This window comes from Barbatula barbatula (assembly GCF_947034865.1).
Source record: "Barbatula barbatula genome assembly, chromosome: 1".
NCBI classification, from domain to species: Eukaryota; Metazoa; Chordata; class Actinopteri; order Cypriniformes; family Nemacheilidae; genus Barbatula; species Barbatula barbatula.
The window spans coordinates 10,734,357-10,804,391 of record NC_136766.1 but is presented as its reverse complement, the minus strand read 5'-3'; the positions used below and the strand labels follow the sequence as shown (position 1 = coordinate 10,804,391).

General features: G+C 37.4%; 7 protein-coding genes across 9 annotated transcripts; 2 read left to right on the top strand and 5 right to left on the bottom strand.

The window, feature by feature from the left end:
* Positions 1–11,877: 11,877 nt before the first annotated feature.
* hsd17b12b (hydroxysteroid (17-beta) dehydrogenase 12b) lies at positions 11,878–25,854 on the bottom strand. The gene is made up of 12 exons (XM_079454530.1): positions 25,512–25,854; positions 19,464–19,510; positions 19,074–19,149; positions 17,074–17,181; positions 16,760–16,824; positions 16,576–16,620; positions 15,935–15,969; positions 15,392–15,473; positions 15,183–15,248; positions 14,863–15,012; positions 12,932–13,034; positions 11,878–12,044 (listed from the first exon to the last, which is right to left on the bottom strand). The coding sequence occupies exons 1-12, from the start codon at positions 25,675–25,677 to the stop codon at positions 12,001–12,003; spliced, it is 987 nt and encodes a 328-aa protein (XP_079310656.1). The 5' UTR covers positions 25,678–25,854; the 3' UTR covers positions 11,878–12,000.
* An 11,842-nt stretch (positions 25,855–37,696) lies between these two features.
* On the bottom strand, positions 37,697–50,594 carry ttc17 (tetratricopeptide repeat domain 17). 2 transcript variants are annotated; one of them, XM_079453078.1, is made up of 25 exons: positions 50,328–50,594; positions 49,815–49,904; positions 48,330–48,499; positions 48,106–48,217; positions 47,889–48,020; positions 47,495–47,604; positions 47,179–47,326; positions 46,927–47,066; positions 46,666–46,826; positions 46,207–46,319; positions 45,098–45,244; positions 44,794–44,909; positions 44,257–44,407; positions 44,047–44,118; positions 43,523–43,747; positions 42,106–42,292; positions 41,348–41,479; positions 40,249–40,511; positions 39,993–40,143; positions 39,780–39,900; positions 39,498–39,657; positions 39,327–39,410; positions 39,073–39,192; positions 38,821–38,964; positions 37,697–38,739 (listed from the first exon to the last, which is right to left on the bottom strand). In XM_079453078.1, the coding sequence occupies exons 1-25, from the start codon at positions 50,535–50,537 to the stop codon at positions 38,608–38,610; spliced, it is 3,591 nt and encodes a 1,196-aa protein (XP_079309204.1). In that variant the 5' UTR covers positions 50,538–50,594; the 3' UTR covers positions 37,697–38,607. The 2 variants fall into 2 exon arrangements, with proteins under 2 accessions (XP_079309204.1, XP_079309203.1); XM_079453077.1 differs by having other exon boundaries at positions 44,794–44,912; positions 50,328–50,514.
* Positions 50,585–55,200, bottom strand: prc1b (protein regulator of cytokinesis 1b). Its single transcript, XM_079453621.1, has 14 exons — positions 54,997–55,200; positions 54,352–54,484; positions 54,158–54,280; positions 53,826–54,059; positions 53,538–53,708; positions 53,314–53,463; positions 53,071–53,218; positions 52,853–52,989; positions 52,671–52,766; positions 52,445–52,591; positions 52,122–52,232; positions 51,884–51,979; positions 51,576–51,752; positions 50,585–51,113 (listed from the first exon to the last, which is right to left on the bottom strand). The coding sequence occupies exons 1-14, from the start codon at positions 55,137–55,139 to the stop codon at positions 51,042–51,044; spliced, it is 1,938 nt and encodes a 645-aa protein (XP_079309747.1). The 5' UTR covers positions 55,140–55,200; the 3' UTR covers positions 50,585–51,041.
* A 170-nt stretch (positions 55,201–55,370) lies between these two features.
* vps33b (VPS33B late endosome and lysosome associated) lies at positions 55,371–61,358 on the bottom strand. 2 transcript variants are annotated; one of them, XM_079453289.1, is made up of 25 exons: positions 61,209–61,358; positions 61,028–61,134; positions 60,650–60,771; positions 60,490–60,570; positions 60,250–60,311; positions 60,116–60,165; positions 59,873–59,940; positions 59,754–59,799; positions 59,583–59,677; positions 59,393–59,497; positions 59,208–59,298; positions 59,023–59,100; positions 58,796–58,869; positions 58,480–58,566; positions 58,284–58,374; positions 58,065–58,139; positions 57,901–57,965; positions 57,765–57,819; positions 57,613–57,659; positions 57,344–57,476; positions 56,982–57,055; positions 56,788–56,889; positions 56,620–56,695; positions 56,310–56,432; positions 55,371–56,219 (listed from the first exon to the last, which is right to left on the bottom strand). In XM_079453289.1, exons 2-25 carry the CDS (start codon positions 61,086–61,088, stop codon positions 56,140–56,142), a joined length of 1,941 nt encoding a protein of 646 aa, XP_079309415.1. In that variant the 5' UTR covers positions 61,089–61,134; positions 61,209–61,358; the 3' UTR covers positions 55,371–56,139. The 2 variants fall into 2 exon arrangements, with proteins under 2 accessions (XP_079309415.1, XP_079309416.1); XM_079453290.1 differs by lacking the exon at positions 61,209–61,358 and having other exon boundaries at positions 60,973–61,039.
* Positions 61,043–62,623, top strand: hddc3 (HD domain containing 3). The gene is made up of 4 exons (XM_079454883.1): positions 61,043–61,376; positions 61,705–61,760; positions 61,879–62,119; positions 62,211–62,623. Exons 1-4 carry the CDS (start codon positions 61,265–61,267, stop codon positions 62,339–62,341), a joined length of 540 nt encoding a protein of 179 aa, XP_079311009.1. The 5' UTR covers positions 61,043–61,264; the 3' UTR covers positions 62,342–62,623.
* Positions 62,624–63,097: 474 nt separating this feature from the next.
* mfap1 (microfibril associated protein 1) lies at positions 63,098–65,886 on the top strand. Its single transcript, XM_079454270.1, has 9 exons — positions 63,098–63,153; positions 63,248–63,358; positions 63,606–63,822; positions 63,905–64,037; positions 64,144–64,331; positions 64,560–64,829; positions 64,918–65,077; positions 65,153–65,242; positions 65,465–65,886. The coding sequence occupies exons 2-9, from the start codon at positions 63,277–63,279 to the stop codon at positions 65,642–65,644; spliced, it is 1,320 nt and encodes a 439-aa protein (XP_079310396.1). The 5' UTR covers positions 63,098–63,153; positions 63,248–63,276; the 3' UTR covers positions 65,645–65,886.
* Positions 65,887–65,943: 57 nt separating this feature from the next.
* On the bottom strand, positions 65,944–67,158 carry hypk (huntingtin interacting protein K). Its single transcript, XM_079455011.1, has 4 exons — positions 66,750–67,158; positions 66,376–66,431; positions 66,241–66,292; positions 65,944–66,151 (listed from the first exon to the last, which is right to left on the bottom strand). Exons 1-4 carry the CDS (start codon positions 66,927–66,929, stop codon positions 66,056–66,058), a joined length of 384 nt encoding a protein of 127 aa, XP_079311137.1. The 5' UTR covers positions 66,930–67,158; the 3' UTR covers positions 65,944–66,055.
* Positions 67,159–70,035: the final 2,877 nt, after the last annotated feature.

Below are 70,035 nucleotides of genomic sequence, written 5' to 3'. Positions count from 1 at the left end.
TCTTGGAAATATTATATTTACATATTTTAAATACGTAATACATGTGTTAGCATACCATTTGCACCCAACATGGCAATGAGCAAGAAATCTAATAGCTTTATACATAAATATGCAAAAGTGACTTGTTTCATTAAAAGACCAGTGTCATTCATCATCTACTTGTATTCTAAATAAATAATCAACTTTGAGAGTGAGCTCAACAAAAATGGACCTGGACAGCACCATTACAGATGAAAGCAGGTCATGAATATCAATCTCCTGGCAGTAGCTTGTTGGGAAACTCGGTTTGGGCAATGTTAAGCGCTATTCGGGCTTGTTGCCCCCCTGTAAATGATAATTGCCTCACGATAACACGGCTTGAGCACTGATAAGTTGTTTCCAGTCAAAAGCAAACCTCTGACAGGCCACTGTGTGATGTGGCTCTCTCCTCATGCATAGTAATGTTTCTGAGATCTGGACTTTCTAGGCCTGATTCCCTTATCTGCCTTCCTAATTATCAAGCCATGAGAAAGGTCATTTTGCCACTAAATGATCTGCTGTGCATTTGAATACTTCTTTGGGATGTAGAATAAAAAATAACCTTGGCTTTCAGAAATACTGACAAGAATGCTTAACAAGGGATGCATCTCTTTACTTATAGAAAAGTACACTTGTTATTTGAGGGGCAAGAACTTTAGAAAAATATATCTGTTTTATCGGTTATATAGGTTCTTAAACTTTTGGGTAGAGTGCATGGCTTTGCGGTTAACTTTTATGTTGTGGTATTTCAGCGTTCTGAAAAAGATGATAATGTAAGATGCATGGCCAACATCCAGTTGATATTAAAGCCCTTCATAACCGAGCACTTTTGCCACTGCAAAATCTCCTTAGAGAACTAATGAGACGGGTTGGCAGCAGCCACAGCGAGGAAACATACATTTTTCCAAATCAAATGTTAGCCAAAATCAACACCAACAGTGAACAGATGACGTGTGTTTTAAACCTGGCCATGTTAGATGTTGGATAACTGCTGAAATATATTTTATTCCGTGTCTACTTTGTTGTAAATCTGCCAGCAACACAAATTACTATCATTTGCATGAACAAATTATATAAGTGGCATGCTCTGCACTGCTATTCCTGATATCTCCAAGTGAACTAAATAGAGGACCTGCTGTAAAATGTCTTCTCTGAAAGTCCACATCACAAAGCATTTCAAATTTGAGGTGCCCTTCCTGCACACTTAGGGCACAGAGACTGGGACTGTCAATTTACAATTCAAATCAACCAAATTGCGTGAATGTTTGGCAAGAGTTATCCGCACCTAAAGGGCAAGATTAGAGCTATCTGCACAGAACAGACTAATCATGAATAATTTGAGTCTGAAAATGACTTTTACGTTGTTTATTACCATCCCGCCATATTTCTCCCTATGTTAAACATGCAAATGTTGCCCTGTCTTAGCTTAATTAGCTCCTCGGTCACAATTTTTAGCTGATCACACACTACTGGAGTTGTGTGAGAATAACACATAGCCCAAAGGGGCTTATCAGATAAAACACTGCAGATACTTTGCATCTATTTTAGATCGACACCATTATTGTGCTTGTAGGGGTACAGCAGCTGTTCTTTGGCGTTGCTTTATCGCTGTGAGTCCGTGCTATTATCGGGTGGTTTAGTCACAGGAATCCTTAAGGTTTCAAGGGGTCCCCAGAAACATTCAGAAAAATGTATAAATCTTAAATGGTAAAAGTCTGCTAAACGTTACAATTGTTTCATTTCTAAGTGTTTATCTACATGCATAGTTTCCAGAAATGTTTATGTTTATCTTTTTTTTTTATATTTGTATATTTCTAGAGAGTTTCTCACATTAGTTCCTTTGTTTCTAACTAAAAAAGAAAGTTGCTATGCAACTGAAAATGTATTTTCAAAGTTATACATCCAACAGGTATAGTTAATTGTTTAAGTTAAGGTAAGTTTATAAATAATATATTGTGTTTATAATATCACATTTACAACTTCACTAATAATGTTTCATTATACATTAAAAAAACAAGTTCAACTATTCATGTTCTGTATTTTACCCTTTTTTTGTGTGTTTTTCGTTTTTCCCCTGTAAAGCTGCTTTGGAACAATGCAAATTGTGAAAAGCACTTTATAAATAAAATTGAATTGAAAAATTATAGATGGATATGCATTTTAGAAAGGTGGTCCCTCACAATGAGTACGTCTTATTTGGGGGCCCTTGGTGTCATAAAGTTTGAGAACCGACAACGTACTTTTTATTGGTTAAATATTTGCAAAACACAGTAACAAACATAAAGGGTCACAGATAATAATTTATACAGTGAAATCTAGGTGAACTGAACCAAGCACATCAGTATGATCACACTTGAAAAAAAATGCTTTCTGTAAAGGGTCCTCAAAGGGTCGGTAAAGCACACAGATAACTCAGGAAATCTAAGAAAAATGTAATAGCTGACATTCAGATTTTCTTTCCTCTAGGAAATATTTGTACTATGTTTTTTGTGACTATACCTTTGGGCTTGTCTAAATTGAGAATGTACTTCATACCCCTCTTCAGTTTAGACTTGTTTTTCATCATGTGGTTTGAGTGAGAGGTGGCTGTAAATTGCATTTGCATTCATTAGTTTCATCCCTTGTCTCTGCATTGCCATTAAGTTAATATGAGAGAGTGTGTGTATGTGTGAATCTCCTATTTAGGTGAAGAAAATGGATTTGGGCTCCATTAGCTGATTAGCCGTAAAATGACATTATCTCTCCCAATGTGAACTTAATGCCAGTCATTTGAAGATGGATTGCCCTTTACTGAGACCCTCTCTGCCGTCAATCACTTCCATCATAGGCTGGTGGTCTAACAAATATAATAATTAGTATTTATATAATGCTGCCCTTTTAGAAGCAAAGCCAGAGCAGTACAAGACACAAAAAACACTTAGAACACTTAACAAATGCACTAAAGATGTCAAAGTTATGTAGGATGAACCTGGCATACTTGTTTATGTACTACAACAAAAAGGCAAAATGGAATTGTCAAGCTTATAACTCAATGGCTATAAGCCATCCATGTGTGATTAAATTCATGCGATACATGTATAGGCACATCATTAACATTTATGTATGCAGATGAATGTGTTTCCCGTGTAGCTTCTTCCCCAGGTGCACGAGAAAACTAATCACACAGAGGTGTTGCAATTTCATTAGACACAGTATAATATGCCGGCTGGGAACCTTCTAGATAATCAATGAAAGATCCGTCTCTACCCGTTGTGTTTGGCTATTGTCATGAAGAGGAGCTCTTCAGAGAAACGAAAAACAGAAAAACGGCCCTAAGGTGTTGACATAATATATTAGGGAAAGTCACATTTACATTTCACATTAGTAAAGTGGTGGCATTATGCTTCTCTTACATTGTTTAGCCTAAGAGATTCTAAACAACAGATCTGTCTCACTCAGACAGTCTTACATACAATATATACTGTCATGATTCTGCCGCATCATGTCATGTTTCTCTTGGTTTAGTGGCAGGATCATGACAGAACCTCATGTTTAATGTGGAGAGAGGCAATTATTGTTGTTATGGCCTTCCATACGCTCTCTCCGGTCTCGTCTCTGTTCCCATCCTCTCGTTACCTCGTTATTGATTCATGCCCTACACCTGTTCGCCTCTTGATTTGGTCCCTTATTTAATGCCCTTGTGTCTTCTGTCTTGTGCTGGTTCATTGTGGTTGTTGAGTGAGTTCCTGTGTTGTGTTATTGTAGTCATGTGTGGTTTTGTAGTTCATGTTTAAAGTTTATTTTAGTCTTGTTTAAGTGTAGTAAGTTTTAGTCCTGTCATGTAATTATAGTCCCATGTTTTGTTCTGTTACCCCCTCGTGGGTTTTGTTTTGCATTTATTTATTAATAAATCGCTGTCTGCCCCTGGGTCCTATGACAATATACACTGTAAAATGTTTTCCGTAAAATCAACAGTAACTTACTAGCAACAAATAGCCAGCAAGCTTCTGTATTTTGAAACACAGGAATATTACCGTAATACTACAAAAGTAACTAAAACATACTGAATAATAATTTACAGTAAATATATATATATATGTGTATATGTATATATATATGTGTATATATATATATATATATATATATATATATATATATATATATATATATATACACTGTCATAGTAAATACAGTTCTTTTTGCTGTGTTTTTTAATTGTGAAATTTATTACAGCAGTTGTTTTTAATGTTGGATATTAAAATGAACTGCGTTTTGCTGTACAGTGATGCTGTAAAAATATATCTATTACTTAATCTAACAAAATACATTGAGGCTTTTCTGTACAGAACATTTTATACAGTGATGATTTTGTGGAGATTTCGTGAAACAAAGCTACAATTTCAACACATTTGATGATTTTTAAGTGTTTCTTCAATAGTTTCAACATTTCTTACCTCTGTACAATCTTAAGCGGCACACTAAGTAGTCTGAAATGGTCGGAAACTGATCTGAAAGACAGAGATAGAAACACATGCTGCTGAACAACTCGGATTTAGTCAAACATTACAACAAATGGATGTTTCTTAAAAATAGTGTTTCATAAAGGAATTTGAGAATCGATTTCGAACAGCAATGTATATGAGACATTGCGACATGGTGCACGTGGCCAATGTGTAAATTAACTTACGCACAATAAACTTTTGTTCACTGACAAAAACATTCGGTTTCTTTATTCCAAACTTGCAAATATTAACCTGATACATTAATACTAATAAAAAATGCCCCAGGGTTTGCGATAACTAAGTAAATGCTTGAGCTAACTGGCTAAATGTTTGCGCTACCAAGTTCTTTATTATTAAAAACACTGCATTGAATGTAACTCTTTAATGGTAAAACTATTTATTTAAATTGGGAAAAAGTAATATAAACACAATGAAGACAATTTCACGATGCTAAATAAGATTTTGGCACTTGGCTGCTTGAGAGACTTTCTGCTTGTACCGATGCCGTTAAGCGGGTTGGTTGCCAGATGAAGAAATCAGGTTTCACTTTTCATGGCATCGAATTGCGTAAATCGCAGCAGCATAAATGTAATGGGAGGTTTTATTAATATTATTTATATTATTGGTCCCTCCCCTCCACACTAATTGTGTGTAATTTGCTGAGTATATTTGCTGCATTGATAAGCTGGGTTTAAAACAAGATCAGGCAACTGTAACGGCAACAATTTTTAGACAAATAAAAAAATCACAATTTACTGCCTAACTTTATGCGTTCCCTTATTAAATTATGTCTGATTATCATATCAAACATTAAATTATCACAATAAGGTGCAAAGCGTTCTCTGTCAGTCTGACAATTAAAATTTAACAATACAACTGCATTACTGTCATTATTTTCCTGCTCAGCATAAATTAACCCCTATATAGCCTACTGTAAATAGTTTCGAGAGTATGGATACGCAGGAAATACATCAATAACACTGTAAAAGCTACAAAAATGACAGCAACACACTGTTAATTGTTTATACAGTAACACATCATTGAAAATACAGAAATGCTACTGTTAAAACAACAAAAATAATTTACTGAAAATGTGGTATTTGCATTTTGAGCCATACTATACATATTCTAATGATCTATTATAGATACTCCATTTTTAATTAGGGGTTCATTGTCACACTTTCTCATTATCTGCAATACGTTTCTGAGATATGTATGGAGCTTAGACCTCAAGCTCATTGTCTCCAGCATGCTCTCAGAGACAATGAACTTAATGTTTGTAAAAGGGGTAACGTTTCTTAGAGACAATTTCATTAAACTTTTGTTTAAAGCTTGTTGTTAATATGAATCCATCGTAAAGGCTTGTAATTTGAAGCGATAGAAACAAAGGTCTGAACAACGCCGCTCTCAATTTCCTGCTTGGTTCTGGTGCTTCTTATCAGTCACTCCTCGTCCAACCATTATACAAGATAACTGTGTCTACAGCAAAATGAAAAGAATACAAAAACGTATTTTCCTTAAGTAAAAAAATATGAGATTCGTTTTCAGTCTAAAAGGTTTGAAAAAATGACTGTGCATGCTTTACTATTCCAAGATTTCAATTTCCATTATCCTATCAAAAAAAAAACGTTCCTTGTAACATCATTTAACCTACCATGCATCGAGTCACTAAACTTGCAAAAATATATACCCTTGACCGCGTGTAATTTTATTGATTGAGGAGACCTGAAGGAAATGCTTAGTACATTACCTCCTACGGAGTCTGTGTCATTTGATAAAAAGTGGTAAAGAATATGCTTTGAAACATTTTGTACTGGAAAATGTCCAGTGGTCTTTTTGTTGAACAAAGGGTGTTGGTGGCTTGAAGACAGAAACTGTGGAAATTGCTGTCCTTGCCACCATTTTCCTTCTTTTTCATGTGGCGGGGTGCATTCCCCTCACAGTCAAGTAGACAATAATTCCTTTCAATCTTCACACTCAATTTATTCTGAAATGTCCCTGCCGATATGCCTGCTCCTCTAAATTAGAGGCGGTGAATTATACGGTAAAGAAAGAATGGGAGAAAGAAAAACTTAATCATACACCACAGCTGTATGTGGAGTCTAGTATTATGAAATGTGTTCCTTCTACCCCAAGGATATAAATGGTCAATGAAGGGAAGGAAGCCAATGGAATAAACCAATAAATACCAAAGAGCTAGAATAATTACATCTTTTAGTACTGCATTGGGTACTTTTTCTTTGCAAAAAGGCTATTTCTATGCCTGCATCTTTTTTATTAAGCGAAGGGTGAAATTCATGAATAACTCAACTTTAAGAAGTACAAAACTCCCCAACTTCTAGCAGGTTTATCTTTTCTCCCCAGCCACACGCATCAAACATGCGCAGATACCGTTCAATAGCTTTAAGCCCCATTCCAAATTCTCGTAATACTCATCCATTATATTTGAATACGTGTCTTGCCATGCTGTAGTGAGTAGAAAACATTAATTACATTGTTTATCAAGACAATTAGTGCATAAAAGTTTTAGCATTCATTCTGGTGTGTGGGCAACTGAATGATAGGAAGGGCAATCGAGGAGAAGAATAAACCAAACCATTATAATAAACAAATTAACCTCTTCAACAGACAAAGGCCTCGAAACCAAACCATCCATCAAACTTTCATGCAAATTAAGCACCATACGAGACCTTACTCTTACTCAAAAGGTTGGCATGGTGTTATCATCAGAGTCTATCACAGTGCCCTTTAACAGACAGATATTGTCACAGGCTGAAGCTATTTAAATGGCTTTTGTTGAGGAGGAGTACTGGTCGCTAAATTAGATGTATAACCATTTCCGAGGGCTCGGGGCAGTGAGAAAGGTGCAGTGACGGACCCTGCAGGAAGACAAGGTCTGCGAGCTGCTGTCGTATATCTGAGCCCAGCTCTGCTGATGCTGAATGTCTACAAAAATATCTTCGTCTGTGGATAGGAGGAGGTGTGAGGTGGATTATGATGTAGCAACAGAGACCCCTAATGGAGGAAAGAAAACGTGCAACCTCATGTGAGAAACGAGGAGACTTTGCAATAATGTTCATTCAGTTTAGGCAAACCATTGATGACTTACAATAGTTGTATGTTTGAAAAATACAGAAGAAATCAAATCTTACAAAACATGAAAACAAGTGAAGAGTTTGTTTCCAAAATGAGATAAGTCTGTTTTAAACATGTTCTTATTGCGTTTTATTGTTAGTCAGCTGTATTGTTTTAGTTATTATGGCTTAAATCAAAACGAACCAACTGCAGTTTGATATAAATTGGAATGCACAATAAAAAACATGATTCATGATCTTACTTCATAAAGACTATTACTGCAGTATTTCTGAAAGAGCAGGCACAATAATGTGTTTCACGTTCACCTTGCATGATTTATGGCTCTTATCATTTTACTTTATAATTTGCTCCAGTTGGTGCTTCTTCTGTGCAAAAAGTTCACAAATGAAAGCTTTCAAAATGTAAAACACTTTTTTATAGTCAAGACTTCAAGGTATCTGTCTATAAAATAAATTGAAATAATCCTGCCCTGAGAAAACTTCACTACTGTATAAAGTGTGAAAATTAGCCCTACAGTCTCCCGAAAGGACAGCGCGCAAAACTCAATGAAATGTCACTGCCTTTCCCACGTGTTAAGTATTAATAATGATAATCGAGGCATATTTTTTACACTTTTTAAATGAACACAAGCAGTCGTGATGCAAATCATGATGTTTTTAACCGACAAATTTCAGACAGGAAAGTGGAGCCAATAGCTTCAACCACAATTTGGTACAATATTCAGATTTTATCTATCAAAGTGTATTTATAACAGCAGGTGAAGTGGGGGTGACCCAAGTCAACTTCAGTTGTGTTTCTTGGTAATAATATAAGAATTTGACCCAGTTTCACAGACAAGGCTTATTTTAAGCAAAGCCTATGCCTTGGTTAAATTAGGATATTTAAATGCCCTTTTAAAAATGCTTTTGTAAAAAACATTACTGGTGTGTATCTTAAGACAAAAACAATGACACTGACATATTTTAAGACATGTAAGGGCAAGTAATTTACACTTAAGACATCTAAAAAAGTTTCTGTTTAGTCTGGGACTATCCTTGAGCCTTATTTATTAAATCAGCCCTGTATTTTATATGTAATTAAAATGAATATTCATTTTTAATGTATATTGATTGTATTCAATTACAATAAAACTACTCAACAGTTATTGATTCTTCGTGAGGTCTATACCTGAAGTTAAGTTTGGGCCACATAAGGTGTGCTTGCTGCCACTAAAATCATATACATTAAGTAAATACTGTTGACTTCCCTCAAAAAAAATATTTTTCCTCTTTGTTCAATTTACTTAACTTGCTTAAGTTAAATCAACACAACTTTTGGAAAATTTGGGCACAACACGATTTGTTTTCTGTTTAATCATATAACTGAATCCATTCATGTTGGGACAACATAAAGGAGTTGTGTTGAGTTAACATTAAACAGTTACAATTGGGCAGAGGACTTATATTTCCCAGCATGCTTTGCGTTTATCTGCATTTTGAGAGTTATTCTCTTAAATAAGTGTTATTTTAATGCGTTTATCAGTAAAAAGAAACACTTGTTAGTGTTTAATGTTCATTAATGTTTAAGGTTTTGATTTGTATTATTTTGTTATATTTTTGGTTACCATTGTTTAGAAAAGGATTCCCTTTTCTGTTGAGTTCTACTAACTCTAAATATACTTTCTAAAGTTAAATGCAGAAATGTCTAATTAAAAATGTAAAATACAAAAATATGTTCTTGATTGCCTTCATTAAATAATCTAAGTGTGTATCTTGGTAAAATATGTAATTGTATTGACACAAATTAATTCAATCGAGACTACTGAAACATTTTCAAACAAATTAGATTTTCTTGGAGAAATGTAATTCAATTTCGAGGAAAAGTTTTCTTCAATTTAATTAAGGTTTGTTCAACAACTCTTTTTTTAGTGTTGAGCCATGACCAAATGTGTTTTTGTTAGCCAAACCTATTACTACAGTGTAGTTTTACAATTTGCTATTACATTAATATCAATCTCTTATGTATAATACAAATAAAGGGTGTACATATACATTTATGGCACTTTCTTTGTACTTTTGTCATGGTGCCAATTTTAGGCCTCGACAGGCCGCGAGAAATCATGTTTGGAACAAAATGAAAGCAGGTAGAGGACTGGAATATTGTCAACATCAGATGACACAAAATACACATACAGTCCCTCCCTTCTGCACTGACATATATAGTTGTTCTTAAGCAGGAATTCTGTCAGCCGTCGAGACACAATGCTGAAAAAGATCTTACCTTCGACACAAAAGATGAGTTTACTTCTCCACTGTTTGTGTAAATCTTGATTGTTGGAAAGGTTTTAAGGACCGCACACTTACATTTTTGACTTAATGTACTTTATTGTCCAGGTTGCATAAATACAAATGCATCAAAATATAAGACAGTTGCTTTAACAGTACAAGAATTGAGAACAGTCTAAGACCAAACTAATGCATGTGCAGTCCAACACTCAGCATCAGAGCTTTTCATGCTAAGGTAACATTCTACTAGTGCAGAAAAACAACTCCAGAAAGTATTCTGGAAATATATAATCTAATAAATCAACACAAGAACATAATTACCCATCTTTGGTAGTTAGAAACCGTTTGGGTCAGTCAGTCTGGCTTCATTATGAAGCATCTACCCTGACTTTCCCCCATGTAAATGTCCATTCTAGACTGAATCTTTCTTTCTGTACAGGTTTTGAAGTCCGATCCGGCCTGCATGCCCCTCAAATCACCAACGTCCTTGTGTGCATCTGCGAAGACTCTCAAGTGACTGCAAGAAGGACCGCCGTGCTTTATCTTCATCCACTTGATATGCTCCTTCCTCATCCACCTCCTCTGTGATTTTACTGAACTGCATCTTTTGTAAGATGGGCCGGGCCCTCTCACATTTTTGGGCCCTGGATAACCCAAGCGGCTGAGGAAATTCCTCCATAGCCAAAGTCATACGGTTACTAGGAAGAGCATTCAAGTGGCTCATCTTCGTTAAATGTGTGGTCATTCCTGAGAGATGCTTGGTCGAGTCAAAAAAGATTCTTTGAACACCTCGTAATTTCAGATGCTGCGCCAAGCGAGTCAGTCCTCCAAATCCACACTTTGAAAGCAGAGAGCTAGACCGCTAGTCCCAGAAACAGATGAAGAAACTGAAAATATGCTCTTGTTCAGTGTGTGTCTTGAGGGTTTGCAACCCACAGCTGCTGTGAGGCTTTATATAGGTCTTCTCTTCCCACTCAGTCCTCTCTCAGTGCCTGACTTCCTCCAAGCTCCTCCTTCCTCACAGGACTGTCACACTTCCGACTTCCATTCGTATCCGCCGGAATCACCCCGTTACTGCCAGGAACAAGAACGCATGCGGCGCGCAACAGGGAGGAGGCAGAAGGACAGCTCTCAGGATTTGGCACAACTTCCGAGAGATCATGCACATCTATGGGAAGAGACGGATGTAACACCGGGCAGATGGGCTTTTAAATGCTGCTACAAAGCAACAAAGATGGCTAAAATTCATTTGTAGCAATGCTCAAAGAATACATTTTTGGTAGCACTTGCATAAACAGGGAATACAGTTTTTAAAGGGCATGTGCTTGGTTGGACACAGATGGCTCATAGCTGTAGGGGAGAAATAGATGCCATAGAGAGGGTCATGGGGTGGGGGGACATACTTTAACAGGATTTATTCATATTTGTGAATGTTATTTTCTACATTTACCAATACATTTTTAAATCAAAAGTTCCACCAAGAAACATTATTAAATACACAATGAACTAACATGAATAAACAATGAACAACTTTATATGTATTAACTAACATTTACAAAGAGTAATAAATGCTGTTAACATATTGGTCATTGTTAGTTTATGTTACAGTAGTTCATTCATTAACTAATGTTTTTGTAAAATGTATATATGTCCCTGCCTTTTTTGCTGCTGAAATGCAAAGTTGTCATGTTTACAACATGAAACCGCATTGCTTAGTATTATCACAAAAAAACATGATTACCAAATATAGACCGCTGGACAAAAGCCTAGATAAGCATTCCGCATAAAAAAATAGAAAGTCACTAATAAATGCTGTACTTTTCTGGGCCATATAGCTATCCAAAGTAAAAGAACGTCTTGGGGAGACTGAGCCAAGCATGAGAGTTCAAACTTATATTACATTAGTAACTACAGTATTTATACTAGAAATGTTATATAATATAATATTTTCAAGTGCTCCAACACAACTTGCAAAAATGTTTCAATGAATCAAGCTGTCAACCATAAACGTTAAAGACTGGTATTAGAAAGTCTGTTTTATTTAAAATGCAAAATGAATTCAGAAACAGAAATACTGTATGGGTCCATATGCGCTACAGTCAAGTGCTTTTCTTGTTGTCTTCACTCTGTGGTTGCAGACTTTACACAGATTTTACGTATATGCGCAAGTTATTCACACCTAAACCTGAAAAAATATCACATCATTTAGGAATACGGAAAATTATTGTATTATTTAGATGAAAACATTTCACTACGAATGAGAGATTTAGTAACAAACCGAGGCACAACCTTCACCCATATTATCACTTTCCTTAGATATGCATCTTTTTACCAGCAGTACCAGTTAATGATCAGTTTTACAGAACATACATAAACTCACAACAGTGCAATATAGCCGCGTCTCCTTTAATATGACGCTCTGAATTAGACTTCAATGTGCCATCTGTGCACAAGTAGTTCATGTAGTTTGTAAACAACTGCTGAGTCAGATGGAAACAACCAAAACATGGAGCAAAATTGTAGACTTCCCTTTGAAGTTAATAACGATTGCAGGCATCTTGCCCAATTTCAGAAAATTACCAATAAAAGCTTGAGGGGGATAAAAGCTTACTGTCATTCTTTCATTGAAATAATGGACAATCAGTTGATGTAATCAGATCATTTTGGGAACATGTTTCTCATGTTTTATGCTTCTCAGATGACTATTACTAGAGAACTACTAATTTATTGTAAATGGAAAGATCAAAGCGAATTAAGCAACACAGACTTCAGCTAAGCTGAGCAAATACAGAATAAACAGAGCACATAATGTGAAAGTGACTTCTGCTATTATGAGCTAATAAGACCTGTTGGTCAGCAAAGTCTGTTCAAGCAAATCATTTTTTGGTTAGCTACAACTCTAACGTCTGGATAATGAATTGCTCGAAATGGGAACAGACATGTAAGGAACAGTTTGATGTGACTGTTCTAGGCTCCTGACAGCCCAAAAGGAAGAAAATCTATTTTCGGTTGGTTCCTTCTTTCCCCCCCTTAAGTCGCACCATCCCTCAATCTTCAGTCTTTTCCTCTAACCTTGCTTCTGTTTCTTCAGATAGCGTGCACGCTGAGACAAGCACACCTTCGTGACGTATTTGGTGAGCAGTTTTGTGGGCAGCAGAGCAGTGGTCACCCAACCCTGGAGCAATGATATAAGCAGTTAGATCAAGTGTAATAAATGCTTAAATGTATTTATAGTGTTTTTCCTGCATAGAAAATTAGGAACCGGCCGCCTCAGTCTCTTGTCAACATTATATCATGCGTTCTCACAAAAAACACGGCCGTTGCGTCAGAAATTGCATACTACTACAGTACGTACTGTTTAATGAATTGCCTACCTATCGTATCGACCGTTATAACAGTACGTTCTTTATAGTATGTGTGGGGGTAGTATGAATAGATTTCGGACGAAATGGATCCGCCATGTTTTATTGTCGCAGTACAAGTGCTAATAGGAGCTTCTGTGTTTCAAGACTTTTCAGTTGAATTTTGTTTGTTTAGCATTCAGGTACATTAAATTTCTTAAAAAATTCTTAAATGAACTTGGTGTACATCACTGTATAATGTTTTAAGCTGTGCAGTTGGTTCGTTGAATCTGCGTTATACTGTACACAGCGAGATCGCCAGTATGAAAGCATATTGCGATCAGAACGACTCGCAAACAAATGACTCCTTTGAACCGATTTGTTTAAACTGTTGAAACTTTTCAGTCACTAGCGAATATAAAAAAATCAGTGAATCATTCAAAGGATGTGAATGAGCTTTGCAAATTTAGAAAGACTGGTTAATTTAGTTGGCTTTTGTGTGGTGAAAAGTTAGTTGAAAAGCTTTATTTGATTTAAAAAACCTTTCTGTTTGGTTGAATAAACATATATAATTTACTAAGGAAAAACCCTGATTTATATACATTTTATTTACAGTAATGGAATAGTGCGCATACATTGGAAGTCGATGTGGTTCAACAATCTTCGTTTGTGTTACAAAGAAGAAAGATACTTTAGAGGTGTGGAATGACATGATGGTGTGTAAATAAAGGACTAACAACAGTGCAATATATATCCTTTAAAAGTGACGTTTGGAATTAGACTTCAATGTGCCATCTGTGATAAGCACAAATACTTTGTGTAGTTTGTAAACAACTACTGAGTCGGATGGAAACTAGCAAAACGTGGAACAAAATTGTAGACTTCCCTTTGCAGTTAAAAATCATTTGCAGGCATCTTGCCCAATTTCAGAAAATTACCAATAAAAGCTTGAGGGGGATAAAAGCTTACTGTCATTCTTTCATTGAAATAATGGACAACGCAGTTGATGTAATCAGATAATTTAGGAAACATGTTCCTCATGTTTTATGCTTCTCAGATCATTATTTATTAGAGAACTACTGATTCATTGTAAAATGGAAAGATCAAAGCGAATTAAGCAAAACAGACTTAAACAGAGCACATAATGTGAAAGTGACTTCTGCTATTCTGAGCTAATAAGACCTGTTGGTCAGCAAAGTCTGTTCAAGCAAATCATTTTTTGGTTAGCTACAACTCTAACGTCTGGATAATGAATTGCTCTCAATGGGAACAGACATGTAAGGAACAGTTTGATGTGACTGTTCTAGGCTCCTGACAGCCAAAAAGGAAGAAATTCTCATTTTGATCTCTTTTCCTCTAACCTTGCTTCTGTTTCTTCAGGGACAGAATTTGTTTTAATGGTTTTGTGTCCATACATTGGAAGTCGACGGGGGTCAGCAATCTTCAGAATATCTTCATTTACACCGAAGAAAGATACTCAGAGGTGTGGAATGACATGATGGTGAGTAAATAAAGGAATTTTCATTTTTGGGTGAACTATCCCTTTAAACAGATTCTGAGGGCTGGAACAGGTGAGTATGAATCTCCTTTATTAATCTGTATAGTAAACTCTCTGTAGACCGAATCAAATATAGTGAAGTTATATTATTAAGAGGGTCTCACCATGATGGCATGTGGGAGGTAACCGTTAGACTGAGTCTGCAAGCCCACAGTGCTCAGCTGGGTTTTGACGTAGCGTTCTGGAGTAGGGATGTCAATAGTGGCCCTCTTGATCTTGCTCAGTTTGGTGGTCACATAAAATGGCAGCACACTCTTTAAGAAACAGTACAGAAGAACAGTTCAACCAGTAAATCTAAACCAGAGGTGTACATCATCGACAGAACGATAATCATAAATTACTGTTTATCTCAAACAGAAATACATTTCATATCATCTTAATTAAAAGCTACTATGACTTCTAGTGTTGACCCATTTTCACTCACCTGTACAATAATCCCCTTGCACTTGTACTCAGCGTCGAGTCCACGGGAGAAAAAGTCCACGAAGGCCTATTGTCGTAAAAAAAAAACAATTACATAATTACACTAACCAATTAAAAATCTTGACACGTGTATAAACTGTGTGTAATTGTTACAGGCTTTTGATCGAAGAACTAACCCATGGTAAAGACATACAGAAAGAGATGACTTGCCTTTGAGGAGGAATAAAGCGTGAGAAGAGGAACTGGGTACATGCCACTAGCTGAGGCGATATTCAAGATCACCCCTTTAGACCTGAAAGGTATTTTTAACATGAATTTTAAAGGTTGTAATATAACATGCAAGTATGTTTAATAAAGACAACTACGTTTAAAATGTCCCATGTGTTTTTTGCATTTTTACTTTCTTGGCAGCATAGAATTATCCTTTCCAACACACAGGTACCTGCTAATGGATTCTTGCATCCCTGTTGCTATGGCAACTGGTGCCCATGCCAGCGTACATACTGTTGCATTATATTCTACTGACTGGTGTAGATGGGAGGAGCTAACATCAAAACTTTGACTATCTAAAACCTCTAGATTCCCCTAAATGCAAGGTGAATATGCAAACATTTGTTATCATGATTTAATTACACTATTGTTGCATAATTTATAAAGCCCAAAAACACACGAAATAACGCATTTCTATGAAATAGCTACATATTAAGATCAATTTCGAGACTACTTTGAATGTCTACTGATTTCTGAACTCACCCATCTACCATCCTGGGTAATACAAGTCGTGTCATCTACAGAAAAAGGTGATGTGTAAGCATGAGAAATTATACGTAAGAAACAGATCTATAAGACTTCAATATTATTTTGACGTGAATACTTTTCCAAGCTTATAATGAATTAACGAATATAACAAACAATATTTAAAAAAAATCTAAAATGTAACGCCTTGCACAAATAGAGTATACATCTTTGATCCAGAGGATGGCAGCATCGAATCAAAATTTCAGGCTGTATGGTGGCACCAAGTCACTGCAACTTTATTGTGTGTAAAATATGGTGCTTTATATGTTTTAAGTATGGTATTTTAAATTTCAAAGATGAAAAATGTATACAAGGAAAAATTTATTTTCTGGATCAATCGTGTACTAAGAAATAAACACATGCATTGAAAAAAATGTATCAGTAGTTTAAATCCGCCTACTGTTTAAATAAAAGTATATCAATAATACAGTTATTTCAAACTGTATTTCAATATTTAGCAAAATATAGACTTTACAATCTGGACAACTGTCTAGATTGTATTGAGCTGCATTTTATATGTGGTCCATCTTCTTTATCCATAAATATGTACGCATCTTGTAGAAGTAAAAATAGAAAGGCTGGATATAACAACTAACCTGACAAACCGATGTAATGTTGATGTTGATCATATTATTGATGAACTGCAATTACAAAAGTCACCAACCGTTAAAAATAGAACTTTAGCTGACAAATAAAGAATGCAAAATATTTTTTAAATCATTATTACATTCGTTTAGTAAAATGAACAGATCAAAGTAAACAATAGTTAAACAAACTCACGCTGTCAATATTAGGAATGCTGAGGAAGAACTCTGGGTAGGAATAAGACACTCCGACATTGTTAACTGAAGGTGGAAGAAACAAAACAGACAGCAGAACATAAATCAAAGTAACTGCACAGGTTACAGCTCAGAAAGAGCTATGGAAACAATTTCAACAAACTGTAGTTCCCTCCACTTCCCTGCAGTTGGCAGCAAATACCAAACAATCACTAAACAGACAATTCATTATAAAAACACATCAAGTCCTGCTGTACAAGTCCAGAACATCTTGTTCCAAAAAAAATCTGATGCAAATGTCAGTATATAATATACCTAAAACTCCTATTTCAAGGCCAGCCAGTCCAGACTCAATCTTAGGGTAGATGTCCGTACATCCAAAGTCTGCAGAAATGGTTTTGGTCTCGACGTTAAACTTGCTCTCTAGAAGAAAAACAAAAGTACACAACTGCTGAACAGTAAGAAAAAGTGTTTGACAGAACGGACAACATTTTTTTCTTGTTTTGGACTGATGCTATAAAAGCGAGACATTGCCTTCCCTGCAAAACTATCAATAAATTAAAGTTTAGTGACATCACATGCCTTATATACAAATGCATGGTACAGAGGCAAACAATTTTTGTATTATTACAGAGCCGATACAGGGACTGCAGTGGTTATGTGATGCTGTAAAGTCCTAGAGTATGCAAGATTCTCTGCTGCAACCTCCAAACTATAAAACTGGCCTGAAAACAGGTGAACTGCACCAGTCATACTGCATTTAGCACAAAGTTTGGGCCTGATTTGGAGGGTTTTTTTATTGAATCAGGATATTCAAACAATGTAGGCAGTACATGCAAATGAAAGCTAATGTACCAACCAGCATTCTGTTTTATTATGCTTAAACATCAGGATGATGCTAAAGTAACCAAGGAATAAAGCAAGGAGAGAGAAAAATGGAAAGGCACACAGAAAATTCACATATAATTCATTCACTTGCACACTCTAGATACTAGACCTTCATTAAAAGAAATGTGTTGTGTTTCCATTGACTTTTTTTGTTGCCTCTGTAGACTGCTCTAAATCCAAAACTTATGAGGTTTCATGATAGATGCTTTCCTTTACAAGGTAACTCGCTTGGTTTGGAACAAAGCTATTATGGACACCGAAAGGTGCGCATGACAACATTAGCCAGTGTTCAACAGAGGTCACTGGGCTGATTTCATCCAGTCGCTGCTCTCTCTCTTCCTCTCATCCCCACCATGACATCTCCAGGATCCACCTCCATCTGTGAAGTCGCGCTCTGCTGCAACAGCCAGGCAGCTCAATTGGCAGAGTGCCTGCCTTTCAACACAGAGCTAAAAATAACCCAGCTCATTAACATCCACATTCATTTAGCTGAGGGAGACACTCTCTGCCTCACAAACACAAGCAGCACACTCTCTTTTTCTCTCTCTCCGTCACACACACAGACAAACATACATCGATAGATATGCCACAGGTCCTCGGCACGAGGACACACAATCTGAAAAAGCACACATCTGCTGGAACATGGGTGTGAACAGCACACGTGTGTGCATGCTCGAAATCATGCCATCCTTCTCAGTTTAGGAGTCAGCCAACCAAAAGACTGGAAAAAATGAATGGGGACGGGGCATCTCTATTCAGCCAATGCTGCTCCATTCATTCAACTGTTATAAGACCCTGCTAATGCAGTGCCCATTCACATGGGAAATATCAGCATGAAAAAATATCATGGGAAATAGCAGTATGACATTAAAGTCCAACAGCACATAATACGTTTATTACATAAAACTAATCTTTAAGCATCAAAATATCATATGTAAAAGTTTGTCCTGTGGAAATTTATTTTTGCCTTAAAGGGGTTGTATTTGGCAAATGAAAGCTTTTTACATTAACTTAATGCAAAATAAACATCATAGTTAGGCAAAACAAATAAAGACTACAAAATAAGAGTGTAAAATAATAAGTAAAGTGCTTAGAGTAGCAATATATTTCATCCTGGCCCATGAATCTGCATTTTATCATTTAATCTTTTATATTGTTTATCTATCAGCATAATAACCACCTCGACCCCTCTATTCTGTCAGAAAGTTTAAAAATATACAGACATTTTTGTCAATTCTCACTATTCTTAAAGTATTTCTGTTTTGTATAATTTATTATGAGTCAATATTAGGTAGAATTTTCATTACATTATTCCACATTCCATTTGGTTACATTAGATTATATTATGCACACAGTTGTATTTATATTGCTCATTGGCTACCTTACAGAACAATACACATATACATTAGATGGATGTAGTCACCTACCGATAGCTTTGGACACTTCATCCAGCTTCTCTTGAGTACGGCTGATGAGAACTATGGCAAAACCTCTTCGAGCAAGCTGCACAAAAGAAAACTATTTAAACCAAATCCAGATAATTTAACATATAAATATCTCAAAACAAACTGATTTTAGTATAAGATGGCGTAATCAGAAGCTAATGTATCGTTTTAAGCCAAAATAGGTTATAATAGTCCATAATGGAGATCTAACAGTAGAAAAAATGAGAAGGTGGCAAAACGCTTCACGACTGTGCGAGGCAAACCTTTCAGAGTGGAGTCCTCACTGAACTCTTACAGAGACCTCTAGTTTGATGACTCATTGTGATTTCCGTGAAGACTGAAAAAATACAAATAAAACCTGAGGAACCTTACCTCCTCCGCATAGGCTTTTCCGATACCGTCGGTGGCCCCAGTCACAACTACAGGGAAATAGAACAGAGTCAAATAGAGGTTATTGAGGGAGGAATGTGAGAAATTATATAAAAAAATAACATAAAATGACTGTGAATACATTAAACATTTTAACAGAGTATCAAGGAACTGAGCAAATGAATTACAGATTGAAATTTGCATAGAAACCCCCCAAATAATACGTTACACTATTGTGATGCAGAAGAAAAATCTGTTTGTTTAATTTCCATATTGCACATAAGCATATCAATGACAACCTCATCCGTACCATTCAATTAAATCTGAACAAGGTGCCCACCTATCTAAGGTAAATGTAACATTTACATTCTTGATTCTTTACGGTGCAACGAGTCTATGTGCACACATGCAGATTGATGTTCCTACATTTCATGTTTGTTTGGAAACAGAAAGGTAAAAAAACATTGTTTTCAAGATGCTGTCAACCTTGAAAAACTTCACTCAATAAGGAAGCTGCGTTCTGTGCTACCTGCCCCCTGTAAGAACTGGATTATTGTACTGGTAGGACATTTTATGTTTTATAAATTAATACATTTACATACAGGTAAAAGGACAGGGTTGATTATGTTGTATCATGTTAAATTGACAACCCTAATGAAACCTTTCAACTTACGCTGTCAGTGTGTTCAAACTAAACGTTGTGTGTAAAAAGAAAAGAAATGCATTACAGTGTCTGGAGTAACACATAAGAGGGCAGAAGGGAGGGGTGGATGACGAACAACAAGGCAGCGCAGGGGAGGAGCAAACGAGGCTGATCCTGGGGGCAGTTAAAAATAGAAAGGGAAGAGTGAAAGGCAAGCGGCTAACACGCAGTACAGTTGGGAGGGGGCGGCACACAGTTAGAGGCAAGGGAACCATTTTCCCAGTTATTTTTAAGCACATTTACAATACATTACTCCACATGAGCGGAGGGAAAAACACTGGAGAGATGAAGCGCTCCGAGCATGTACTGTTAGGTGAGGACAGGGAGTGAAATGCTGTGTGAATGCTGCTGTGTGGCTAATGCATCCATCTTGTAACACACCCTGAGCGATGCCCACAACACTCACTGAGAATGTGAATGAAGAGGAATCCTATTCAGAAAAACACTGAGTGCTATGTTAGGTCTTACAGGTAAAAATTCCTTATTTCAATATTATTTTGCATCTAAAAGGCTTTTTTTATTTAAACAGTTTTAAAGAAAAAGAAGATAAGAACACGATAATATTCTCATTCTTCTAATAAATGAAAGCTAATAAAGCAGACAAGTCAAATATTACAGTTGCACAGACACACAAATATTACTATACTACAAATAATACAGTTTTATGAAAATAAATTTTTGTTCAAAATAAAAATCACGATTGCATTTGTGATACTTAACTCTAAACAAAACACATGAACAGCAGATTTTATTCAAGGTATACCTGGTATTATTTGCAAAACAATGAATGATTTTATGTATCTGTGTACTTTGGACAAATCCAAAATGATCAATTGAAGTTGCTGTATATCACAACATGTGAGAAAAAATAAACCACAATCAACCAATCCACCCAAACGGAAATGAAACAAGAACAGGTGACAAGAAGAAAAGACCCATTGTATATTTCATATTATTAACTGGCAGGCTACCGAACGCATAAAAAAGGTTCTTCTTCTACCAGCAAAAGATTCAATGCTGGAGTCTGGTCAACTGAGAAATGATCTTATAAGAGTGAAGACGCCCCCTCACAGCGCACACCGATGCTGCTTCTGCTGCTGCTAAATATTCTGAAGGCTAAAAAAAGAACAGGAGATTAAAAATACCAGGCAGGCACTGCAGCCGCGTCTGGAACAGCTGCAGCACTTGAATACAAACAAGCCTCAGCTTCCCCTGGCATCACGCGCACTGCACTCCCCCTTCTACAGGCTCACGGACCGGGCCCTATAGGTACAGTCACACATCCTCACAGAGACCCGGCATCTGCTGCAACATTTACTGCAACTGCATGTCACATGCTGCAGAGATCCTCTGTGAATGAAGAAGAGCAACTGACAAGGATAAAGCTCTGACAATGGGTCTACATAAAGGCGCGTGTCAGTTGTTCTATGTGTTATTTAGATTTTTTTAGTTTATAAGCTGCATCAATCATCTGGTTTGATAATAACGCAATAAATATCATGTTAGTTTGTAATAGAGCTCATGCTAGAGAATCCTCCATTGACGTGTATGTGCCAATTCAAACTCCTTTTCCAACAGACAGACAGTTTTGTCAGGCTTTCTCCGCCAACATAGAGTTTCTCCCTCTCGAACCTGAAAAACTTTGCAAAAAACAAAAGTGCCAGACCTTACTGCCCTTGGATGTTCCCATGTGTGCAGTGTTATGTAATAGCACACCCCTCTCCGTCCGCAGATCGGGATCCTCCCTCCTCATTGGATGCCGCAGTAGAGGATTCAAAGTGTCTCCTGGGCCCCCACTCCCAGTAACATGCTTCTTTAAATAGCATGGGGTGCCACGTGCCTCACTCTCTGGCTTTATTTGCTTCACATCAGCACCGCTGCTCTAAAGGACGGTTTTAAAAACGGTTGGTCTAAAAATAGAGCGAGATGCATTAATTTTTCCCTGAGGCAAGATATTTTCAGAAAGGGGAAGAGCTATGAATGTCTTCTGCGATCAAGTGTGCGCTACAGTAACGTTCACACAGCAATTCATAAATCTCTATTATTGAAGCATTAATAACAATTTGAAAAGGACTGATACCCAAGTCACGTTGCAATAATGCAAATAACATGTTTTTAATTTTGTCACAAAGCTGTGTGAAGTGCGTATGCAAATGCGTATGCTTATAGCTCTGTTAAGCTTTATTGACTCAGATTCTTAGTATATGACAACAAGCGACTGTATCAAACAAATTCCTTTGAATAAAGATAAAACTGATTAATCAAAGTTGATATTGATGATCCTTATTACGCTATAGAGTGTCATCAGCTATTAAGGAATAAACAAGCGATCATAGTTAATCTTTGTGTTGAATATAAGATTTAACTAAATGGCTAATGAAACAAACTACATAAATTATCTTGGTTTGTGTATGCTATTTATTGATAAACACACCATGTCATTAAAGAGCCGTATAAATACAGCAGGGGTGTGGGTGAGAAATGATAGAGGCGAAGCTCTGTGCACATTGTTCCATGAGAAAGAGGAGGGGATGACAATAAAAGTGACAGCTAAATGGGGGGAGATATGCAAAACAACAAGGCACGTGTAACTGAGGATGCTCTTTAAGGATGAGAAATACGCAAAAGAACCTGAATGCCCAGTTACTGTTCACAGTCAACCTATTATATCCAACCGCTCCTCAAAAGCTGAGTAGGTAATCCTGTCGAGAAAGTTTTTTGTCATGCTGGTTGGAAGTCTCTTAACATCCCAATAGCAATCAATAAGTAAAATGATTCATTGGTATTTTAATAATTATTTATTGTCTGTTGAAGGCGTATGACCAAAAAACACCCGCCCAATCATGGCCCTCGGTTCATGTGTACATTTTCAGTTAACGTACTTTGCATCCCACTGAGCACCCTGTTCACGATGACACCATACGTCATCAGCGCGGACACATCGTGCAGACACAGCGGGAGAATGGCAGTTAAACAGCTGGAACCTAACTTTCCCCTTGATAAATGTGTTGCAAATGGCACTTGGTGAAAGAGATGAAAGCAGAATTCCTTTCCCGAATGCATTATAATCAGTGTTGCTATTCCACACTGGGAGCATCTACGGGAGTCAAGGGTTTCAAAGATTATCCCATGGTCACTTCTGGACAGGAAGGTACATGTTATGATTAGATTTTTATGGGTTTTGATTATGTTGCTTATGTAGTTTGCAGATATTTATGTATTACATCGTTACCCAGCATCTAACGGGAATAGGGATGCTCAAATTGACCGTTTAACGGTTAATCGATAGTAAAATGATTGACCGATTTAAAGGTATGTTTGTTTTTCAAGTAAAATAATATAATACATTTAATAATGCGTTTTTTTATTTTTCTATATGGTGAAAGAAAAATATGCTTTACATCAGTTCGATTGTTGAGGACACATTTGTCAAGGCTTTACTCCTCCTAACAGAGTGCACTGGCAACCTTGCTCAAGCTCAAATTTGTTGATTTTGACACGCACACCAATCGCGCTCTTTCTTCCCGGCGTCTCTACACCGCAGAGAAATGAACCTCAGCAAGGCTAAGCTAATGCAGCGTTGTTGAAACGAATGCAGGTGCTGTTGTTGTTTTTCGTTATGCTGTCGTTTGCATGTAAAAATAAATCTTTTTTTACGTGTCACAGACCTTCATCAACTGTAGCTCTGTCTTATTTTGAAGTCTGCGTCCTTGCAGAAATGCTGAAAAATTATTAACCAGGGAAATCGAAACAATATTGGGAGAAAACCAAAGAAGGACCATATTTAATTTAAAAATGTCTGCTTGATGCCTTAAATGTTGCCAGAACATTTAAGATTTAACAGATTTAACAGGTAACAGTTGGTAAAAAAGATCTGCAACCAGTACAGATTTAGTGAATAGATGCGATAAAGCGAGAAATTTGTGTGGAGAGCTTATTGACACCTACTGTTCGACAAGTGAAGGCACCCCAAGTCACGCTTGCACTAAAATAAGAAACTATTCCCACAAATAATAAAGAGTGAGGAACACCATGCTTTGCTTTTGGTCTGAACCCAGTGTTACAGTTACTTGGTTCTCACCAACAAACCAAAAATCTCAACCACTCTATGGCTTAATAGTGCTGTAAATAATAAAAATAACCTTTTTCCCCAAGGCCCAAAAGAAGTGTTTATAAAGACAACATTTAATTTGACCACACAGTGCATTGAAGCACCAGTTCCAAATACAAAAGAGGATTTAGCAGTTACCTGTGCTGTTCCATAAACATGTGGACCCAAGGGTGCATTTGAGTACAAGCCGCAAAGAACAATTGCAGCGAACTGTTAATCTAGCTAGAACATGCTCAGTGCTTGGAGGACATCTTCTGCCTATTTAACATTTTCACTTAATGTACTATTTCAATTTTAGGTATGATGGCATACAAGTTACATCAGGGTACTAAAACCAGTCCATTGGAAATCAGCTGAGGTGACCGGTTAAAATCTACTGAATGGTGGACTTTTGGCACTCCACGTATTAAGTCCATGAACAAAGTCAACAAATAAACCAATAAAGCAAAGACACTAGAGTGTGAAGGTAATTCTCCTCCACTGGTTAAATTAAATATGCTATAAAAATAAAGTGACTCACTACTAATTTAATCCCTTTGGCGTACAATCCACGTCATTAATGACCAACACAATCTGACCCAGAGCAGATTCTTTCTTCATACTATGGCCTTTTGTACTCCTATGATCTACAGTGAACGCTGTTCATTCCAAACTGATGCATTATTTGATAACCTTACAGCACTGCCCTGAGATTATTTAAACTGATGTTAATATTTAACAACAGTTACCCGCACACTATTTGATTATTACTATATTATTACTATTATTAGTAGTATTATTGAACTATTATTCTTACACCATCTTTACCATCATAATATTTTATTATTATTATATTTTACAATACTATTTTCACAGTTTTTCCTATCCCATTATCACTATTATAGTATATTCTATATTGCTATTATGTTTTATTACAGATCTTATTACAGATTCATTCTAGACTATCCATGAAACATATATCCAGCAAACACATCAAAGTTCGCGTTTTAAAAGTTTAACAAAACTGTAGAACTAAAAAAAAGTTTTGATCACTAGATCAGTCTAGTATTAAATGCATTATGACATAACCTCAAAAGAACTTTAATAAGACTCTAATAAGGGTTTCCTGCTAAAATCAGTCAGTCTGTATTGAATGAACTGGCGAGGGGTGTTCAGTGTCAGTTAGAACAGTAACTGATGGCTTGTCTGAAAGTGTTCATAACATTTCAGCAAATATTTCAATGCAGTGTGTACCAACCTGCCCATTTCCCGAGTCTGGATGGTCTGACCAAATTTCCGTTGCCCACAATCCACACACGAATCCCGTTAAACAGAAAGCAGAAAGTACACAACGACAGCCAGGCCACAGTGACAGCACCTATCCAATACAATGGATCTCTCAGAAGCTCGAGCAATGACTCCATGATGACCAAATCTGTGTCTTTCTTGTTTTCAAACACGTAAGAACACGTAATATATGCCTAATACATTTAATACTTAAGTACTGTTAGCTGTGGTGACTGCACGCTGTCAAGTCGTTGCTGTGGATGGATTCATAAACTTCCGCTTCCGCATTGGGGACGTCGCGCCTCTTCGTTCCTGATTGGATATGATATCTGCTCGTTAAAATCAGCTCATTGGCGGTTACCGCCTACTCTTTCGTGCCATGACCGCATCGTTCACAAGAGCAGTAATAGATAAGACAGATACTAGATTCAAAAACGTTTTACAATAAACATCTTAGCATCTTTATATATAGAAACATATTTTATGTAAAGCAAGACAACATATATGATGGTTTTATAACAACCTGGTAAACCCTGGGATTAAAAGAGTATGACAAAATTTTCTGATGATGCTATAAATTAAGGAACTTCTGTAGGCTGCATGAGTGTATCTATTCCTTTGGAATCTGGTAAAGACTAAAGATAATCTAAATTAGATTAAATCTATCTGGGCTGAAAGCTATGTCAAAGGAAAACTCAGTCAAGTTTTAAAAAAAAATGAGGCAAAATATTACAGGCCACCTTTTAAGAAACATCAAAATACATTGATGAATTACATAGATAAAACTATACTCTATAAACAAGTAATAGTAGTGGACTGATAAAATATAAATTCATAATTTAATAGGGCCCATTTAAATATTTAGCATTAGGTCATTTTGTGAAAACAAAAAAACTATGTAATTTGTATGTATTATGGTTCAGGCCTATGAGGTGAAGGGATAAGACAAATGTTTTGTTATTTATGTATAGCTGCAACATCATAAAGCATAAACATCTACATTGCTTGCATGCACAAATACTTCTCACAATCATTATATTTGGATAGATACATGATTTAAACTCCACATTTAAAAATATATGTTTTCAGCTGTGTTTCAGTTTTGCGATAACAACGCAAGGTTGTGGGTTCGATCGCAGGGTATTGCAGATACCTATGTATAAATGTATAGTGCAATGTAAGTCGCTTTGGATAAAAGCATCTGCCAAATGCCTAAATGTAAATGTAAAGCTGTACATTAATAATAGAAAAAATAACTATCCTTTATTCAAATATCAGACACATTTTAAGATATAAAATATCCTTTAATCCCTGTGTCCTTTGACCTCTGTATTTTGTGATTACCCAGTTTAAATATCTGTTAATATGAATCGTAGCAGCCTGCTAAGAAAGGCACATATTTTCTCAAATTTAACATGCATGCCATACTGTTACATAACTACATGTGCATATGCTCTTTTTCTCTTTCTCGCTCTCTCTGTCTTGCTCTCTCCCTCTGTTATTTTTGGCATGTTTTTATTGTTTTTTTATTGTGGAAATGTATTATTTTAAAATAAACACATTACATTCTAATCCTAATACAACCTACAAACATTACTTAGATATTAAAGAAAAACCTCAAATGTGTCTAAAATGGTAACAAATTTTCTTCACTGATTTTTCAAAAACTTAACTAGAGCATCTCCACAAGAAATTGTTGTAAGACTTAGTAAGCCTTTTTAGCAATTATGAAAATACTTATAAACTATGGTTTGTAATGCATGAGAATATAAAAATGTTTAAATGTTTTGATACGCTGTAAATTACTTCATAAAAGCTTTTTATGAAGGTGTTTTCTTTAGCATTATATGCCTTCATTCATTGTTAAGTTATTCTTAATTTTATTGAATCATCCACAATCAAACTAATAATATATAAAGAGTCATCTCAATCTAATGTTTCTTTAGACTTAAAGCTTTGTTTTTTCTGTTAATGAGCAGACCAAAAATTATACTTTGTACTGTTTGTTTTTTATCTTTACCCCTTCTTGTGTGTATTGCAATGTGTGTGAGTCATAATGAACATACAGCAATGGCCATGTTTAAATTGTTTTCTGACTTCCAGCAGCCTTCATTTTCAAATCCAATTCAAAACAAAATTATTGATTCAAATAATTCAAGTTAAACCCTCTCAATGCTTATCAAATAATTTTTGGATGCTTATCAAAATCCCTTGCTATCTTTATGAGACTTCACAGCAGTTTGTGCTATAAGTATATAAGCCACCAAAGCCCTTGTCATTTTATTAGCTAATGTAAAATCTACATGAAATCTACATGCATACAAAATCCCATTAAAGGAAATGCATAAAAGATACATATTTTAAAATATATCCCTAAATTGAGATCAGACAAAGTACATAAACATGTTCACAAATTAAAGTGTGATATTTACCTTAATTTTATATAATATACAAAATAGGATCTAATGTACAAAAAAGTGTGCTTTTGACGCTATCCTGATATTATTTACTAAAAACTTTAAGCAATTCTAATCAATTTAAAAAACATTAAAGGGGCATCTATTCAAGGAACAGTAATTTCCTATTTTATATTTTGTTATCAGAGCTACTATGTTTACTGAAATATATTCAATTGCAGACAGTGTTTAAATGTGCAGAAGCAACTTTCCCAAAGGCTATAGTATATTCTACATACGATTCATATTCTTCTGTGTGTAATGTATAGGGCAAAATTGTTAGAGGCATAGCAACAAGAAAATGTTCAAAGTGGCATAGTTCAATGTGTTAACATAATAACTATGTGATCATATCAATTTAAAATATATGTGGACTTACTGTTCTTTTTCAATGTGCAGATACAAATCTTTCAGAACGTCTTTAAGTGATCACTTTCAGGCACTTGAGACACAATGCAACCAATAGTGACCACATCTCGGCTGTTAGCATTACTTTGGCTGTTGCGTTCCTGACTCAGTACTCCTTATTATTGAAACCTAAAAAAAATACACTTTAAGGTCATGATAATAATTGTTATAAGTTACAAATCTGAAATTGCTGTCATGTTTCAAACCTGTCATGTTGTCAAGTGCAAAGAAAAATGTCAGTGCAAAGGAAACATGATTTGTATATATCACTTCTTGCCCTAAAAGACAAATTGAATGTGCAAGTCAGATTAAGTTGACTTAATGTTGACTTAATGTAATTTCTATCTTAAATTTTTTGATGTAATGTTATGTTGATCTTACTACAGTACTTTGAGGCACATAAACCATACTGTGTTTTCATGGGCCACTAGAAAACTACCAGAGAACCACAGGGGTCAAATCAAAGTGGTAATACTCATTCTGTGTTCTCGGGGGAAAAAACAGAGCTACCCACACATAGTCTGTTAAACACACAAAAAAAGAATATGGTTTGAGTGAATAAAAATTATGTAATGAGTAATACTCTTTGAATTAATGATGTGTTGGTAACCTTGGTTAATGTGTCGACACATAGCGCCAGTGCGCTCACGGCAACTTGGGTTCGATTCCCGTTCTCAGTGGTCCTTTGCCGGTCCTGTTCCCCTCTCTCCTCCCAATATCTTCCTATCAACTCTCCACTGTACACTGTCATTTAAGACATAATAGCCACAAAACATAACTTCATGACAACAATGTGGTTTGAGAAAGTCAGGAGTCATTGTGAAATAGTCATCATACTGAAAACTCAACATTCCATATGAAGCTGCACATTTAAACAATGTGTTATGTAAAATGTTAGATGTTGAACACTGAGAAAATAAGCGTTCGGATACTGTTATTCATGATTAGAGTCAAATCAATAGCAGCTGAAAAGAATATAAAAATGAAAAAGAATGCATATACTTAAATGTTGATTAAATTAACAGATTTAACTAAAAAGTATTAAAAAGACATTACAGGCTAAAAAACAATGTAGATCTTTATAGAGTACAGTATAAAGTCATCATTCGACCTAGAAAAGTAGAACACAATACAGTATGATCTATGCAACATTAAGGCTTACTACATATTTATATATATACACATTGCTTTGTTTACTGCTTGCATAATGTTTTTTTTGTAGATTGCATCAGAATATAGATTTTAGATTGTAACTTTAAGATAAAATAGGTCATGATACGTAAGCAACTGCAATTTATACATTTTATTTTTAAAATACTTCATTAAAAAAAATCTTAAAAACATCAATGTTCATTTATAGTAGTTCACTACAAAATCACCATTAAGTAGTTGGAAAAAATAAGTATGACTGGGCTGAGGTATTACAACCTGACGTACGTCTGAGCTTTGGACCTAATGCGTGGTGTGTTTACTAAGACGACGTCAGTTTCCCCAAAAATTAAAAAACTGCTAAATTAATGAGAATGAAAACATCACTTTTCATTGTAAATGTTTATTTTCTCATTGAGAATTAATAGAATATAATAAATCACTGCTTATATCAATGATTCACAGTACTTATGGCATGAGAGTATTAAGGACATATGCAGACTCAGAAGAAAGAAATTTCAGGATGACGTCATATTTTTGTTAAAAATAAACAACAATAGAAGCTTATAGAGTAGTCCCTCTAAATTAATGTAATCAGCATGGTTACAATCAAAAGCAATACAGAAAAGATGCAGAAAACATTTCAGAAAAAAAACATTTCAGAAATGTGATCATAGAAGGCATTCAGAAAACACACACAAATGTCATTATTCACGTATCTAGCATCTGTTATTTAGGCATGAGCTCTCATGATCTGTTGAGCTACATTTCAATTCCTCTCTTTCTGTCTGCTTCTTTTCGCACTCTGTATTAGCTCAGACCCTGGGAGTGGAATAACCTGTACATAAATCAACATTCATTGGCGTTATACATTAGTTTTGTTTAAATTCCTTAAATGACTTGTAAGACAATTTAATTATTTTAATATGTTATTTGCTTGATTAGAGGGTGAATGGCAAATAAAAAAAGAAAACATGGAAAGGCCGAAACATAAAATGTCATTGTTTCTTTCGATTTTGAAAAACTTTAAAAAAGGGACTTGTTAGGGTTATTCTCTTGATTATGATATTAAGACAAAAAATCCAATTATGGAAAGGGGTGTATATAATATGCATGTTTATATCCTTTTTATTTGTCAAATGTTGACAGATGCTATGAAGTATCCGATTAAACAGATATTGCAATCGGATGTCTAAATGTGACAGTATGATTATCTTAAGCACACAACTAAACTTGTCATCGCTGTTTATAAAGTATAGTCATAAAGTAAATAAGTGCAAAGCATGTATTTAAATGAAATACATTTGTTTTAAAATTGAATTAAAACAATTCAAAAGAATCATCACTACACAACTACATAATCGCAGATCTCCATACGTTGCAGCATAAACTTAAAAACCAGCATGTGCCTGTTGCAAACTGTATACATAACATAGACTTGACAATACAGTTACAACACTGTTGTGATTAACTGTTGTTTCAGTAAAGCATTAACACACTTACACAACTTCTTCTCCTACTGTATTGCATTATAGCAAAGGATCTTTATTGTAGCACATTATATTATCAAATGTCACAAGAGTGGATGTGAACAGAAACTAACATTAGAATCAGGCCATTTCATGATTAAAAGGATCATGTACCCTTTCTTAAAGTTATTATACAATGTATATTCTGAAGTGTGACTAATGCCAAGAAGTTTGAAAGCAACATTTTTTGACATCCCTTCACTGACAAACATTGATTATGTGTTTTCACCTGTTTATGTGTTATGGTAACTGGAAACAAACATTGTTTCATGTTTAAAGAACTCTAGCTCCATAGTTTGTATAATACTGAGCACAAGTTCACTACAAAGTGACACTACTATTAGCAAACATTTTTATATAAGGCTTGTAAGCACTAGTAAGTTCACTACAAAGTGACACTACTATTAGCAAACATTTTTATATAAGGCTTGTAAGCACTAGTAACACGTGTGTTTTAAATACAACACAAGAAGGCATACGTCAGGTGTTCTGCCTGGCTACTAAAAATTCTCTCTTGCGTATATTTCCATTTAAATGTGTTAAGGTGCGAGTCGTGCTTAGAAATCGTATGGTAATACTTGAACTCTTCAAACTGATTTGATGTTGCACGAGATGTATGCAACAGCACCTGCGCGCGCGTCAGCTGCGTCTCTGCAAAACTCAAAATAAGATGTCACGAACCAGATGTAATATGTTTTATTGCATTTGTCATTTAATTCAGATGTTTATTCACATGGTGCCAAACGCGTCATTTATATCAACAACCATGCAGTTCCCACACGTTATTGTTAGATTTCAGAATTAAATCACACGTTAAACTGATAAGGCGCGGTTGGTGCCACAGATACTGAAAGGGTGTGCCAGACTTAGGGTAAAAAAAGATAATAGTAAAGACTGAGCCGATTTTCCTGTGGAAATTATAAACACAGTAAGTCGTTATAATTCTGACAACGAGAATGATGATAGTCCGAGAGGAGCAGAAGTAAGAGAGAGCATTCTTCTATTATTCGGTGTGTGTGCCCTCCGCAAATGCTTTTTGGGGTAAGGGCTTCCCATTGATAGTTATGAACAGCAAGCCCAGACCGCAAAAAGATTCGTGAAAGACTTTTGACAGTCCGTTTTCCATACGCATAGAATGTGACATCCGAGTTGCAGGTTTTGTCCATAATTATTGACAGTCCGTGTTGTTGTAGCCAATGGCTAGACCGTGTGCAGTAGACTCCAATTCTAAACATTCGCCGAGAAATGCACAGAATCCGCTCTAGTGTACGATTACCTTCCCATCCATGGCTTTGCACTGTCATTTCATCCGTGTTCTGATGCCGTTCTTATGGTCGTACATATTCTCCTGTTCGTGATGTGGTTAAGTAAAAAGCTGATCTACTCCTGTCAGTCGATAGATCTGTTGAAGGAGGGGAATTACTGCGCTCCAGCTCACAGTAAATAGAGAGCAGTGAAGGATTTCATTGGAGCATGCAAAAAATCGTCATTCGACCAATCCATGCTCTTCTCACGCAGGGACCCCCCTTTTTGAAAAAAGGAAAAATATAGAAAACGAATTCTCCACCGATGCACGAAATGTTTTTTAAATAAATGTGCTTTATTGTTGGGGTTTTTACAACGCACGTTTTCGTAATCTAATAACATATGTTTCAATCTTCAACATTTATTTAAATGTAAGTGAACATAAACGAGTTTAGGTTGTTTATCAGGCACTTAAAACGAATATCCGGAAATATGTCTCCAACCTGTAATGAACCGTTGAAATATAACGCATCTATCCAATTCAAACGATCACCACAATAGCCAACAAATAGAAAAATGATCCAAGTGAACACTTACCATAACAAGTTCCTCAATTCCTCCATTCGTAGTATGCGTTCAGGTCACATAAGCAGCAAAGCTAGTCACCTTCTTTCCTTGTCTCATAAAATAATGAACATCGTTCTCTGAGTCTGGCTATATTTGGATACCCCACACAACTCAAGCGCACGCGCGCACACAACCATACCATAAACCCATCCCAAAGCATGCACACAAAAACATCGCCGTTTTACTCGCTCTTTCTGTTAGCACGTACGAAAGCGCGTGCGCGCGCGCACACAGCACACACACATAAACTCTAAGAGAGTCGCTTTTATCTGAATGTGAAGAATTACCACCGGATCCCAAGGTCAGGACTTAGAGTGACAGGGGAGAACAGCGAGACCTTAACATTTAAGTCTCATCTTCACAGATAGCTCTCTCGTGGAGACATGATGAGGTTGTGCTTTCATTTGTGGAAGTCTCCAGTCAGTCACGATTCCCTCCATCTGTCTCCGGCACCCAGCGCTTTGCCCCTACTGACGCAGCCGACGCGCATTACTCACTTTAGCAGTCACGACTCGCCAATCTGTGCTGTTTCCGATGAAACCGCACGCCAAAAATGAATTACCAAAGACCACTAGGCTTTTACCCACTTCATACGTTTGGCAAATATGATGAATGGACTTGTATTTTAAGCAATGAACATAAACATGCATGACCAAAATGTTACAGATACGTGTTGGATTTACCAACTCGAAGTTCTTGTAAGAGGGTTACGCGCGTTACCAGTCAAATGTAAGGATCTCCGTGCAGAGAGTGAATTATTAAACGTATGTGACATGCTGAATTATTAAGGAAATGGTCGGATGCACAAAAGCATGTGTGGTATGGGCTCTTAAATCACACCGCACGTTCGAGTACATTTTCCACAGGACGGAGGACATGGAAACTAAACAGTTTTAAGCGCATAGGTAATGGCTGCATCTTTAGTTTGGACGTTAGTTTAAAAATACACTAATTTCAGCACCATTCCTGGTGGACAGCTCCGCTGATTTAAATAGGCGTCATGTGACATAAGCCACGAGTAGCGAACACATATGTCTGCAATGTGTGTGTTCTTTTAAGCTATTCGGCGCGGTGATTCTGTTTTTATATTTGGGAGTTTCCGATCAAATTTTGAGAGATGCTCAATTGCGCCGACCTGCCAATGAGATTCCCCTTTATTTTCATTCACTGAATGCAGGCAGGGTGATGCCTGACAGCGAGAAAAAGACAGCTTGACTTCGACGCGATACATACGATAGCTGAAAATGAAGTAAAAAGAAATATGTATTTAAACCAAACATGCAGTTTAGGTCACCAGGAGAGCGACAGGTCTTGCGGACGTTTACCAGTGGAGGGAGCCCTTTATGAGCGATATACATGTGTCAGGATTTGAAACGGTGAATTCAATAACACAAGGAATATTTCAAGGACACAATAATAGAACATAACGTGCCGTCCTGGTGTGTTTTTGTGCCTCAGAACGAAGGCTGTATATGAGGGTGATACCCCCGTCTATTTCTGGATCAAGCTGTTACTATTTTTAGAGCACTTGGAGAAAAAAAGGCACACACAAATGCTGCTCAGAGGAATTGTACGTGGTCGGCGTGACATGCGCGTTCACATAAACTCTCGGTTTGCATAAAGGCTCGTGATGCTCGGGTATGGAGACATGGCATGCTTTAAAAAGATTAATCGTGCAGTCATACAAACATTTCTACGTTTATTCGAATTGATGCTGTAGATATATTTTTCCTGCTTTGTGGTATACAATGAAATAAATGATTTGAGCCATTGGTACGCTCCAAATGACTGCATCAAAATGCTGTATACAATGATTGACACATTCAAATCCACATGCGATACAATTATAAATTAGTGGAAACAACATTTTCTCTATATCTTCCTTTTCCCAAAGCTGCGTCAGCTCACCATTGACGTCACGTTCAAATTCTCTTTCTTTTGTCGATGCCTTAATGAAATATATCAACAATGGATTTGGTGGCTGCTTTACGTAAAAGTGATACAATGATAATTGTTTATGTCGAAAATCATCCAAATAATCCAATAGGAGAACCACACAAAAAAAACCTTCACCAAGCATCCAAACACTCCAACAGTACAGACATCAGTGTAAAAGCAAGAGCAGACTAAACACGTTGGTTGTGACCCGCTTTGAGAAATAGAAGATAGAAATCACAAAAGACCCAACTATTAGGTGAAATACCCCCCTACTGGTTTTAATGTTGCTGTCCATGGTTCTGACCCGCCGTTGCTTCATTTCGACATGAACTGTAAAAGCTTATAAAAGTGGCATATTTTTGCTGGGTGCATCAACAAAATATTGAGATTTGTTTATTTTCCAAATAAAGCGCCAGTGCATTCAATTTTCAACATAGTTTTTTGTGTTTTTCTCATCTGCTGTCGCTAAAGCATTGCTGATTCGGAAATTGTATTGTGGTGTCGGTGCGATTTATACATGTGACAACAGCGCGAATCGTGACCACTCGGCAACTCGGGGAACAACACTCTCTGAGAACATCGCAGTAGTGAATTCAAAGTTTCCGGTTAAAGAGCGGCGCAGTGTGCCAGGACGAATAATGCTGTTGTGATTATCATATCAGGCATCCGGCATTAAGAAGTAGGCCTACAACATATGATAAAACGAACGAAAACGCAAGCACCACCAAAATTAGAGATTAAATAAACTGCGCTACTTAATGAACGTGAACACATATAAAACAGCTGTATCAATCAACCTTGTACTAAATCCATGCAACATTAAAGCACAAGAGGCAAGTCCCAGAGTATATCTTCTTCAACTCTAATATAACATCAAAAGTCTACAAACCTCGCAAAATAAAAACAAACCACTCACCAAAAACACTTTCTCTGTCATTGAGTCGCAGGTGAAAGTTGGTTAAGTGTTCTGTAGGCAATTGCTACACAGACAATCGTATGCATTTGGAGCATAAAGAGCTCACTGCGTGAATGAGCTTTTTGTGAATAAAGAGAAATAGCCTACCTACAGAAAGTTCCGGCGTACCAATATATTTTGGGGTTGGGGGGGGGGGGGTTGAACATGATAACTATGCTAAGTTAAAGGAAAGTTGCAACCCACAAACTTGTTAATACGTGCGTGAACATTGTGTTCCGGAACACATTCACGGTATGAATTTAAGTCGTTTTGTTGATAAAAGACACAACTACAATAAGTAATTGCTTACTCTCGGCATGTCTTGGGTGTAATTTGTCGTATTTTTAATATACACATTTGTTTAAATACACAAAACGCCGTATGCACCAGGGCTTCTTAGATACAGCAGTGTCATTTTTGCTGGTGGAGAGCGCAGCTTTCCCCGCCACCAGCCTATCACTGTGCTATTGACCCGCATTGACGTCATTGCGTCATTAGGTTTCCCTGGGAAACGCAGAAATTCAAAAATAGTATCAAATTAATTTAGCTGACAAAGAGAGGAGGCGGGGCTTCGGGTAAGAAGGGTTTGATTGGGTGGGTGGGGGCCGTCCTAAAGTACGACCTAGACTAGCGTTACTACTGCGGAGTCAACCAATCTGCTTTTCCCCAAGACAAAAGAAAAACAGACTTAACTGTGTCGGGTGTAAAGCATGTCATCAAATTAGCCTAAACACGGTCTTACATTTACATTTACATTTAGTCATTTAGCAGACGCTTTTATCCAAAGCGACTTACAGATGAGGAAACATTGGAAGCAATTATAACAACATAGGCAACAAAATACATAAGGGCATCAAACTAGTCCATTAAAGCCTAGCACAGTATACAAAGCTAAGAATAGTGAGGTTAGTAATTTTTTTTTATAAAGAAGGAAAGGGAAGAGAATTAGGATAAATCAATCAGCGAAGTGTTGACGGAAGAGATGCGTTTTAGGCGTTTTTTAAAGATGCCAACCGAGTCTGCTGATCTTATAGCAGCTGGTGGATCATTCCACCAATGTGGAACAGATCCAGAGAAGGTACGGGAGAGTGACTTTTTTCCTTTTTGGGATGGTACCACTAGTCGTTGTTCCTTTGCAGACCGCAGTGATCTGGCAGGAACATAGATCTGCATTAGCAAGTGGAGATACGATGGTGCAGATCCGGTGTTGGTCTTGTAGGCCAGGAGCAAAGCTTTGAACTCTATGCGGGCGGCAACAGGGAGCCAGTGTAACCTGATGAAGAGCGGAGTTACATGCGCTCTCTTCGGTTCATTGAAGACCACTCTTGCCGCCGCATTATGGATCATCTGGAGAGGTTTGATTGTGCAAGCAGGAAGTCCAGCCAGAAGCGCATTGCAATAATCTTGCATAAATGACAAACAATAATTGTCTTTGATTGAGGATTTCATACTCTTATCTGTTCACATCACAGCCGAACAATATGTATCTATTGTACAAGATTTGACTATAACTCACTGGTATCCACTTTTATCTTGAAGAAATATACCAAATACTGCTTTAAACTATCAGTACTACATTTTAGTAGTTAGCAGAATATATCATGTATATATCCCCGTATAAACGCTGTCATAAAAATGAGCTAAGGCTTTACAGCCACCTTGTGGCCAAATTCAAGATGACAAAACTAATTACAACATAGGATAATATTAAGTTACTATAAACCTTTAAAAGCAACAAACCTCAGACTATTGACAAAACTGGTTAAATCATTTAGATATAATATTGTCATAATCAACATATGTCTATATTGTTCAATACAGAACTTAAAAAGAAAACGCATTCACGTCATTGAGCACCTCCTTTCCACTTTAATTTCTGAGCTTGTATGTTGAGACTATGGACACCAAGAATCTTTATCATGACTTTCCAAGTGTTGTATATAGAACAGTTACAGATAAGGTATCGATCTTGATATTAATTAAAAACGGTGTCATTGCTTTGAGCAACGTTTTACAGTAGCGCCTCAGCAGAGGTCAGTTTAAAAAAGAAGGGAGTGTCATTAAAAAACAATTCAGACACAATTCAAATTTGTTGTTGATCTTTAGTTCATCAAATATCTGCAATGGCTCGATCTAAGACCTGAATGTTTAGGAGCTTTTCAATGTTAGGAAAAACACATTTTAAATCAGTATAATACATCACCGTGGGACATTTTTCTCTCCACGTTTGCAGCAATAGTGATTTTTTGTAGTTAATTTAAAGCAATAGGAGGAAATACAACAAACTTCCACCTGTTTTGATGGCAGATTAAAATCATCAGAGCATAAGGGCCTAGGTGATACCAAAATGTTACACACTTACGGAGTGTGAATGTAAAAGTATGGGTTTCAGGGTTTCTTTTAATAGTTCAAATACTGAATGACATCTTCAGCTGAGAGAAAGGGATGCACACTTGAAGGGCAGAAAATCTAATTCTGTATTGCTTTAAAAAATAAGACATTGGTGTTCAGGATCTGTCCAGCACACTAAAATCTCTTTGAATGAAAATAAATAAACAACCCATTAGGCCATAAAACAGCATTGTAAAATGATCAGAATCAGTCATTTTTTAAATGAAACCCAACCTTATATAGACATTAATGATATAGTCTGTATTTATGAAATTAAGACAACAAATAGACAAACACCGTGTTCCTCATTGAATGCTAATATAAAGAAGCATGTTCATATCATGTTTGTGCGTGTGTGTGTGTGTGTTTTCAGGGAGCTCGCCGGTCCCTCTTGGAGAGGAGGTAGCACTGAATGGTGCGCAGACGGTCTTTGGCTGGCCCAAACTCTGGCTGGAGTTTTAGAGTTGACTCATACCAGTCCATTGCTTTCTCAAACTCTTCCTATAATCAGATAAACACTGCCATTAGATAATGTGAATTGAACTCCCATCAAAAATAAACAACAGTCCAAAAACCACTGACCATAGCTATATAGACATTTGCCAGGGTAAAATGGTTGACCACAAAGTGAGGAGCGATTTCCACTGCCATGCGCGCCACCGTCAGAGCGTCATCCCATAGCCGTGCATTTTGGAAGATGTTGGCAAGGCTAATGAGGGGCACATCCTATAACGGAAAGGAAATATTTACTTTATGTAAAATTGGATTCAGAAGCAAACCAATGAAATTGTATGAGAGCTTTTTTTATTGTAAAAAGAAGAGAATGAGCAGAACCTTCATGTGGTGAGGAGCGAAGTTTAGAGCTTGACGGAGGCAGTCGATGGCTCTCTTTCCCTGACCTTTTACTCTCCAATATAACGCTGCCATGCTGGACAGGACCCAGGAGGTCTGGTTCTAACAGATTTACAAACACGCAAAATCAAAAATGTAACAAAATCCATTACTATATAAAATGAACTGATAAAATGTTAAATTGTCAACTTTAAATTAAAACAGATCTCCATAGCAAGCAACAATCATCTCCATACCTTTTCCAAAACCTTAGCAATGCGTGTTCCCACTTGCTCAAATGACTGGGATGGAAATTTATCTTTTCCCAGATTCTGCAACACCTATGAGAGAAAATTTTTAATTTGTAAGATTCACAAACATCTCTGGACAGGGTAGTCTGTTGTTGTTATAAACAGAGGAAAAAACACCTCTCTGAGCTGACTTTCTCCAGTATAATGAATGCCTCCGCGATTGGCTACCCCACTCAGGTGGTCCAAAGTGTGCATACTGGCAGGGAGGTTGGTGTTACACAGTGGCTCCACTGCAGGCTCCTGAAGTGGAGTGGCAAAATCTATATGCTCTGTGATGCTGTGAGAAGAGCAAAAGAAAGAATAAAGAAGATGTGTAAGTGGAAAACTTCAAACTATGGCAATATTAACACAATATCCCAGTTATGTTGTAAAGAAACAGGATGACGAATGTTATCCTACTCTATGTTCTTAGCAGAAACAGCGAGCCAGGTACTAGCCACGGTAGTGAGGTCTACACGTCGTGTTCGCTGACATTCCTCAGGACCTGGCCAACCCAGACTGCTGTAGTCCTTCCATCTCTCTGTAAACACAAATCAATACGAACCATCTGTTGAGTGGATAGAAAATACAAATTCTGTGAGTAGCTATAAGAGAGTGGTTCATTCTCAGCACCTGAGGGTCCCGGTGATGGGATTGTAGGCCCACTGATCTCCAAGATAGAGTTGCTTGAGGACGGTTCACCCTGACGGACATCTGCTTCTCCGACCCAGCCTTCTGAAGTCTCACTTTTAGTTTTTTTTACTCGTTTTACCTGAAATGTGATCTGAAGAGATTAAGAAAACACAGACAGTTAAATAAACAAGTCTATCGCAAACTATATTGCACTATTTAGAAAGATTGGAAATTACAAAAGTAATACCAAACATACCCATTCTGCACCCTCATCATCCTCACAGTTGCCAAAGCAGGGCCCTCCACCTCTCGCCCCCATGACCCTGTCGTTTTTCAGTACCCGGATGCCCCTCAGGTCCCCTGTCTTTCCATTCATGTCTAGAGCCCCTTCAAACGCTCCTATCAGCTCCTCCCTCAACCGCCAGTCTTGCTCCTCCACCTCCTCCTTTTTTGGCTCTCTGTCCCTCTCCTGCCCACCCACCTCCTCCGAGCCATTGCTGTCCACCACCACCACCACCTCTGCAGAAGACAGAGTTAAAACAGGTTGAATGGGAAAGAGGACGTTAAAAATACAGTGGCCAGGTTGCAACAAAAATTAATTCCATGTTCAGATTGGAGTGTTTTACATATTTTATCCAAAACGAAAATTCTGTCATAATTTACTCACCCTCTTGTCATTTCAAACCTGTATGTCTTTCTTTCTTTCGCAGAACATAAAGGAAGATATTATGGAGAATGCTGTTAACCAAACAGTAGCGGCACCCATTCACTTGCATTGGTTTTGGGTCAATAAAAAAGAAGTGAAAGGGGTCCGCTACTGTTCGGTTACCAACTTTCTTTAAAATATCTTCTTTTGTGCTCTGCAGAAGAAAGTCATATAGGTATTTAATGACAAGAAGGTGAGTAAATTTGTGGGTGAACTATTACTTTAACTCAAAGCCAGTCAGATTTAAGTAATATGGTAAAAATTAAATACACCATATATAGTACTTCACAAATTATATTACTTATCAATGTTAGTATTAAGTCAATAAATAAAATTAATATTAAATCAAGCACAGTGCATTTTGGGATAAAATACTCCTTCAATGTCTGCTGGTTATATAATAGTTTGGGGAAATGTGAAAGGAAGGTAATTTGCACATAGTAATCTGTATATTGTACAGAGCACACATTACACAAATACCGTTCACATTACATAGCTTTATATAACCCTTAAAAATCGAGTTGCTTATGGGCAGTGTGAAAAGCACTTTAAAGTCAAATTCCTACAGTACAGTATAACAACTACAACAGAGCTCCGATGAAAATATTATTCTCCAAGAAACACCAATTAGCCTCACGATCAATCTTACTTTCAAAAAGGAGTGAATCCTCTAAAGCAGACACAGGCATGGCATCAGAGCCCCAGGCCTCCTGCCTGACACTGCTGACCGAGTCCCAGTCCTCCAGCTCAGAGTCTTCCTCTGCCTCACAGCCAGAGCCAGCTACACACATACACATTTCAGTTCAACATCCACACTTCCAATCAATATAACTGCATTATGTATATAAATCAAAACAGAGGGTAACAAATGCCAATGAAATACAAACACATAATTTGGACTATAGTGAAAATGACTACAGTAGCTTAAAAGGGGGTTGCCACATTAATTCCTAAATCGATAATTTAAGAATTCCCCCAAACGAGAAAAGGACAATGAGTTCATTTTTTGTCAGCACAGTGCAGCATCTAAATAAAGCCTGTGCTATTTTCAGTGCCCTGAATTATTGAGGACACGATTCCGTTATTTCAAAGTCTCTTTCGCTCAGAAGAGTGCCAGGGGAGAGAGCTGAGCGAGAGAAGGGGAGCAGCGTTGGATGCTGAGGAGTGGAGAAAAGGGGAGCAGAAGGAAGGGAAGAGGAAAAGGAGCAAACCTAGAATAGAAGATGCAACAATAAATAGTCTAAATTGGCTCAAAGATTACAGTGCCTGGGCTATAAAAAGAGCGCTCTAGCTCTGCGGTTGCTACACGAGGGAGAAGGAAGAAGCGAGGGCTGGAGGGTGGTGAGGTGGGGAGAAAAACTCTTGTTCAGTGTTGATGTTGAGAGGTTTATGAAAGAGGCTACTTACATGGGCAGGTCTGATGCTGGAGATTGTAAAGGAAGGGGTAAAACTGGAGGCAGCGCATCAGAGGCAGGCTGGCACGACACTGGGGGCAACGAACTGTGTGCATTAGGGCACGACGGAACACGGTTAGAGCTCCGGTCAGGTTTCCCTGTGAGAGGTGAACGCTGACCAGACTTAACAGAGTGTGAGGCTGTTTTGAAAAAGAGATCAAAAATATTTTATTGAGGTCTCAAGATAGGGGCAGGTACAATTTATATATGATTTTATTTAAAAGAAAAAATATAAAGCTTTTAATCTAAAATAACTTTTAATGTTTCTAATCTATTTTTTATAGTCACCCTGCTCACAAAATGTGTGCGATTGGTTTCTCACACTTTATGAATTGATTTCTTGACTACGGACTATGTAAATTCTGTCATCATTTACTCTCCTTCGAGTTGTTCCAAATCTGTACACATTTATTTGTTCTGATGAACACAGAGAAAGATATTTGGAAGAATGCTTACAACCAGACAGATTTTGCCCCACATTGACACCCATAGTTGGAAATAATAGAATGGTGCCCCAGAAGTTTTCGCTGTCCTACATTCTTTAAAATATCTTCTTTTGTGTTCAACAGAACAAAAGAATTATAAAGTAATTGTTCCTACTATGGGAGTCAATGTGGGGCAAGATCTGTTTGGTTATAAGCATTCTTACAAATATCTTTCTCCGTGATCATTAGAACAATACACCTATACAGATTTGGAACAACGGGAAGGTGAGTAAATTATTACAGATTTTTCATCCCTTTAAAGTGATTTGTGAGAAATGCTGTCGATATTTGAACTTGAACACCCCTACTCGAACAAAAGACATTCCTGCCATCATTGCTCCGCCCTCAAAATAATGAGCACTTACTTTCTCATTCTCTCCTCATCATAAGAGTATAAACCTCCTATTTGTGATTTCCTATGGGTGTTACACCATTGTGTGGATCGCTCCAAATTCACTTTGTTTCCAAAAACAATTTATCATCAACACACACAGACAAAAATCTAGAAAATACTCCCAAAATTGTGGTTTAGGTATTATTTTCAGAATTTTCAACAGCGTTTCCCATAGAATTTGAGAAAATTATTTCTCTGTAAATATGCTTTAATTTAAATCATCCAGATCAGAACAAAACAGTGATTAAATAAATGTAATTAATTAAAGCTGCCAAAACTCAAATTACATTGTTCCCATTATAATCAACAAAGCTGTCTACACTGAAAACAACTTCATTAAAATTCATTATAATGGGAATGATCTAATTTTGATGATTTGACTGCATTAGTATTCACCCCTGCGACACTCACTTCAAGTGAGGATTTGATGCAAGGAATAAAGTCTGCTCCATGAAGGGTGTGGTTTTTAACAATCACAGGTCAGTAAGTACCTCTGAGCCGTTGATCTGCAGGGCCTGTTGAAGCAGCTCATGGGCTTTGTCGTGCAGACCGTAATGCAGCAGTAGGTTGGCGGTGTTGACAAGCGGCATGTCTCTGTGCTGAGGAGGAACAGATTGCAGCGCCTGACGCAGACACATCAAAGCTTGCGTTCCATTTCCTTTAGCGCGCCAGTACAGACCTGCCTCGTTCTGCATCATCCACCGTGGGCCAGTCGTCTGAAAGATAAAACACAGATCTCGGATTAAGCTGTGGGTCGATTCTGGTATTTTTAAGCAAAATTAAATAGATAAAATTCCTTCAAACAAAAGAAAAACACTAAGTTTTTTTCTGTTGTGGCCAGACCAAACAGATCATAACATCAAGCATAACATGATGCAAATGTGTTTATTAGGGATGCTTTTAATCAGATAAAGTGTTAAAAGTGAAATCTTGAATGAACAGTTCATTTCAACAGTACTTGGGACATGGTTATATGTCAGTCACCTGTAGCCATGATTACAAAAACATATTTTACCTTTTCCAAAGCCTGTGCGATCAGTGCTCCAGTTTGATCCAAACTCCTCCCACCACTGCGCTTCAACAGGACCTGCAGCAGACACACACACCCTATGTAATTAAACAGAATGACTAACCTGGGAAAACATAAGCCTCTAACATCCTAAAAACCTTCTTGCACAAACAGTTTAAGTAAACTAAGGGTGTGGTATTTCAGACCAGCTCATACCTCTGTGGCTTGTGGGTCAGGCAGCTCCTTCTCTAAGGCCCAGGATACGGAGGCCAGTGGGTCTCTAGCTGAGACAAAATTCTTAAAGCTGCAGTCTGGGGTCTTTTCTGATGGTTGAGGACTTGTGTTATCCAAGAGGCTATTGAGAGCTCTAGAAACAGGACCGATAACAAGCTCATGGATTGCTACAACTTACAGTCAAGGTGAAAGTTTAAATTGCAGCAAATACACATAAAACGTATAGTTCTCTACAATACATCAATCACAGGTTGACATTTGGAAGGAGCACTATTCGGACGAGATTTGTTTTACAGGGGAACACGGAGTAATATCATTTTGCTTTGATAAAATACTTGATATAGTTAATATTAATGGTCAATTAGAAATCACAGTGAAACTATCAGGTGGGGCGACTCCATTTTATGCACCGCCGTCACCTCCCTGTAGTCACGTGCGTATAACGTTGCTTCCGGATATATATATATATATATATAAACAAATACTATATATAAATATGTATATAATGTGACATCTTACTTAAAGTTGCGGGACTCAGGAGGAAGGTAATATGTGGGTAGCAGGTGGGAAGGGGGAACAGAGGAGAATCGCTGCGTACAGTCTGTCTTCTTGGGCCACAGCACACAGTGACTTTCCTGCTTATACACAGCAAGCATACAGAATGTGACACAAATATTTTGTATTACCATACATGTACTCTACATCATACACACAAAATTAAATATGCTAAATACACGAAAAAGTCCACACAAAAACTTGGATTGTTAGCCTACAAAGTCCTCGACATATACTTGCATAAAACTAAACAGATACAAGCCCTTACCTCAGCTGAGGTGGTCTCCTTGTCCCAGTAGGCTGCAGGTTCACGCCCTAAGGACATGGTGTGAAACTGCTGAGGACTGTGACTCTCATTAACACTCAACTCGGACACCAGAGCAACACTGCTGGCGATAGACACCTCCTCACCAAACTACACGAATAAACACAAAATGTCAAAGAGAGATCAAAACTTAAACATTACATACGCAAGAGTGTTGTTGCACTGAATATTGGCATGGCTGTAATACTGCTTTCACATAACAGTTCAATCACAGCAATTGAATATATGCACAGGTTTTTTTATAATCTAGTTTGGGCATGTCCGGTGAACTGATAGCTATAGAATGTCCTTCTTCACTCACTACTTTCAAAAAGTATGAAAACTAATTGTCGAAATAGAAATTTGCAAAGGAGCTGTTCTCTATTTTGAAGATACCACCACAGCAGAACTTCTTAAGTATGTTATGTGCATATAGTTAACTAACATTTTAGAAAATATGTGACCCTGGATCACAAAACCAGTCTTAAGTAGCACAGGGACATTTTAGTAAAAGCCAAAAATACATTGTGTGGGTCAAAATTATAGATTTTTATTTTATGCCAAAAATCATTAGGATATTAAGTAAAGATCATGTTTCATAAAGATATTCTGTAAATTTTCAACCCAAAATATATAAAAACTTTATTTTTGTGAGTGGATGGCCTGCTACAGTGCCTCGGATCAACAACTTCAAAGGCGATTTTCTCAATATTTAGATTTTTTGCACCCTTTACTTCCAGAGTTTAACACTCTTGTATCTCCACCAGATATTGTCCCATCTTAACAACCCATATATCAAAAACAAGCTTAACTATTCAGCTTTCAGTTTATGTAAAAATCTCAATTTCGTAAAATTGACCCATAAGACTGGTTTTGTTGTCCAGGGTCACATATGGTCATTTGTTTATCTTTGCAATGCCAATGAACATATTTCCAATGACAACCAACCGTATTGGTGAACTAAATAAAAACTGAACCCAATGCAACTTTATAACATCAATACCCAATCTCAAAACAAACATTACACTTGCAAATAAAAATAATTCATGAGTATGGTATGTTTTCAGTCTTACTTGAATGTAGTGGACATTTTCAAAGAGTTCTCCACGGTGATACCGCACAGGCAGGTCAAAAGGACAGTGCAGGGTGAACTTCTGCTGGCCCATATGACACATTTGGTGATTTCCTGAAATACCACAGAAAAATATTTTAGCTGTTATGCACATTGATATATGCAACATAAACAGGCACTTTCCTGTAGCTCAGTGGTTAGAGCATGGCACTAGCAACACAAAGGCCATGGGTTCGATCCCAGGGGTTGCACATAGTCTACAAGTATAATACAATGCAAGTCGCTTTGGATTAGAGCATCTGCCAAATGTGTAAATGTAAACACGGAACAAGAAAAACATGACACCAACAAGACAAGTCTTGCGTTACAATGAAACCTGCTTATCCAGTACATTGAGCAACTCAATGTGCTTTCATCTGCGTATCACATTTTGTATGACAGTTTAGACATGCAGTCTAACCGAGTTGTGCTTCTTTAGCCATCTGGGTCTCATGAATGATGTTTCGCAGGATCTGCTCCTCCTGAATGAGCTTGTGCTTGTCCAGCATCTCCTGTTGCCGCAGGTAATGATCATGCTGTTTCTGGTACTCCTTCAGTTCATTCAGGGTACGCTGCAAAGACCTGCAGAAAGGGAGCTATTTATGTTGTGGTCACACTTTTCTTTAACTCGGAAATAAAAGTCATCATGTTGGGCAATGAAAAAACCAAAGGTCTTCCTTACCGGTGTTGAGCTTCTAGCCGCTGTTCCAGCTTCTGCTGGCAGAGGACCGCATGTTTTCTTCTGAGCGCCTGCTCAAAGACCGGCTGAGCCTGCAGGGCCTGCTCATAGCACAGCACGGAATGATTATACTCCCCCAACATCTACCAGAGATACACGAGGAACAGGGAAGTGAAGGTCATTTGCACTGAACTGAATTAGATATTGTGTGTTCGCATACAATTGTGTAAAGTATCTTCATCTCACTCCACTCACAGCATAAACGTTGCCCAAGGTATAATGACTGGTTAGCAGATCGGTGGTGAGATCAAGGGCGGCATGTGCAAGGATGGCGGCGTCCGCTGAGAAGTGGGCTCGGTGAAGTATGTTCGCCATATTGACAAGTGCTATGTCTTTGTGAGGCCTAGATGAAATGAAGTGAGATATAAAATTTATGTAAAACAAGGCCACTGTCAAGTGACATACCCTAAACATATGGCAAGTGGAGGATCACTGTTAATATTCTATCTTATACAATACTTTCACAACTATTATTTTCCACTACCTGTTTCCTTGTGTTGTTTCTATTTACCTTGGAGAAAAATGCAGGGCGCGCACCACACAGTCCACAGCTCGCCTCGGTTCGTTCTTTATACGCCAGTAAAACGAAGCCAGATTATAAAGCACCCACGAAGATGAGTTCTGAACATTTCAAAGAAGAAATGTAAATAGTAAGTTGATCTTCTTCAATATTGACAAAATCATTCACAGTTTACTTCAAAAGAGGGAATTGAACAACAGAGATCAGAAGAAGATGCTTTAAACAGACACAAATCCTTGAAATTATTTGAAAATGTTTAATGTACTTATGGAATAATATCTTAAATAAAGCAAAAATGCAGAAAGTTTAAATGGCCCAAGAGGGAATTTAGCTTCTAAGCCCTGTGTACATCATCAAAACTGAAATATAAAATATAAAAACATACACTCAGTAGGGCTTGGTGTATCCGATGCCCAACCTCATCCACATTCTGACCCAGCTTAAGCGACAAGGAGGTAAAGATCGGGTCATCCTTTGAAAGCAAGGGTGATGTGAGGTTTGCCTTTTCTTGTACACCCTAGAAAATTCAGTCACAGACAAATAAGCATGCATATGACGTAAAAATTAAAGACAAATGAATGAGTGTATCTTAAGGCAATTACCCGGAGGTGCTGAAATGCATGCATGCTGTAAGGGAGATCAAGTATTTTTACACAGTCAGGTTTTTCCAGGTCTGGAGGTAGAGGTGACATTTGATCCAAATAATCCTCGGGACTAAAACGCATAAAAACAAAAGGTTGCAGCCTAAAATGAGACCTCAAATATTTGAAGCACAAAAGCAAGATCAATTGCAAACATCATCTCTCTGTAAGTAAACGACACAGACTTTATGCCTCGGCTCTCCAGAGATATAAAAGTGCCGTCATATAGATCCAAGTCTCCCAGTGGAACTTTAGCCGTGACACAGTCAGCATCTTCTTTATAGTGTCGCTGTTCTAAACCAGTATCCCGATCCTCGTTCTCTTCGATGTGAATTTTCTGAGCAACAAGTTGCTTCTGCAATAAGTTCAACAGAACACTGTCAGTCAAGAAGTAGATATCAAGTTTTAAGGAAATAAACATTCACTTTAGGAAACAGTGCTTGTTAAACGAATAGTTCACCGAAAAATTTGGATTATATCATAATTTACTCGCCCTCAAGTTGTTTCAAACCCGTATAAATGTATTGTTTTTCTGCTGGGAAGAATGTCTGTAACCAAATGTTTCTGGGGCACTATAGGGCTCTGGCAGTCATGTGACTTTTTCTGTTTACACCACCATGCTGGAAGGCAAGAACAGCCGGGAGGGAAAATATGAAATCAATGGCGCCAGCCTGAGTTTCAAGGCAACAGTGTTCACTGAGCACTTTAATTCAAAAGTCATATACCTGTGCATATAGATCCCTATAATGCCAGCGGGGTGCTTTTAACGCGCATTAATAAAGAAACGCAGAGCATTCCTGACCTGCAGCATTCCAATATCTACAACTACCTCATAAACTTTTCATCGTCCTACTCCGGAGACTCTTTAAAAGCCTGGAGTGGTAAAAATGTACGTGAATTTTGAAATGTATATGGAGTATGCCGGCATTTACCTGCTTTGTTGTCATTGGAAAGGGTAAGTCAACGGTGTTGTTAGCTAACATAATCAACCCTAGCTGTCCTTGTTTGTAGACAGCATAGCTATATCGCTGATCTTGCAGGTTAAACATTACCGAAAAACTAAATTACCCTCCATTGAAGCCATGGTTGGGGGTCAGACACAATAGGGTTGGTTTAGGAGCCCACTGCGATTGCACAGCTGGACTAGGCGAGTGCTGCTCTAATCTGTTTTGTTTCAGATTTTGCAGCATAACGACAGAGAGGAAGAGTTAATGTAAGCAGTGACGTGTTGGTTAGCACATTTTATTGCAGTTAACCATTTAATCGTCTATCAGGGATTCAGGTTCTTTCGGAAAATGATCAAATGTCTTGCCCTTTGCTTTCCCCCGCCTGTTCTTGCATCCTGGTGCACAGCAGCCATCCATCATGTTAAAATAGTACGATTTGTAAAGTATAAACAGTCTGGTTTTAAATGATTGTTTGACCACTGTCAATAACAAATCTTACAGCAACACTGGCGCGCTCTCTCATTGACGAGTTCGGATTGCGTGACGTCAACCTCCGGAGCTCGATTGACCATTATAGTAGGAAAAAACTACTATGATAGTCAAGGGTGCCACAGAATTGTTTGATTTCCAAATATCTTCTTCGGTTTTAAACTGAACAAAGAACATTTACATTTAAACTTGGGGAACAATCACTTTAATGACAAATTTGAGGGTTCACATCACCTCTAGCTTCTTAAGGTAGTTCACACGAGTCTCTTGTTGCATAAAAAGAACTAAATGGTGGGGGTGTTTTAAGTTAAGAGGAGAGTCCACCTGAAAATGAAAAGCAGAAGAAGAAAATACATCACATCAAATGACACACAGGCTTAGATCATGAGATACAAACAAGTCAGATATGACTTGTTAAAAGCTTAAGAAAAACATATTGACTACGAACAACGCTATAAAGAAGGCAGTCAGTAAGGGTGATAAGAATTCTTAGATTTTGTGAGTAGTGCTTAAACACAAGAGAGCATTGTGAAATCATGATTCATAGCAAATAAACAGCAGACGGCAGTAGAACATCTGTCAACACATCGGCTAAACTGAACTCGACACAAGCTTGTCTATAAAGCAGCGCTCGTGAATATAATCACATCACACAGTGATTTTAAAGCTCGCTCGTCTATCTCGTGATGTAAATACAGCGCTACAGACTGACAGTGTGACTAAACACGGTACATTCGCGTACACTACCTGCTGTTGAATCTTCCCGTCCTCCGTCACCACCCAGTGTGTGGTGGCTCGCCCGGGCTCGGCCAGCAATACGCAAATAAAAATGAACACCGATCCTCGAACCGACGAGCTCCAGAAACATTTATTAGTGGAATGGTTTGCTATACTATTGCTCTTGTCATCCGCCATCTTTCTATCGTCTGTCCATTCGACCCTAAAGCCTGGCGTCATTCACCATCATCGACTTCCGGGTTACGTTGTTGCTCCGCCTCCCAAATGGCCCAAACCAAACTGGTTAATTTTCAAAATAGTTATTATAAAAAAACAGGGCTTACGCATAGTTTAACGGATTACTTTAATGTAGTGAATTATTCATTACTATAAATGATTTATTTTTTACAATACATTGTGCAAAACATTCAAAAGAATACAATAGCATATGTGTGATTTTGACCAAGTTTCAAATACACGAAAACAACATTAGTATTTGATTTGGACAGCTCACCAGTTATTAACATTAAAATGTACAAACATTTGTTCATCTACGGAGACACATTGTGCAGTGCTTGCAATGCTAGTGTTAAAGTGAACATAGGCCTACAAGTTGAATCCAACAGAAACATTTAAAATATATATTACCTTCATTTACATATAAAAGCTATAAAGAACAAGAACCCAAAAGTCATCATTTAAAAGTTTCCTGTCTTAATAGCAGTTGTGTTGTGTGCAGAAGCGTTACAGTTGAATGACGGTTGAGTTCAGAATTTCTGCCACATGTTTTGACTTAGATGACTTGGAGAGGTCTCGCTGTGAAAAGAAACAACAGATAGTATATTTTTTTGAAATTTTCAGTAAATGTTACTGTACAGTTATATGAACATATGTTTCTGATATTATATGGTTTTATGAGGCCTGGACTAAAATATATTCATGTGCCAGAATGAAGATGACAGCAGGTAAATAACTGATAATATTGATAAAAAAAATTGTTGGTTAGAAGTGTGGATTAGGATAAAACACAGTCCTGTTCTAAGAGGGCAATAGGATGGAAAAAACATAAATTTGGAAATGTATCACAAAAAAACCTTGATTGTATGGATTCAGGCTTGACAATTTCCTTTAGAAACATTTAGATTTGCATCATATTATCTCAATGTCCCCAGGCATAAACAACCCTTATCCTTAAAACGCTTACATTGAAGCTCTTGCTCTCTTTGACTAGACTGTGAGTTACTAGTGGATATAATGTGGGGAACACAAGGAATTTACCTGAAATTCTGAATAGGTACTTGCGACCGAGGTAATGCTGAAGTTACGCTGCGGGCTTGCTGAGACCTTCATCACCCCACCCACACCACCAGTAAGATGACAAATATTCTCCTTATTACGCTCTAGCGTACCTTGATGAGGAGGTTTACCTTGGCCTGGAGTCTTCACCATATTGCCCTGCTTTGAAAGAAAACACATTAGTGAAGAGGACAAGTTACACATTGCTTTTGTTAATCAGTAGGGGACTATTTACTTAAGTTGATTTAAAAAGTTTAAGAACAATAGTTTTGTTATGGCCGTGCACTGACCTTTGGAGGGCGGGACATAGGAGAGTGACAGACAGTACCACCAAAGACAGAACGGATAGTGCTGTTAGAAGTGCCAGTACTGGAGGTAGCGTTTAGCTGAGGAAAAGCCAAACAATTGTTACCGGAACAGCCATGCATTTAAAAGAAAGATACTGTCTTGAGGCGTGGAACTGGAATGACAAGAATAATTCTAATTACGAACCTCCTGGATATAAAAATTAAATCCCATTGTACTTACCTTTCGAGCTTTGCAAGGTGTTGTACTGCCCAGAAATCTTCTCTTAGTTGGTGTCCGAATGACAGTGCCATAGACCATGTCCTCTTCAGTCTGTTTGCTTTTCTTTTGTTGCTAAACAAAGCACGACATTTCATTATTAGATCTCTATGGGTTAATATATTACATTATAGTAATGGATGTTTTTTTTTTGTACAAATATATTATAATGTTACCTATATTAAATGTGTCCAATTAGCCATTGCCAAACAATAAATCAATAAAATGTATGGGATTATATTTGCACATGTATTTATATATATTCAAATGCTCAGTAAAGTACAAACCCGCTCCTGTTTTTCACGTTCTTTCTCCAGCCGGTATGACTCCCACTGATCAGCAACAAACTGCATGAACTTTTGACCATTCACCAGAAACTCTCTGTTCTGCTCCTGCTCCCACTGTTCAATCTCTGCCTTCAGCTTCTTCTCAAGCTAGATGAGACATACAGGATTGAAAATGGCTAAATTTCCTAAACATCAGCCTTGCTATATGGATTGATTTCATAATTACTCTGGGGAGACTTTTGAGCAGATCAGCCCGTTGTTTCTCCTCTTTTAAAAGGTGTCCCCCTCTATTGGTGAATCTGGATGGATCTTTGGCTTTGTCCTGAAAAACAACAACAACATTAGCTGATGCAAATATATCACCTGTGAAAAACATTTCAGCATGCCAGTGCACTCGGATTAACTCACTTCAAGATCTAAGAAAAGCTTCCAGCCCTCTTCCCATTGGTGAACACCTTCGAAAAGTTCTTTGTGATCATCGTAATACTGTTTAAGGCAGACAATTTCTGCATCGTGTAAGCTCAGAAGTTCCTCACTGAATTCATCTGTGACAAAAAGCAAACATCTAAACTCTTCCTATTCAAAAAAAGTCACTCAAGTGTGTAATTGTGAAAATTATAACTCACCATCGTAATAGGGCACAAAAGCCTGCCGTTGATCAGAGCTATAAAAACACTTATCCCAGAACACGGCAATGTCTTTTCGAATGGCCCCGGTTACTTGCTGGATATTTTTAAGCTTCAGTTCCTCAAGACGGCTGACCTCAGCTTGTAGCTGACAGAAGAATACACAAATAATTCAATGTATTTAAGGCATCTGTTAGTTATTCAAAAGGCTTGACAAAAGCAACAAGCCGTGAGATTACTAACAGCTTCTATATTTCTTCTCTTTGAAAGGGTCATGTGTTCAGAAATGGCATCACGTTCTTCCTGCGGAATCTGCAACCTTTCCCAGAGTTTCCGTATTGTCTCTCGATAAGAGCCACAGACACAGTCGTTCTCAGCCTTCCTGCTCTCCAACTAATAAATAGAGAAAACTGTATCACGCATTTGTTAAAGCTTAGTTTGTAGTATTTCAACATGTTATGCTGTACCTGGTGAAGGAGGACTTTAAGTGAATCAATGTTTTCTTTAGACAAACAAAAACTCTCTTCATCTTCACATACAACATCCTTTTCGAAACTAGTCTCAGGCACTTGGTCCAGATCGTCCATGCAAAGTATTATCTGTTTCTTAAGTTTGACAAATTCTTCATGTCTCCGTTCCTTGAAAAACAAAAATCGAATTGTAAATTAAACGGAACACAGCACTTTGATAAATGACTGTGACTTGTATAAAACAAGTAGTTTAGTGTTTTAAACAAATATTTTAAATCATTATACTTTTTCAGCTGTGAGACGGGTGATGTGTTGACGAAATTTCTCCAGTTCTTCTAAAGATGGAACAGAACTGGGAGAGATGGAAAATAGTTCTGAGCAAAGAATATCAGCTAGATCCTGATCCTTCTCTGTTAAACCTTTGAGCGCCTGCATTCTCTGATTTTTCTCTCTTATCATCACTTCAACGTGCGTCCGGAGGTCTTTCTCCTGTTTAAGTATAGTGTTACTTCTGTCCTCCTGTAAACATTAGAAATCATCAGTAAAGTTTTTCAAAGTCAAACATTGTGTTTCTTCTGTCTTCAAAGTTTGCAATGCAATCCAATGTAAATGCTTGCCTGAAACCGGGGAAGCTGAAGCTCCAAGCATAATTTACTCATCTCTTTGTTACATGTCTCGATACTTGTCAACAGACGTTTCCGCAGGCTCTCTTCTTCTGAGATCATCATTTCCAAAAGACTCTAAACCATAAAAGTTTTGTTAGTTTGATCACTAAAGCCTTTTTGACGACATCATTACACTCAAAACTCACTTTGACATGATTCTTAACCACATTTGTTCTCTCTAATCGTTGATCCTCTGGGATGCCAATCTCCTCCCAAATATCCTTCAGATGGCAAAGGGCTTTATTCAGACATGCCACTGACTCTGCAGCAATCACCTCACTAAAATCATTGACAAGAACAAGGTCACCATACGAAATTATAAAATGATGGTAATACATAATGATAATCATCAATGGAGTTAACTTATATTTCTAATTCACCCAACCTTGTTTTAATTCCATCAACAAACGCAAAATATCACTACGGATCTTACTGGTTCATTTAAATAGTTATGACATGAAACTTGGATAACGTGTATATTGTTTACATATGGGAATCACATCTCTGTTAGATTACAACCCATAATGTTCATTAGAGATCTGTTTAAATGGTATGTTATAAAGAGTAAAGCGACCCACCCATATGAGCTTTAAGATAAAAACACCTGCTGTCAGTCTGAACGAGTGGCATGCATTTTAATACAATTCTCGCGTGTATTATCGATAATGTAAATGGCATAAACATTTAAAAAACAAGTTAAATCATTTTGATCAAGTCGCTACTGCATATCTGCCTACATACAGTTCTAAAACAAACACTCTTCCAAATATCACATCGTCAAATACACTCACCTCTTCCTCATCCTAGTATCCCAAGACAGAGTTTTTCTTTCTATTTCTTTTTTATGAAAAATATGAGTTTGTACAGTCCTCTGACTCTGATCGTGCCACAACCGTTTCTGATTCAAAATATGCGTCAAAACAGCGCTGACCATTTGATTGGCTGATTTCGCGCGTCACTGCGCATGCGTGTGGATGTGTCAAACAGACGCGGATTGTTCTAAAATGACCTCAGGAGCTTTTTAAAATGGACCACTCCTGTTTTTTCCGTGGATACGTAACCACATAAAACTCACAGAATACTTGTCAGTACTTTTTACAGTTGTTTTGTTGCATCGTATATTATATGAAGGGTTCCAAAATGAGATAACTCTTAAAACATTTTCAAAAGTTATGTTTTTTAATGTGCATTCCAGTTACTATCAATCAAACTGCAGTTGATTTGTTTTGATTTAAGCCATAAAAAATACAGCTAACTAACACAATAAAACAAAACGATACACAAAAATATGGTTACATTATAAAAAACACAAATATATGAGTTATCTTATCTTATCTCGGAACCACATATATTACTGCTTATTGTAGTTTTATCTTTCCTTTCTATATGTTCTTTTTCCTCTTTTTCAACTTTCATGCAATGTAACGTCTTCTAATTATTTGGTTACTATTTTCTAAAGTTTGCAGAAAGTTTAATCACAATTTATGTTTAACCTGTCTATTCAACGTGCATGCTATTGTGCATTTGGAAAAAAACATTTAATCAATGTTTACTTGAAATGTAAACATTACTACAATACATACATAACTTTAACAACATACTGGATCGCTTCATTTGAAACAGTTCTAAGTTTCTTATTTTAAATAAAAGATGCACCTGAAACTAGTAACTGTTTATTCTTCAGCCATCAGTTATTACACTGCATGCTTCATTTTGAACAAAGGCATAAAACATTTTATAAAGTGCAATTTTGAAAACCACAACTGCCAATTCTGCATTCATGAATTTTGATTACACCACAAATTTCAGACCAAGCACACCATAATACCATTATTTGTTCTTGGTTGATAAAGATGTCCAGAATAATTAGGACATATTCAGTCCTCTCTGCTCTGTCCTGGGGTTTTGTCGTAACATGGAATGTTGTTTGTGACTCAAGCATGATTATCCAGTAATGCTTCCAGAAGCCGGGCGCTGCTCGTTATGGCTGTGGTGAGCACTATAAATCTGCAACCTTTCAAAGGAATTGGATACAAAATACATCATACTTTCAACTGTATTGTACCTTTTAAAAAAACACAAAGAATTCTGTAGAATATATTACCTCGTTCCTTGCCAAGAAAACGGAGTGCAGAGATCTCAGAGTAGGTGCAGCCTCCAAGGAACATCACAAGAATGATTCTTTGAGCGTCAGTTCTGGTCCTTGCTTCTGAACTATTTCCACCAGCTAAAACACATCAAGTGCATGATAAAAGAAGAAAAATGAGTAGGCTTGATGATAATACAAAGGTTTTCTAATTGGAATAAAAGGGCAAGAAATAGTTTTTACAACCAAATAATAAGTCCTATGTTTAATATACATCACAGAGATGCATTCAAAACAAAAACATTTTCTATATAAGGTTTATACAAACCTGTTACAGCAAATTCATGTCCATTCAGCATGCGAGTGACTTCCTCCAGTCCAGTCCAACCATCTCTCTCCAAAACCTGCACACAGACCAGGGGATCAACACTGTAAAAAGACCTTCAACATGAGAAATAAATGCATATAGTTACGTTTATAATTTTGGAAATCTAACCTGTTCAATCAATTTGCAGCTCAGAGGAACGTAAGCACCACTGAAGATATATGCCATGTCCCGCGGAACACGAAGATCATACTCCTCCCCGGACTTTGGTACCTGTAAATTAAATGGTCATGATGATTAGAGGACAGCTTTGCTTAGATTCTTTTATTTATTAGCAAAAAAACACATTTGTTTTATTTGCTAACCAAAGCCAGTCTTTTACTTAGAGCCCGAAAATTGCTCTTCTTAGCCAATGAGGAAAAGGCATCTGTCAGCTTTCCTGGATGAAGACATACAAAGCCATCATTTAGGTCTATTCATACAACGTGATGAAAAAAAGTGAAGCGAATCACAAAGTACAAGTTTACATTTACTTCAGTTAAAAAAACTGTAAATTTAGCAGTTAAACATCACACAAGTAAATGTATATTTAAGTGAAAGGCAAGACTTTAATGCAATCATCCAACATGTGTATGCGTTTGAGAAAGTAAGTTTGTCATGTAAGTTTAGGAAAGAAGAGACCTAAAATGATACAGTGGGGAGTGAGGGTCTGTAATGAAGTTCTCACCCACAGTCTTGTCATTGACAAGTTTCCCCACTTTACTCTCCATGACTGTCAGTGTTTCCCCAGGCTGCTGTTCCACCAGCACGCCCAGCTGCCTCAGGTTTGCAAACGTCAGCAGGTGATCTATACCATAGCTCTGAACAAAACAAAGACAAACCACATAAAAATGAATTCAAAATCCATTAATAGGAACTATTCTTTTCAGAAGATCCGCTCAACCACCTAATTTAGAGACATTCTTGTGAATTAATAAGGTTTCAAGTCATACAAACCTGAAGGTACTGAGCTTTAAGAGATCGATAGTCCTTGGACGGAAGTCCTATAAGGGAGAGTTTAATACAATGTTTTACAGAGATTCCTAGGAACAGACACCAGCCTTAGCAATGTTTATTGTATACTTATCATTGAACCAAATCAGACTCACCATTTTCTGTTAGAGATAACAAGCAAAGGAGTCTGAGGCTGTCAATCCTTGATACCTGATAGACGGTGAAGAAAGTTTACGTATCCTTAATACTGTTTGTTTTTACTACTATTATTATAGAGTTTGTTTTTCATACCTGCCGATTGATATGCTCTTCAATGTAGGTGATACATTCACGGATCTCAAAACCTTCAAGTAATGCTAATGGATTTCAACACGGAAGACAAATAAAGATATAAAGAGTAACTTTGTGCTGTAGATTTAAGTTACAATGTAAAGCACAGCCTCAAGACATCTTACAATGTTCAGTCTTTAGCAATTCCTGGAAATCTTGCTTTGTTTTCCTCTTCATCATGGATTCACAGGCACCAATATCTATTGGAACAAAAAACACAAAAATTGTTGTTCTGAACATAATGCTACAAGCAATAATCATTATTAGTGTGCAACACTAGGCCACAGCTTCATAGTTCTTTAAGGAGGTCAGAAGAAGAAGAGTTTAACATATACAAAACTCACGAAGACTAAGCAGACGGTGTTCATGTTTCAGTCCTTTCAGTTCATCTGCAACAAATACCTTCATCTGCTGGATGTCCATCCCCCTCCGTTTCTGTTAACAAGAACAAAAACGTTATTTGTCTTGTTTTATTTTGAAGTACACCAAAACATTTTCAGATGTCCTGAAAATTGTACAAGCCAACATAAAAACACTTACATCATAAGCTGTTTGAAGATTTTTGGCCTTTTGACTAAGAAAGCCAAACACGTTGGAGAAATGCTCATTCCTTATTTCATTAAATACCTAATAAAAACAAGCAGGGTCATGTTTACGATAGTTATTACCAACTGCTGACCATTTTATATTTTTCTGTATAATTTTCAAGCAACAAGAATCACAAATGGCATAGGAAAAACTATGTTTTTACAAATACTCCCTCATCTGCCATTGTTGCTTAGTTTGGCCAATCAAAAAAGCATTTTAAATCTAAAAAAAATTAGACGTATAAGAATTTATATTATGTTATTCTTACTTTATCTTGAGAGTTAAGCATCACTTTAATACTCTTGTCAGAAGACGTGACATCAGGACCAAACTCCACACTACCTAGTTAGGAAATAAAAGAAAAAAGACATATAGGAAAGGATGAACTTAACACTTTCAATACAAAGAGTGCTATACAGTCTATATGTGCTATACACATATATGCTCAGTGACTGGCATTGTCAGTTACGATGACATCAAAAACTGCCAACTTACCACATTTGATTCTAAAAATATCATCTACCAGGGCCTCATAAACAACTTGCGAACAGAGAGGAGTAACAAAATCCACATCTAAAAGAGTAAAATGCACTTTAAGACCAAGAATGCAATACAAATGTGCAATCTTAACAGCATGAGACAAATGTAATCTAAATGTATTGTATGATCAAATAACTGACCTCTATCAATAAGAAAGACTTTAGCAAATTCTGGTTGCTTTGTTCTCTGGTCATCATCCTCCATTTGCTCTCTCCAGGATTCATACACCATCTGCAGAAAGTAAAAAGGTGACAAGATTGACTCCCATTCTCATTGCCAACCTTATCGATTAAATGGGGTAAAAACATTTGTCCTTAAACCACACCTTGGCACATCTACCAATTCCATAAATCTTTGAAAAGGACCCATAGACAGACTGTAAAAGATGTAGTGCACCTCCTCCAGTAGTCACCCAGCGCTGATCTCCCTCCTTTGAAAAAATAATTCTCCATCAACAATAGTTTATTTCTTGCAAACATCTTGACATCACATTATTTTATCCTGATCGGTATTACCAGAAAGTTATCTCTGAAGAATTCAGGCAGCTCTAAACTCAAGATGTCATCATCCAGAGGAAGAATGTAGAAATTCCACTCATCAGTTGTGATGTCTGTGATGAATAACATAATTGTTTAATGTCTACCTTTTAAAAAATCATGGATAAAGCCTAACCTACCTCAACCTACCTCCATAGACGCCCTGCTCCTCCAAAACGGTCTCACATGCATAAAACTGCAAAGTATGGCATAACATTCCAATTAAACCACATAAATATTACTGTACATACTGTAGGAACTCTGGTTACCTTTTGTGGTGTGAATATGATCTTATATCTTCTGAATCTTCCAGCTGCCTTGTCTGAATTAACTAAATCTATAAAGGAGAGGACAAAATTCAATTCAATTCCATTTTATTTATATAGCGCTTTTCACAATTTGCTAAATGACAGCTGAAGAATGAACCCCTACTGACAAAATGTCATACTAAATAAACAGATTGATTCATTTTTTATGTAGATTATATATCATTAACAGGAAACATTGCAAACCTGAAATCCACTTCACAGTTTGTATTCGAGGACGTATAAGGAAACACAGCCTTAAAAAAAAGAGTGAACATTTTAGGTAAGCATGCAAATGATCCCAACCTGTTTTTACTTGCGAAAAAAGAAGGCTTACTTACTGATCTGAAATGCTGACAATTGGCTTAAGCTCAACTTTGTAAAGTTTGTCGACGTCATGTTGCTACAAATTATAATCAGAGAGTCTAGTTAGATTAACTGAGAAACCGTGCCATGACAATACTATTGCTGTGACAATACATGCATGTGCATTTGTATATCAGTAATGTAATTCAACACAATAGCTCATAGCAATTTGGCAAGAAGGTGCCCAGAATCTTTTTAATTCAATATTTTCTTACCTTGAGGATTGTGACATTTGCTATTCGATCAAGAGGGCTCATCAAATCTGCATCTATGAATAAATCTTTTCTCCCTGGTAGCTGAAAACGCAAAACATTAATCCTTATAATGTTCAGTTGTTACATTTAAAGAATGTGAGGAAGATTCAGTACCCTTTACCTGTTCCATCAGGAAGATGAGCTGATCTCTGGCAAGTCTCTTAAGCAGAGAGAAATCAGGCAGTTCGGGAGCATCTTTCCTCTCTGTCTGTGCCATGTGGAGAACTATACCACTTTTCACAACTAGATATACATTTAAGACACGAATGCAAAACAAATCACTGTCATGTAGAAGTGTGGAAGCTCCATATGCAGAATAGTAAACATCACTTCATCACTGCAGCTGGTGCCTCTCGTTACATCAATGACATATTCACCGTTTAACTGCTCGGTATGTCCTAAATAACCCCATAATAATTGTTTTATTCAAGCCATTTTAGTTACCTATATTAATCATTTTAACGGGATGTGTATTTAAGGCAGTGAAATAATTCCATACCTCGTCCCCTTTTTTTCCGGAAGTGGTTTTGCGATCGTTTCTCTTGTTTCACTACGGACATATTAGACGTGCGGACAAGTCACACCTTCCTTCCATAATCCTTCATTCTGTACACAAACAATTAAAAAGGAATTTGACCTTAGTTTTTATACATACGTTACTTTGAATTGTATGCTCATACCACATTTAATCCAGTAGTGACGATAATTCGTTTTAGCTCTTTAGTTTTATGTAAAAATGAGCTCGTTGACTTCAGTGCTGCTAGAAACGATTAACTTTGCTGCAGAGAAACATCGAAATCAGCGCCGTAAAGACCCAGACGCTACACCCTACATCAACCACCCCATAGGTACTATAGTAAAGCACTCAACGGCACGTTTTTAAACTTTGAATTTAGTTTATTTCCTTGATTTTTAATGATTTAACCAGAGCTGAGTCCAGGAAGACAATTTTAATATGGGCCCGATTAAAATGTACAGAATTTGTTTATTTAATCCATGTAATGTAGCAAACCTAATGCTAATTTTACACGGGAATATAGTGGGATTTTCTGTTGCAAATTGGGTCTCGGCCATTTCCACCACTGGATTTCAAAGACTAAAGGAAATGTGTGTGTGTGTGTGTGTATATATATATATGTATATATATATATATATATATATTGCTTATTTCAACAGGTGTGGCAAGAATTTTAAGTCATGAGGGGGGAATCACAGAAATTGAAGTCTTACAAGTGAGTCACATAATTTTTAGTGTCTCAAAATGGTTTAATAAAGTAATTACCTGAGTTTACTTAAATTGTTCCTACCCAGTTTGTTATTTTGATGTTGTCTCTGTTGTCTGTAATTAAGGCAGCTTTGCTTCACGACACCGTAGAAGACACTGACACAACTATTGATGAGTTGAAGTCTGTGTTTGGACCGACAGTAGCAAGAATCGTCCAGGAGGTGACGGATGACAAGACGCTGCCAAAAGAGGAGAGAAAACGTCTCCAAGTGGAGCACGCACCACACCGCAGTCATCAGGCCAAGTTGGTTAAACTAGCTGACAAACTGTACAATTTACGGGACCTCAATCGTTGCACTCCCACAGGTGAGATATGAAAACTGGTGCTTGGTTATTTGTATTTGGTCTGTGGTTTTGCTGCTTGTGTAAAGTGTCTGTCTAATATCTTTGTTAACAGGTTGGACAGCAGAAAGGGTTCAGGAATACTTTGTATGGGCATCTCAAGTGATAAAGGGGCTTCGTGGCACCAATGCAAAACTTGAAGAGAACCTGCAGCAGCTCTTTTTGGAGAGAGGAGTAGAAATGTGATTATATAAACTACCGGTTAAAATGATGGTGCAATTGATCACATTATAATGGTCTTTATAGATCCACCATTTTTTGATGATTAATGTTTTTGTTTAATTGCATTTTACCTTGTGGCTATTTCATATACAAATGCATTGCTTGGAATTATGAATATGAATTAATGTTTAGAAGTTGATGAATGTTGTTGTTGGTTAAGATTATTGCTAATGGTACAATTGTCCAGAATAAAAGTTTGTTTTAACGTAATATATGTCTGCGTACTGTGTGTATTATTTTTGTATTTATAAAAACATATACAAATTAATAAACATATATATATATATATATAGTTTGGATTAATGGTAATTATAAATAAATATGATGTAGATATGTTCTAAATATGTATATGTGTATGTTTTTAAAATGAATATGCACAAGAAAATAAAAAACATAAACATCTTTGATGATATGGGGTGAGTAAATTTTCATGAAATTTATTTTGAAATTGAACTACTCCTTTAAATGGGGATTGAGTTCCACTTTAAAATAGAGTTGTTTTATCCATGAAAATGCCTCTAAACGATATGCTCACTTCATACATATATACTGTAAATACCCCTGTAAAATAGTTTAATATCACTCAAATTCCCTTATTACAACCATAGACACTGTATTCTTGTCATGAAATAACGCTAAATAAACTAACCAAAAGCTCTTATTACATGTATTTTAGTAGAAAAAAATCTATAATCAAAACCAGCGAGCTGTCTACATGACGTTGGTAGGAACTACTAAATCGGAAGAGTGTTTCCAGAGGACAATTTGAACGCACGGTAACACATTGACGTAATATCGCGGAACGTCCATGTTAGTGGATAAAGGACTGTAAACAGTAATTTTATCGAAGCGTTTGTGTTTTTTTAATAGTGTGAAAACACCCGCGTGGGGAGTCCAAAATGTCAGGAGCAAACGCTTTGAACGCTAAGCAGCCGCCGATTCAGTCGACGGCTGGAGCTGTGCCGATCCGAAATGAAAAAGGTATTTGTGTGAGATGCACTTAGTTAGCCTTAATTATTAGCATGTGGTAAGATTGGTTGAATCTTAATAAACTCATAGTTTAACACATACAACGTTTGTTATGAGATGTTTATTTATGATTATTCGCACATTTTATTTGTAGTTGTGGTAATTGTAACGTGCTTATAGTCACGTTATGTCCGAGATAACGTAATGCAGAATCAAATGGTAGCAGAAAGAAACATTCATATTTCTTTGTCATTTAAAGGTGAAATTTCTATGGAGAAGGTCAAAGTAAAGCGATATGTGTCGGGTAAGCGTCCAGACTATGCCCCTATGGAGTCCTCAGATGAGGAAGAAGAGGATTTCCAGTTTGTTAAAAAAGGTAAAGAGGCTGAACCTGAGATGGAAATTGAAGAAGAGGAAAAGTCAGATCCTCGTCTTCGACGTCTCATGAATCGAGTGTCAGAAGATGTTGAAGAAAGGTACAGCTTAAAACCAGCATAAAACCTAATGGGTGTACAAAAGACCTGGTGTTATCCTGTAATCTATTTGTTTCTCTCGTAGACTTGCAAGACACAGGCAGATTGCAGAGCCAGAGCTGATTGCTCAAAGCAGCGAGGACTCTGATGAAGGAACCTGGCACCCCGAGCGAGAAGAAAGCAGTGAAGATGAAGAAGAGGAGGAAGTTGATGATGAAGTGGGTCTTTTTAACAAAACATTTGGAAAAAGTACTTTGTAGTTATAGTAATAAAATGTAGTTATAAAATAAGTTTACAAAATATGGTGTTATGTCGTCTGCATAGGAAATTGAGAGGAGGCGAGCCATGATGCGACAGCGTGCGCAAGAGAGGAAGAACGAGGAAATGGAGGTTCTGGAAGTTGAGGAGGAGGGGAAATCCGGAGCGGAGTCTGAATCTGAGTCAGAGTATGAGGAGTACACAGACAGCGAGGATGAGGCAGAGCCTCGGTTAAAACCTGTGTTCATCCGCAAGTACGTTTATTTAAACGGTCTCTTTATAAATCATATTTATCTGTAAATGTCATGCAGCTTGCTTGGTTGGTAAGACTTAAAAGTTTTGCACTACAAAATATATGTTGCAAAGTTAAACACAGAGATCTCATGTTGTAATGCATATATTTCCCCCCATCTGTTTGTGTTAATTGCAGTGTAAATGTGGCTTTAATATGTGTATAATGAATTGTAAATGTGGCTAACTAGGAAGGACAGAGTGACTGTAGCAGAACGGGAAGTCGAAGAACAGAAACAAAAAGAGCTAGAAGTCGAGGCCAAAAAACAAGCTGAAGAAAGGCGACGCTACACACTGAAGATTGTAGAGGAGGAAGCCAAGAAAGAGTATGAGGAGAACAAACGTTCACTGGCAGCTCTTGATGCTCTAGATACAGATGGAGAAAATGAGGAGGAAGAATATGAGGCCTGGAAAGTCAGAGAACTTAAGCGCATTAAGAGAGACAGAGAAGCCAGAGAACTGTGAGGGCTTTTTTGAATTATGTACTATTATATTTCCTTCTAAATGTGTATATAAACACAAAGAATAATATTATGTGGAATTTCTTAGAATGGAGAGGGATAAAGCTGAAATCGAGAGATTTCACAATCTCACAGAGGAGGAACGCAGAGCAGAACTGCGCAACAATGGTAAAGTCGTCACCAACAAGGCATCAAAGGGCAAATATAAGTTTCTGCAGAAATACTACCACAGAGGAGCTTTCTTCTTGGTGAGCATTATTTTTTTTTACAATTTAAGCTAAATAATTTTTCCTGTCTGATATTTGTTACTTCTTTTTGTGCAGGATGAAGAACAAGATGTCTTCAAGAGAGACTTTAGTGCTCCAACCCTTGAGGACCATTTCAACAAAACAATTTTACCCAAAGTCATGCAGGTTAGAACCGTGTAATTTTAACCTATTGTATTGGTTTCAACACAAATAGCATGGTATAGCTCATTTAACCACACACATCCTCCTAGTGATTACAACTACCCAATTCAATCCGGTTGTAAGAGCCTTCTGACCGTTACCAAGCACAAGAAAATTTAAGTGACCTAGTGGTTACATGCATACATGTTGACGAGTAAACTATTCCATATGCTTTAAAATTTCCAGGTCAAAAACTTTGGACGTTCTGGGCGAACCAAATACACACATCTGGTGGATCAGGACACAACTTCATTCGACTCTGCTTGGGCTCAGGAGAGCGCTCAGAACAGCAAGTTCTTCAAACAGAAGGCAGGGGGCGTTAGAGATGTGTTTGAACGTCCAACGGTGCATAAACGGAAGACATAAATGCTGTTTGTAGTCAAAGTGCAAATACAGCTCAAACTGGGATTTTGACTGGTTTTTAAAATCTCTTTTCCTTCTACATTACCTTTATTTGACCAGTTGTTTGTGCAAACGTTGGAAAATCTTTAATCCATTTCAAGAATTTACCTCTTGATAAGGATTCATTTTGTGTACAGATTAGTCTTTAGTTACACTTTTTGTAAAGAAAATTGTTTTATGGTAATAAATTACTATGACAAAAATCTAAATTTGCGTTCTGTCTGGAATGAATTGCCAACAAAATCATTTGAAAAATTGAGATGTACTGTTAAAAGGTTAATTTATTACAGATTAAGGACAGTGTGAAAGCCAGTGGGGAAAAGTTCATGACAGGAAGAAAGTTAGTCCAAAATGTCCATCTCAAATCAGCCAAATTCAGTCAGTCAGCGCGATCAATGCCTCAACAACATTGCCCATGTGTTCTCTTAGACTGCGCTCTGCCAATACTCTGGTGATCTCCATCTCTCCCATCTGTTGAAGATGTTAGCAAGTTTAGTGTTTTATCAAATTACATGCATTTACGAGGCTTCATTAAAACAATAGCAAAAGTATGTACATACAATGAGCTCCACGTCTTCTTTCTTTATTGTTACTTTGGCCAATTCTTTTTCTCTACAAAGGTGAAGGAAATAAGAAGTTGTAGTTATTTCTAAACCGTGAAATATTAAAACATGGATCAGTAATGATCATCTCACCTTTCCTGTTTTGCCTTCTGTTCTCTGGATCTTCGATCTCCAATCACGGACATGGCCTTCAGAAACAGACATCAATAACTATTCGTTAACATTGAGATAAAACAAAGAGCTTTATTTTGTGTTTTGGCATGAATGACGGTTTAATGTTAACTTAACCAACTAAGTTACATTTTAAGCCCGAGTAAACCACTGTGGAAATATACAAAAAATACTACATCATCAAAACCGAGCTACTCTAGAGCACTGTTGTTAATAATGCACTGCATATTAAATATTATACAAGTTATATACTGTCTGTTACTCCACATGAATGCACATGGTTATATAGCTAGCCAACCTAGCATCATTAGCATCTGATAGGACCACTTACATACCGTTTCCAAATTGGAGCTGGATATTTCTTTCTCCTCGGCATAATCGGTAACCTTTTCCAAATCTGCAGCTCCACTATCGTGTTTGCGAGGCTTTTCTGTTGGTTTTCCCGTGCAGTTTTCCTCAGCCTCCAAATCCATATCCACATCTCCCTCGGCCGCCATGTTCGCTTCCTCAGGCATCCGGAACTCAAAAGAATGATCATCAAAACACTCGGATGGATATTAATGTAACCTACAAACCTTGTCACGTGCGTTTTTTCAGATCTTAATGATAATAATTATTTAAAAAATTAAAAAAACATCAATCAATGGTCTTTTATGTGAAAATACATACATATATATAAAATCATTAAATTATATTAAAGTCCCCGTAAACCGGAAGTTGCGATAGTTTCTGTGGGATGTGGGCGTGGCTTTCGTCTTTCTCAGCGATTTCATAGGATGTGTAAAAACATCTGTTGCATATTGAAATGTACCGGCAACAGACTGACAGTTGAAGGGGAGGAGTTTCAGGTCCGTAGCCAGCCTATTGAAAGGGGAGGTTCTTTTTTTCAAAAAGTGGACCTTTTTGCAGTTTTTCTTCTCCTTTTGTATTTAATTATGAGGTTCAAATACTTCATTTTGGTGACCTTTTGTGCACTCATTTGTGCTGGATTAGCTTGTCTGCTGGTGTCTTAACGAGCGCTTTTTGATGCACCTAAAATTTTTATTGCATTGTTGTCAAATTGCTTCCTCATGTAACACTTTTGTCAGTCCATACACAGTTCATAAGTTTAAAGACCACACTAACAACAGAATAGATTAACTTTACTGAAATATTAATAATAATTCTTCTCATCATCATTTCTTGACTCTCTGTCAATGCCTTTTAGCTATGTTTAATTATTATAATAACGCTACGTTTATATGGCTATATTGTAGACCAGGGGTCCCCAAACTTTTTTCTGCAAGGGCCACATAATTCTCCCTGTCTTTAATGGGGGGCCGGGTCGGTTTGTGATAGAAAATGACATGGGCCGGAGGTACTACTTGAATTATTGTGGAGATTTAATTATGATTTTAAATGTATTTATTATGCCAATATTCTGAAGCTCGCTCACGGCCCTGCTAGAGCAAGCTCCTGATTGGTTAACGCGGCGCGAATTTTCGCCAAAGTTCAGATTTTTCAACTCACGCGAATCACGCAAACGCTCAATTCGCGTGAATCGCGCCACAAGTAGGTCATCGCGTCTTTGCATTGACTTATCATGTAAATCACTCGCGCTTAACGCTTCATTCACGTTTGGTGTGAACACACTATAAATCATTGTTTAGAGGGCCGGTCCAAATCTGTGGGCGAGCCACCTTCATATATATATAACCCCTCCCCCCGCATCATTCATAGGCGATGCTTCTTCACGTTGCTTTGAAAAGTGTATTGCGAGAACTTTCTCTGTCTGCGCACGCACACACACACACACACGCGTCCTGCAATAATAGTCGTATTAATTTGCAACAGCAACCCAGAAATTTGTCACAAGCATTGATTAAAACAATGATGACAATAATCACATGAAAAAAACGACTTAAATTCTGGACCTTTGGCAGTAAGGGCGGGTTCGTTCGAACCACCCGAACGGGCTTGAGTTTACGGATGATCCGCCCAAGCCGTCTAACATGCGTCATTTTAGATGGATAGTCATTACAGGAAGGAAATGTATTTTCAGATTTTAACTATGAGGGCACATGAATTTTAAAAAGAGAATGACGCACATTGATAAACTATTTTCAATAAACGCTGCAATATTTCATGAATTTAATTTAATTTTACATTGATATTTTTAATTTCACTGGAACTTTAACTTTTCCAGAACAAGACGTTTTCATACAATTCTTATTAACTCTAAGTGAGCATAAGTGAGTGAGTGAATAAGTGAGAATATTTTCTAATCAGTACAGAAAAAACTAAAAGCAAGTTAAAAAGACATTACCCTTGCAAAAATTAAAGGCTTGGAACAAAAGATGCATTCTATCAAAAGCGAATGCTCACACAGACCTGTCTGAAACCTTGTGTAATCACCTTGTGTAATCACAACCCAACAAATCTATGTCAGTTTGTGGGATGATTTGACTAAGGCTGCCCAAATGTATACGCAAGAATGGTGGGCGTACCTACAATTGCTTTGGAACCTGATGTTCCAAATATGGTAAGAGGCGTTACATTTCCGTCGCATGATTGCAGTTTTTGACCAAACACTACGGCCCTCTGTCCCGCTCCCTCGTTCGCCTCCGTTCCACCACCATCCTGGTCAAATCTGTTATGGGGCGTCTGGAAGCTGCTCCTTTGAAGGGGGACTATGTCACAATCACCAGCCAGAGTGCTCTTCTACTCCACAAGAGAGCACTCTATACACCACCCAGACTGCCAATTCTTACAACATTTCCCTTTGCACTCATTAATCAGTATTGCATTCACATGTGTTTTGTTACATGTGGCACCTCTGCCTATTTAAACCTGGTTTACACACTCATTTATTGCTTGGCATTGGTTTTTGTTACAGTTGCTTTTGTTTTGTTATCCAGTTCTCTGTTTCCTGTTTTTGTATTGTTTGTACTGATTCAGCCGCTTCACACTCTCCTGTCAACCGTCCCAGTGCATGCTGACGGTCCTGGTTTGAAGGGGCCAACACGACAACTTCATCCGCAAATAGCAGAGACAAGATCGTGTGGTCCCCAAATTTGACACCCTCCGGCCCCTGGCTGCGCCTAGAAATTCTGTCCATAACAATTACGAAAAGAACCGGTGACAAAAGGCAGCCCTGCCGGAGTCCGACATGCACTGGGAACAATCTGCCATCCCAGAGGCACTGTCCCCGACCGCCACGCGATGCTGCAGAGGCGTGTCAGCCAAGACAGCCCCACAACATCCAGAGACTTGAGGTACTCAGGGCGAATCTCATCCCCCCGGTGCCTTGCCACTGAGGAGTTTCTTGACTACCGCAGTGACTTCGGCTTGGGTGATGGACGAGTCCACCTCTGAGCCCTCAGCCTCTGCTTCCTCAATGGAGGACGTGACGGTGGGATTGAGGAGATCCTCGAAGTACTCCTTCCACCGTCCGACGACATCCCCAGTTGAGGTCAATAGCCTCCCACCTCCACTGTAAACAGCGTTGGTAGGGCACTGTTTCCCTCTCCTGAGGCGCCGGACTGTTTGCCAGAATCTCTTCGAGGCCAGTCGATAGTCCTTCTCCATGGCCTCACCAAACTCCTCCTAGGCCCGAGTTTTTGCCTCCACAACCACCCGGGC

Bases quoted from the DNA above. Each gene is read 5' to 3' on its own strand.
- hsd17b12b (XM_079454530.1), bottom strand. From the start codon at position 25,677: ATGGAGTCATTGCTCGAGCTTCTGAGAGATCCATTGTATTGGATAGGT. The intron at 16,825-17,073 runs GTATATTATATA...TTCCACCTTCAG, and splicing joins CCTTGAAATAGGAGTTTTAG to TTAACAATGTCGGAGTGTCT. The intron at 13,035-14,862 runs GTGAGACCCTCT...TCATTGCTCCAG, and splicing joins ACCTCCCACATGCCATCATG to GGTTGGGTGACCACTGCTCT.
- ttc17 (XM_079453078.1), bottom strand. From the start codon at position 50,537: ATGACGCCAGGCTTTAGGGTCGAATGGACAGACGATAGAAAGATGGCG. The intron at 47,605-47,888 runs GTATGTTTTTAT...TGAAATGTTCAG, and splicing joins TACACCAAGCCCTACTGAGT to AACTCATCTTCGTGGGTGCT. The intron at 39,901-39,992 runs GTGCTGAGAATG...TTGTGTTTACAG, and splicing joins CCCATCACCGGGACCCTCAG to AGAGATGGAAGGACTACAGC.
- prc1b (XM_079453621.1), bottom strand. From the start codon at position 55,139: ATGGTCAGCGCTGTTTTGACGCATATTTTGAATCAGAAACGGTTGTGG. The intron at 53,709-53,825 runs GTATAATGATTT...TTGTTTTTCAAG, and splicing joins CCCGTCTCACAGCTGAAAAA to GAACGGAGACATGAAGAATT. The intron at 51,753-51,883 runs GTCAGTGCACGG...CTTTCAAAGCAG, and splicing joins CTATGTCCCGCCCTCCAAAG to GGCAATATGGTGAAGACTCC.
- vps33b (XM_079453289.1), bottom strand. From the start codon at position 61,088: ATGTCCGTAGTGAAACAAGAGAAACGATCGCAAAACCACTTCCGGAAA. The intron at 57,660-57,764 runs GTGAGTCTGATT...TCTCCCTTATAG, and splicing joins GTTATCTCTAACAGAAAATG to GACTTCCGTCCAAGGACTAT. The intron at 56,433-56,619 runs GTTTGTATAAAC...GATGTGTTTTAG, and splicing joins ACATGAATTTGCTGTAACAG to CTGGTGGAAATAGTTCAGAA.
- hddc3 (XM_079454883.1), top strand. From the start codon at position 61,265: ATGAGCTCGTTGACTTCAGTGCTGCTAGAAACGATTAACTTTGCTGCA. The intron at 61,377-61,704 runs GTACTATAGTAA...TTATTTCAACAG, and splicing joins CTACATCAACCACCCCATAG to GTGTGGCAAGAATTTTAAGT. The intron at 62,120-62,210 runs GTGAGATATGAA...CTTTGTTAACAG, and splicing joins CAATCGTTGCACTCCCACAG to GTTGGACAGCAGAAAGGGTT.
- mfap1 (XM_079454270.1), top strand. From the start codon at position 63,277: ATGTCAGGAGCAAACGCTTTGAACGCTAAGCAGCCGCCGATTCAGTCG. The intron at 64,332-64,559 runs GTACGTTTATTT...GTGGCTAACTAG, and splicing joins AAACCTGTGTTCATCCGCAA to GAAGGACAGAGTGACTGTAG. The intron at 64,830-64,917 runs GTGAGGGCTTTT...GGAATTTCTTAG, and splicing joins GACAGAGAAGCCAGAGAACT to AATGGAGAGGGATAAAGCTG.
- hypk (XM_079455011.1), bottom strand. From the start codon at position 66,929: ATGCCTGAGGAAGCGAACATGGCGGCCGAGGGAGATGTGGATATGGAT. The intron at 66,432-66,749 runs GTATGTAAGTGG...CTGTTTCTGAAG, and splicing joins CCAGCTCCAATTTGGAAACG to GCCATGTCCGTGATTGGAGA. The intron at 66,152-66,240 runs GTATGTACATAC...CATCTTCAACAG, and splicing joins AAGAAGACGTGGAGCTCATT to ATGGGAGAGATGGAGATCAC.